This window comes from Gracilinanus agilis, chromosome 4, assembly GCF_016433145.1.
Source record: "Gracilinanus agilis isolate LMUSP501 chromosome 4, AgileGrace, whole genome shotgun sequence".
Lineage (NCBI taxonomy): Eukaryota > Metazoa > Chordata > Mammalia > Didelphimorphia > Didelphidae > Gracilinanus > Gracilinanus agilis.
In genome coordinates, this window is record NC_058133.1 from 414,676,817 (window position 1) to 414,748,905 (window position 72,089).

General features: G+C 34.5%; 1 protein-coding gene across 2 annotated transcripts; it reads left to right on the top strand.

Moving 5' to 3' along the window:
* The first annotated feature begins 12,060 nt into the window (after window positions 1–12,060).
* MYCT1 (MYC target 1) lies at window positions 12,061–49,265 on the top strand. 2 transcript variants are annotated; one of them, XM_044671724.1, is made up of 3 exons: window positions 12,061–12,180; window positions 41,096–41,641; window positions 49,032–49,265. In XM_044671724.1, the coding sequence occupies exons 1-2, from the start codon at window positions 12,120–12,122 to the stop codon at window positions 41,605–41,607; spliced, it is 573 nt and encodes a 190-aa protein (XP_044527659.1). In that variant the 5' UTR covers window positions 12,061–12,119; the 3' UTR covers window positions 41,608–41,641; window positions 49,032–49,265. The 2 variants fall into 2 exon arrangements, with proteins under 2 accessions (XP_044527659.1, XP_044527658.1); XM_044671723.1 differs by lacking the exon at window positions 49,032–49,265 and having other exon boundaries at window positions 41,096–43,421.
* The last annotated feature ends 22,824 nt before the right edge of the window (window positions 49,266–72,089 follow it).

A 72,089-nucleotide genomic window follows, 5' to 3' on the forward strand; every position in this document is an offset into this window, starting at 1 on the left:
TAGAATGAAGTGGTCTGTACATCTTTTTTTACCTAATATGGTACTACTCTCTCCACTTTTGATTGTTTCTAAATTTTCCTTACATTAATAATTAATTTTGTCATTCAGATATTCAGTTGTGTCCAAACCTTTGAAACCCCATGGACCTTAGCAATATTTTCTTGGCAAGGATACTGAAGTAGTTCATCATTTACTTTCCCAGTGGATCTTTTTGTCAGGCAGTCAGAGGTTAAATGACTTGCCCAGGACCATATACCTAGGAAGTGTCTGAGGCCAGATTTGAACTCAGATCTTCCTGATTCTAGGCCCTGCAAATTACCTCCTAGGCAAATAAAAAGTTAAGTGACTTACCCAAGGTCATATAGCTAGGAAGTATCTGAGACTGGATTTGAACTTTGGAATTCCTGACTCCAGGCCCTATGTTTTTAATCACTGAGCTACTTTCTTGCCTCCTTTGTCTGTAGTTGAAATGAAATTTCATGAATTCTTTATGATAACCATTATTATAATTATTGTTAGAAGTGTTTTCTTTCTTCACATGCTGTTTTGTAATTATATTATGTCATTTTAGCAAATCCTCCCTACCTTAGTTTACTTTCAACTCCATTTAAAGATCCTCATGCTAAAATTTTACCACTTTTGGTTTCAATTGCCTTAATGAGCTTTAATGTGAAATATAAAGGGTTTTCCTTCAACACCTTTTAATTAGCACTTTATTTTATCTATTACCTTACATCAGTCCTTACTCTCTACATGCATCAGTGTTTATATGTTTAGCTTTTAAAAGTGTAATAAACTTGATGTTATTCTTTCCTCACCTTCAGATATCACCTCCACACTAATATCCTCTCGCTTTCAGTGTGTAGTGAACCAAAGTCATAAAAGGAAAATTTTGAGAACAGTGACCTCTTTGCTCCTATAAATATTTTCAGAGCTGCAAAAAGAAAATGAAAACTAATAATGCCAAGTTAAAAGTCTGTTCCACACTGGTCTGTTCCAAAGATATCCATAGAATAATTGTTTTCTATTTAAGAGAGAGTTTAACATTTATTAAAGGAAAGCTCAAGTAAGATGATTATTAAGCCTGAAAAATGAGTCTCCTCTTTACAAAATGATTTATCACCAAGAAATAGAGCACTTCCCTTAGATAATACATGGGCATTAATTAATTAATTGGTTTTCAGTCTTTTTCAGTTGTGTCCCATTCTTTGTGAACTTATTGAGGATTTCCTTGGCAAAGATAGTGGAGTGGTTAGTTCTTTCTTTCTTCAACTAATTTTACAGATGAGGAAAATGAGTCAAAGAAGGCTAAGTGACTTGGTTAGGAACACATAGCTAGTAAGTAAGTGTCTGAGACCAGATTTAAACTCAGGAAGATAAGTGTTCCTGACTCCAGACCTGAAACTCTATTCATTGAACTGCCTTGCTGCCTACTGGTTGCCTATATTAAGTGCTTAATAAATGTTTGTTGATAGATTGATAATCATTTTTAGCAAGATCTGCCTCAAATTAATTGAAGCAAATGGTAGACAATATATATAGGGTCAGGCTACATTTGATGGAAGAGAAACTAAACTGAAGAGTAGAAAACTTTTGACACTGTGACTTTTAGATTTAGAGGTAAACATTCATTGTGCCTGAATATGAGTGAATAGGACGTTAGTTTATGAATTCCTAAATAGCCCAGACTGTTTTAATGGTTGCAGTGAACTTATATATTCTAGAGAGAGTAAGATGAAATCTTTTATTTTGAAATAAAACTTTAATATCTGCTTGTTATTCATATTTAAAATTCATCCTAGAGATAGAAATTATGAAATTACAATTATAGTTCTATAAATATTTTAATATTTAAAGAAATTAAATTTACATAAAATATTTAAATATTAAATACAAATGTTTTCAGATAAAATTATTAAAGTACAGTTATTTTAAAATTTAAAAATAATTCTTGCATTAATTAGTGCTTTTAGGGTTAATTTTTTAAAAATTGGTGATCACTCTCAATGAATACAATTCTACAACTTTCAAGGTCATCCCTATTACTAAAACTTCTACAGCAATTGTTCTCCTAGGGTGTACACCAAGAAAAAGGAAATTAGTTGGGGAAAAAATTTTTAATGAATCTTAAAAACAGCTCCTTTAGCAAGAAATTGCTTTTCATCTTTAAATTAAAAAAAAAGCACTGAAAATTATGTTGGAACAGAATGAAATATATAATATCCTCATTGTCTTTTGTGTTATTAAAGTTGACCCAAAAACATTTTCAGTGAGATTACAGATGAGTCTATATCCCAACACTTTAATTCAATTACAAAAACCAATCATTTAATAAACCTTTGCAATAATTGTCTGAACATTGAACATAAAAGAGCAATAGCAGAATAGGGACTTCTCCCAGGACTGTTCTTATCTGAACATCTCTGACTATAACAAGGAAAAGAATGAGGAAACATGATTAAAAATATCTATCAATTATAGAGCATTTTAAGTTTTGCATATTTCTTTACACAAGTTATTCAGTTTGAACCTGTTCACAAATGTGTAAGGCAAGTTGTTGTTTAGTCATTTTTCAGTTGTGTTCAATTGTGACCCTATTTGGGGTTTTCTTGGCAAAGAAATTGGACTGATTTGCTCTGTCCTTCTACAGCTAATTTTACAGGTGAAGAAACTGAGGTAAATAGTGTTCAAAGACTTTGGCCATTTCATACAACTAGTAAATGTCTGAGGCCAGACTTGAACTCAGAAAAATGGGTCTTTTTGATTCCAGGACCAGCTCTCTTTTCACTGTGCCACCTCTCTGTCCCATGTAAGGTAAATACTCTTGGTAACTTCCAGATGAATGAACTGAGGCTCAAAACCTAAGAGACCTGTCCATGTCACCCAGCTGATACCAGGGGTGCTAGTTTTTCTTTTTTGTTAAAAAAAAAAAAAAAAAAGCTCTGAGGGTTTAGTGGTCTGCAAGCTTGTTATGAGTACAAAGTAAGGCATGACAACCAACACATGTGATTTCCTAGGTTTTATTCAGAAAAACATAGTGTCCATAACATAGGAACTGATAATCTCATTAGAGTCTGCTCTGATCAGATCATATCTGGATTTTTCTGTGTTCAGTTCTAGGTACCAATTTAGTCGTAGAACAACTGACTTGTGTCAGAGAAGAGAACCAAATGAAAGTCCTGGCAAGCGTGCCATATAAGGATTGGTAAAAGGTGTTAGTAATCAATTGGTAGACATTAGTGGTGATATCTTTAAATCTTATTGCTCCTCTGAAAATAGGGAAAAGAAGAATGTTGACTAGAAAAGCAAAAGAAAATGATGTTGTTTAAAGAAATGTATTATAATGATTCGTTCTAATGCCTGAAAAGAGCTTAAATCTGGCTACAAGAATGAATTTTACTTTACTAAAATTGATAATAAAGGGCAAGATAACACAAGGATGAGTAGCACTTTCCTTGACACTACAGCATGGATTGTGTACTAGAAATATTCATATTTTACCACTTAAAGAAATAGTTTGCACTTTGGGGGGAATTTTGTTTCTATTAATTAGGATACTTATCTTAGATGTAACAGGTTACCTAATCCAATCATGGTCATGATTTGACAGATGTGACAGATGAAGAAACAGAAGCCCAGAGAGGTTAAATAACTTGACCAAGGTCACATAGGTAAGCAAGTGGTAGAGATTTGGATTCAAAGTCAGGTCCTCTACTTTTACATTAGTTATTTATATTATATAATGCTCCCTCTTCCTAAATTATAAATTTATAAATACTTATGAAGTCAAATGATTTCATAATTATTATATACAAGTTATAAATTATAAATACTTATGAAGTTGAATGATTTCAAGGGGAAAATACAGATTTTCTTTTTGCTAAGAACTCAAACCATTTCTTTCAAGGTAAAACAAAAACATAATTTTCAACCTTGAAGAAATAGCCCATTGTGTGAAATGTGATGTGAATGTGCTGATCATGAAAATGATTTGTTTAAGGCTCACTGAAAGCTATTTCCTACAATTGTATCTCTGACTCCAACTATGCTCTGTTCTTACTTTTTCACTATAAAGTGCTTTTTTTTTTAAGGTAAAGCCCAAAACAAAATTCAATTTGTGTGAAAATAATGTCTTCAGATAAATGATTTATCTATTGCTTATCTTTTGAAGAAAGACATTACTATCGAGATATTTTAGAAGTAAACATCTTGCTCAGATGAATAGCAAACTAATTTTAACAACCTTAATTTTTTCCAATTTATTTTTATGCAAAATCATTCCCATCAGGAATATCACCGATACATTTCAAGCATGTATTATTCAGAGTTGGAAAAGAGGCTTTAAAATGGCCAAAGTAGCATATTTTTCCAATCTGCAATGTCAATCCAGCAGGCCTTCAGGCACTAAAGACTAAAGAATCATCTTCTCTCCAAAGCTCTCCTCTCTGTTACTTCAAAAGTAGTGACTAGCTACTAGGTAAATCTGTTAGTGTTAACCACCATCTCTTCCCCTCCTCCCTTGTAATATATGCACTTTAACAGTGGCCTTCTAGGGGGAATTTAAAAGTAATCTGTGAAGACTTCACAGAGGAAGCAAGGACAATATGCATTCAGCATAGGCCAGTTGCTATACCATGGAAATACTGATTTTTTCCCCAAAATCTCTGGCTCATTTTTTAATATTTGATATTATATATTTTATGTATTATATATTATTATAATATATATTAATTTTATGTATTTTATATTTATATGTAACCATGTATTAAATATAAATATGATATGCATAATATAAATATATTATATATTCTATGATTTTGATGTACAATTATGAAAGAGATCTATATACAGATAGAAAATATTAAATGATGATTTTTTGGTCTCACCTAGTGGGTTCTAGATAAAATAGAAAGCTATTTCAGAATCCAGGTTTCCAACAGTAGACCCATCCAGTGATGGAGCATTTCTAATGAAATCCTTGACAGGGAATCTCCAGGGAAGAAGATCTTATAAAGCTTGACAGGTCAGAATATTTGGACATCTTATTCGTGATAATAGGAATGTGCTTATAACAACACTAGCTAATGACAACGACTGTATAAGAAGTTGAGAACAAACTGGACAATGAAGAAAGGCAATTTCAAGCCTCTTCAAGGGCTTCAAACCTTGGAGTTCAAGGCAGTTATGCCTCAGGCAAATGTCATGAAGACTCCAGGAAGGGAGAAAAGAATTGTCATTCATGGGGGAACTGTGAATTACTCTTGCACTACACATGCTCCAATTAAGTCATCCTTCCCCTGGATTTTGTGGTGCTTGTGGGAGAATATATCCAAGACTTGTGAGAGGAATGATTTTGTTCATACACTTACATTAGAGTGGTGTGTTTGAAGACAGAAAAACCTGACTGACATTTGCTAGCTTTACTATCTTAGGCAAATCATTTAATCTCTCAGCCTTGGTTTTCTCATCTATTAAGAAGTGGCTCTCACAGGGTGACAGTGAGAGAGAAATGTCATCCCGGGTCATGTGCCTGGAATATAACACTAATACATTCCAACCTCATTCAACCCCATAATTTTGTAGAAGAGGAAACTGATGCACAGAAAAATTAAGTGACTTGTCCACTTGCAAATATTATAAATTATAGAAAGATTGACATTCAGATCTTATGATTCCCAGTTTAGTGCTCTTTCTACTGTACTATAGACTTGTATAATTTTTTATCTGTGAATATTGAAAGAGATGAAAAAGTAAAAAATAAAAATAAAATAAAATAATTAAAAAAAATAACAAATGTAAAACATTTTAAAAGATTTAAAAAATTGAAATACACACTCCTGTAATGAGTGAATGGGGTAACCACCCAATCACTTATATGGTGTGTATGGAGTAAACCAGATAGGATCATTACCTGTTCATCACAAACATAGATATGATGATTTATTCAATCTCTGGGCTGCCTATTTCACTCCAACCTGATTTCACACTGGCAGGTCTAGGTCCCCAGAGATAGATCATAAACAAATGGAAATATTTAAATATACTCGGGTTCTTAAATGGCTTCCCAACACAAGCCTCTGTCTATGTCTCCTATATCTATCAATGCCTTAAAACAAAAGTTCCTGGTCCTCAATGATGAATCTCCCTTAAAAAGGTCACTTGCCAATTTTCCCCTATGAAATCAGAAGTCTTTAAAAAACTATACCTTAAATTTAAAATATTTAGATTACTACTGATTTTTTTTGTTTCACCCTACTAAATCATAAACCAGTTATATCTCAAAGCTGAATGCCAATGTTCTCTGAATTGCTAAATCTTAAACATAGTTTCCATCTCATTTTTGCTTTTTTTAAATCCTTAACTTCTGTCTTAGTATAAATTCTAAGATAGAAGAGCAGCAAAGCTAAGCAGTTAGAATTGGCTTGCCCAGGGTCACACAGCTAGGAAGTATATGAAGTCAGATTTTAACCCTGGCTCTCCCAACTCCAAGTCAGGCACACCATCCACTGTGTTGCCTAGATGCCTCTAATTTTTTGCTCTTGAAATTATTTTTTGTTCTCTTATATTCCCATTTTTAAGAAATGAAAATTCTTTATTGCTCCCTTAAAAGAGAAAATGGTTTATATATATGCAAGGCTCCATTTTCTATCCTTAGTAAATGATTTATGTCTTTATATTTACTTTTCAGTACATTTTATTTTGAAAAACTGCTCAAATCTCTCCAGAAAATTGTGTTGTAATTTACACATTTTAGCAGTTTTATTAAACCTAAGTTCTTTTCTATTCCTTTTAGGCATCAAAATAAACATCTATGGAAGCAGAGCTATTTTACAATTTACCAACTGATTTTTTTCTTTTCATAATTTTTCTTTCTCTTTTCAGTACTAAACTTTTCCATATTAAGGGGATTTTGAAGGGACAGAAAGTTATATGCTTCCCATTTGAAGATAACACAGAATTGAAAGGAATAGGATAGCAGTCAGGATCTAAACAGATTTTGATACATACAACAGGATAATCAAACTATGGCCCAAAAGCTAAATTGGGTCTGCCACATGCTTCTGTACATTCTTGTCGTCCCACCTGCAGTTCTTGGGAGCCATACAAAAGCAATTAGCAACCAAAATTAACCCTCAGGTTGTAATTTGTGGAACCAAAGGCACTAACTTGAATCTAATATGAAGAAATTCAATAGGGTAAATCTAAAGTCTTACATGGGTTTATAAGTCAACTTTGCAAAATAAAATATGGGAGAGGAATGATTAGGTAATAGGTCAATTCATAGTTCCACCAACAGTATATTAGTGTCCCCATTTTTCCACATCCCTTCCAACATTTATCATTTGTCCTTTTATCATCATAGCCAATATGAAAGATGTGACATGATATCTCAGATTTGTTTTGAATGCATTTCTCTAATTGATAATGATTTAGCATATTTTTACATATATGCATATAGCTTTGATTTCTTCATCCATAAACTACCTGTCCATATCTTTTGACTGTTTATCAATTTATTTATTATCCATATTTGTCTTAATTTCCAACATCAATCTAAGTTTGTTTCTTTAAACTTTCCATTCATTGCTCTTCTTTCTAATGTCTGGAGCCAAACAGAAACAAGCTCATCAACTGAAAAGACCTTCAGATTTTTATGTCCCTCAAAACTAACCATATCCTGTCCTTTCAATCAATTTGCGCGCGGCATGAACTTGAGGGCAATTCCCATATTAATTCTCATCTGGATGCTTATTAATCCTTATCAGTGTCCTTATCAAACTGTGGGTCCCCAAAGTGAAGATAGTGTTCTAGATATCATCTTGCCAGGGAGTACAGTGGGTCTGTCATCTCTCTAATCCTGGACATTATAACTCTATTCAAATCATAATTTTTCTCCTTACTGGCTATTTCATCTTAAAAGTCAATTAAACTCTCTGAGCCTCATTTTCCTTACCTATACAACAAAGAGGTTAGAATAGATCATCTACAAAGTCATTTGCAATTCTACATTCATGATCCAGTGCACAATTTCCCTACGTTTTCCCCTTTGGGCAGGATATACCAGTTTTCTGGTTAGTCTGTCCACCAGTCCACCCTCTTTCTCCCCTGAAACTCTCTCATCATTGCAGGGAGTCTGCTTCCTTTTTGTTTGGGTCCCTAAGGATAGCCTAAGCAATACATTGCAATGCCAGTTCTCTTAGAACCATAAATGAATACGAGTAGTTAAATTGTAGAGATCAAATTTGTCCCTTGGCTAACTGCTTTGTTTGTCAATATGTTCAGTCATTTCAGGTATCTCCAACGCTCTGTGATCCTATTTGGAGGTTTGCTTGACAAAGATACTGAGTGATTTGTCATTTCCTTCTCCAGTTCATTTAATAGATGAGAAAACTGACACAAGCAGGGGTAAGTGTCTTGAGCAGAAACACATAGTAAATGTTTGAGATCAGATTTGGATTTGGGTTTTTCTAAATACAGACCCAGTGCTCTATCCATTGTGCCACTAAGCTACCCTTTCTATGCCATTAAAATGTATTCATCTTGTTGTGTGACCTTGGCTGGGCAAGCCAATTAATTAATTCATTGATTTTTAATTAAATGAAATAATAATTAATAAATAATTAATCTCAATTGCTTAGACCTTACCGCTCTCTTGCTGCATTTATCCTGAACCAGAAGGTGAGGGATTGTTTTAAAAAAAGAATATTTCAGAAACTTTTCAATACATTAATACTAAAAGTATTTTTAGTGAAGGGCACTCATGAGTAGCTTGTTTTACTTTTACTAATAGGATTTGTAGTACAAAGGGGTCCTTTTCTTTCTTGAGGTTTCAATCTGGTTAATACTAGAGATAGCAATGTATAGTGAATATAGTGTTGGATTTGAAAAAGAAGAACTGAGTTTGAATTCTCCCTGAAATACTTATTGGTTATATAGACCCTGGACATATCACTTAACTTCCCTGGGTGTACATTTTCTTATCTGTAAGATTCAATAACTTCTAGTGACTGCCAATTCTAAATCTGTGAGCTGATATCCTGAATTCTGATCCACTTTGGGCTGATTACTTCCCCTCTCTAGGTTGTAATCTCTTCATCTGTAAAATGAGAAGGTGGAACAAGATGTTTTCTAAAATGCCTTCCAACTCTGACTTGCTATGAATTCTAAACTTTCTAACTTTTCTAATCTGTCCACTCTCCAAAAGGAGTTTTCCTATTCAAAGTGTTGGAAACTTTTAATGGCAGTGACTATACTTATGGAACAATATATGTTGCCACCAGTAGGGGATACTAGACCTAAATGTGACAAATAAAGGAAAAGCCAACTGTACATTTTGGCAATGTTAATACTTATCTTCCTGTATAGGTTTATAAGTCACAGGATTCACATAAATACATGCTTTCCTTAGTGCACATATACACAAACACACAGATGGATCTCTGCCAATGATAATTATTAATTGTTAACATCTGTGATGTTTGTGGTGTAGACACAGAAGCCCCCTCCTTGTTATCCATTCCCCAACCCCCAAAGACACTGTAAATTTTACCTTAATAGTACATAGAATTATTCTACTTCACATTCCTGCCATAAGATTTACTTTTCAGGGTTTTGATGAGGCTTTGGCCATCTGCAAAACGATAAACTAACAGGGAAAATATGAAGTGACTAAAGCATGAAACAATGAAAGGAAATCCCAGCCTAAAACACAACTTTAGTTGGAGAGATTGCTGCTTTGTCCAAGAGAGAATTTATTAAAAACCCAAATCTAAGTGATTTCACTCCTTTTTTGTTGGAATGTTTGAGGAAAAATGTATTGATATCGATGTTAATATTGCTATTTATGTTTTCTCTTAGGTCATTAGAAATTATGCCAATTAATGTAAGCAAGTTTCATTGAAATTATAGGATCACAATCTGGGAGGAACCTTAGAGATCATGTGGTTCCCCTGACTTTCATTTCACAGATAAAAGAACTAAAGTGACTTATCTAGGGTCATATACCTAGGATGAGGTAGGGACAGCATTGAAACCCAGGTATTCTGATTTCAAGTTCGATCTTCTTTCCTTTGGTATTGTTAATTTTGATAAGGTCTTATAATGACATAATGTTTAATTTTTTAATATTTAAAATTAATTTGGAAGAATTTGAAGGGTTTTAAGAGTGTCTTAATCAGAAATATATGCAGAAATATAATTCTATTTTATGCAAATAGATGACTATTTATATATAAATAGCCAATACTTTACATGTCTTTATGTTGCAAAGTCTTTATCTTTATTGAAAAAGAGACTGACACTGATTACATGACTTGCCTATGGTCACACAGCTAGTATGTATTTGTGATGATATTCACACTCAGGTCTTCCTGACCAAAGTCCAGTGTATTCTATTTATGGTGCCATCTAGCATTTGGTATAACATTTTAATTCATCAGTTGTATTTAGACAAATTTTTTCATGTAACATCCTTTTAAAGTAATACTTCATTGCTGAATTCAGATTGTTTGGATAGATAAACACAAAGAGAAATACAGCTTCAAAGATTTATTCTGGAATGAATGTCATGAATTCATTTACATTTTTCAGTGTACAAACATTTAAGCATTATATAAAGTAAATTGAATATAATTATTACCTCAATATACTCAGTGACTAACTAAAAGAGTTAATGTAGTTGCTAGTAACTCCTGACTCACTAGGCTGGTAGTAAATGGGTATTCCATAAAATATGCTGATGATATTTAAAAAAATAAAACCCTTTAATCCACCAAAAATTGTAACAAATAGTTTGGAAAAAAGAGGAAGAGATTATATGTAAGTGGGATAAACTGATTTTTTAAAGAAATAAAAGATTTAGAGAAATAAAATATTTTAAATTTTAAATTAAAAAACTGATTTTTAAAGAAATAAAATATCATTATTTGTATTTGGGTAATGCAGAATGCTGGATAATGAACTGACCTAAGAACAAAGAAGAACTGAGTTAAAGTTCTGCCTGTGACGCATATTAACTATGTGAATCTGGGCATGTTGGGTAACCTCTCAGTGTCTCCAGGAAACTTTCTACCCCTAGTTTCAGAGAGGTGGTGACTGGCATAGCTTGAGAAAATTCATTACCAGGAATTCAGATATTTGTCCCTTCCACCTCCATTCCTCAATAGAGTAATATACATAAATATTAAGTCCTTTTTATTTTTACTTCCTCAATTTACTAGAGATAAGTTGTAAGAATTGAAAGAGAATGTAAGTAAATCTCTTAAATGTGGATGAATGTAAAAACATATATAAATCTGTCATTTATAATAAACCCATGACTTCCCTTCCATTTTTGGGTCAAATTATCTATTTCCATTGAAAGAGATAGTTATGCCATACAGGGGATAAAGCAATAGACCTGGAGTTTGGAACACTGGAATTAAAATCCTTTTTCAGATCCTTACTAGTTTTGTTATCATGGGCAAGCTACTTAACTTCTGTCTGCCTTCTTTTCCTCATTTGTAAAATAAGGATAATAACAGCAACTACACCTGAGATTAAAATAAGAATAATAATAGCAACTACTTCCCTGGGTTATTGAGGAAAGATGTGATGATGATGATGGTATGATACACACACACACACACACACACACACACACACACACACACACACACATATATATATATATATATATATATATATAATAGTTTTCTTTAGAAGCACATTCCAGTTGAAATTTAGTAACTAATTGTATAGAATCTTCCTTTGTGGAATAAGTGAGGGGAAGAAATTAAAATGAACAGCCCCCTCTTCAACCCAAGCTTAGACAATAGCTGAGAGGAGTGTGTTTAGTAATTTAACCCTAAACCTATGTACTCCTTTGCTGAGGAAATGACGAGAAGGAAATTGGTTTTTTGTGTGGGGAGCCATGTGGCATTCCAAGATAAGACAAACAGTTGCTAATTTGAGTATAAAAGCAGGAAACATGATACTCTTATTTCCTTTTATGCAAACAAAAGTATCTGAGTGTCAGTGGCAAGGTATTTGTTTCTGGGCTGAACCACAAAGCATAGAATCAAAGAGCTCCTTTTGGATCTCTTGGTTTTCCTTACCCCCTTCCCTCTCCTCGGTTTCTTATGGATATTATGGCTAAAAATGCAACTATTTTAGAGAGTCCATGGCCTGAAAATTTCTGGGGTAAGGTCTTTTTCTTTGTTTACTATTTAAATAAGTATGTAGAAAAGGCTCTATATAATTATATTATCCATAATCTCTTGAACATTTAGATTCCTGGAATCTGAGAAAAGCTAGTATAGATTAAATATCTGAATATAATAAAAATAAAAATTACAATATAACTTTCTTATATCAATTTGGAAAAGAATCCAGGACCAAATAATAAAATGTTTAGCAAGAAGTCAAAAATAGAATTCAGGAAAGAAGCAAAAGCAAAAATTAATATTGGGATATGGAAAGAAAGTATTTAAAATGGTGATTCTGAAATGGGAAAGCATTATAATTTGAGAGGAACAAAGTTTAGGTTTTATTAAGCAATGAATCTGTTAAATCTGTGTGCTTTATTCATGGCATTAATAGTTCTTCATCAGGGTTCTGTTGTCTTCTTTGTTTTTACATATCCAACTTGCATATCCAACATGAAAGCAAAAATAAAATCTTGATTTTAAGTACATTGATTTACACATGGCCTAAGTAATCAATAACTATGATCTATGAATATTGGTGAAATATCTGTGTCATGGAGATATGAAGCCCAATGTAAAATGTAACTTAAGAATACAAGATTTAGGGATAAATCATTGGATATTAAAAGTTAAAGAAATATCAAAGGAAAAAGAAAAAGAAAATAAACAGGAGAAAAGTGTTCTGTTGAAATCTGAAAAGATGCAAATTTATTTGTCTGTGAAATTGATTTTTCTGTGACAGAAAACAAGTTTGTTAATGACTGTAGCTGTTCCAGGAGAGGAATTACAATAACCTCCAAAGAGATAGGACAGTGGGAAAGAAGACATGCAAAAAGAATGGAGGGAGAAAGAAAAAAGGAAAGCCATGGTTTCTGTGAAATGCTTGAGATCATAGATGATTTTAGAAATAAAGAAGCAAGTCTAATCCCCATCCTAAAGTCCTAGAACTTTCTGGAATTGTGTTTCAATGAAACAAAATGATGGGGTTGGACAAGAATCAGGATTTTTAAAAACTGGGATCCAGAAATTTGGTTTAATTATGTATTTTGATAACTATTTTAATATAATTGTTTCCCGTGTAATTCTGTGTGTTTTATTTTATGCATTTACAAAATATTTTGAGAAGTCACCAGGTTGGGTCAATACATACACAGAAAAATTAAGAACATCTAGCACTAGAGGATTTTGGAGGTTCTTTCCAGTTCTAATTTCAATGAAAATCTTCTGAAAGAATTCTTATGTATTTGCCAACTGACCTAAAGAGTGAAGGCATGCTGTCCCTGAAATCACCACCTAGTAGCCTAGTGTCACTGATATTTTTCCTGATCAGTTTTGGGAAGGGATTTGGGGATTTCTTTTACTCAATTAAGCATATTTTATATTAAATGTCTTGTTTTTCTTTATTTCATTGAGGTAGGAGGAAATGGGAAAAAAACATTTTGGTTGTCAAAATGAAAGATAAAAATTAAAATAATTTAAAACAGCATTTTAAAACTGCACAGAAAACAATGGTAAGATCAGTAGTAAATACAATCAGGGTGGCTTTGAAAAAAGTGTGTTGAATTTGTTGCATAGTTGGAGAGAAAAGGAAACTATGCTATAAATGTAATCCTCTTTATCATCTGTCTGACTATGGCATTGCTCATTTTATTTGGTGTTTGTTAAATTCAGAATAAAAAATAGCATTCTAAGATAAAAGAAAAACCAAAATAAAATTCAGTTTTTGAAAGGAGAGTCATTGGAACAATACATATTAAGAATGTATTATATTCATAATACACGTGTGGTGTGGTGCGTCTCTACATCTCTGATCCATATTGCCTATGTGATCCTACATAAATCACTTAATCTTTCTGGTCTTTAGGCAACTCTCAAAGAATAATTGCCATGTAGTTGCTGGACTACATTGTTAAAAGGAGTTTTTCCTTCCAATAGTTGATTATACTTATGAATCTATAGTCTAAGAAAAAAAGTTCTGGATAAAATTGTTGCAAAAAAAGTAAATTATGTTCGCAAATGTAATCAAGAAATATGCATATGCTAGCCAATTCCATTAAGTATACTAATGAACAATGACCAGACTTAAAGTGTGAAGTCTCTTCCATTAAATAACTCTTTCCCAAGGAAGTTCTCAGAATGTGATATATTATGGTTTGCTATTTTCATTTATGAAGAAACATAATTTATTAAATTCGTAGGCAAATTTCCAGGTTCATTTTTAGAAGTAATTGAGAGGGGAGTGTCAGCTTTGTGGCTCAATGGAAAGAGAGTCAGGCTTAGAGATGGGGAGTTCAAATTTGGCCTCAGACACTTCTAGCTACGTGATCTTGAGACTCTGAGCAAGTCATTGAACCCCAATTGCCCAGCTCTTCCCTCTCATCTTGCCTTGGAATGGATGCTTAACATTCATTCTAAAAGAGAAAGAAAAGGTGTTTTTTTTTAAAAAAAGTAATTTTGTGATCTATTCAAAAGTTAAACACTCTAAATGAAAAATTTCAAGTAAACAATTTGTAAAAATGACAATTAATGATGTCTCATGATTGATAAATGAGTGGCATCCTAAAGAAGGCTGACTTAGAAGCAAGAAGTTCTTTGTTCAAGTCTGCTTCCGATGCATTCTAACTAAGCATCAATTCTGTGGGAGTTGTTTTGCCTGTCAGAGCTACAGGAGACTTGCTAAGACTGTGACTTGTAGAGAAGTTGCTGATCTAAATTTGTCATGGGAGAGGGTCCATATCCAGAGTCCCCTGTATCAATAAAATCATGAGTGTAGACAAAAAAAAATATGAAAGAGAAATCACAGAATACTTCTAGCTGTGGTGATCTGGGAAGGCTTCTTAGAGCAGATAACCCTAGATTGAATGGATCAAATGAAATAATACAAAAAATGTATTACTTCAAACCTTTTCAAACATTTAAATGCCATATAAATGTTAGATATTTGTATTATTGGATGTGCTAGTCACTGCCTACTTCATCCAAGAAGGACTATGTAAGTCACATCAGATGAAGTCAGTCATCAGTCAATAAACATGTATTAAGCACTTACTATGTCATGTAGGGACAACACAGAAAAAGGGTAAAAAGGTGGTTCTTGATTTCACAGAACTCACATTTTAATGAAGGATAGACACTCACGGGGAAAAGGAAACAGACATTGATTAAGCACCTGTTATGTGCCAGATTCTGCACTAAGTACTTCAAGTATCTCAGCTGATCCTGATAACAATTCTGGAAAGTAGAGGCTGTTATTCTCATTTTAAAGTTGAGGAAACTGAGGCAAATGGGTTAAGGGACTTGAATCGCATAATTATGTGTCTGAGGTCAAATATGGGTTCAGGTCTTCATGATTCCAAGCCCAGAACTCTATCTACCGTACCACCTACCTTTCATAAAGTTTATAAAAAAATTTTATAAACATAAAAATTTTATAAAAAATTTATTTTATATATTCTTATATATAAAATTTTTTTAAATGTTTTTATAAATTTTATTAAAAATTTCAAAGCATAAATAGGAGGTAGTCTTAGCACTGGTATAGCACAAGTTCTATGTATGTGGGGAGGTGACTTGGAAAGTCCATTTGCAGAAGTTGGGATTTGAGACAAATCTGGATGATGCTGAGGAGGTCAGATAGATGGAAGTGAGAAGGGAGAGTCTTCAAAGCATAGCAGTTATTATGAAACAACAAAAGCAAAAGTAGATTATTTTAAACTCTTACTTACTGTCTTAATAACAACTTAAGACAGAAGAGCAAGGTCTAGGCAAATTGGATAAGTGACTTACTAAGCATCATACAATTAGGAAATTTCTGAAGACAGATTTGAATCCAGGTCTTCTTGACTGAGGTCTGGCATTCTATCCACTGTGCTACTGAGATGCCCCCCAAATAGATTTTTTTAAAAAGGAAGAACACATTATATTTCAGAATATGAACCAGGTTCCACTGAAATGAACATTGGTTTAAATATCTTAGAGTCACTGGAATTGATTTGTACTTTTAATCAGATTTTTTTCTCATCTACTAAGAAATTATTATATCCCTGGTAATTGATCTCATAGTCTCTTTGGCTGATAATGCTTCTGTCCTCTCTCTACGTAGGACTGTCTAGCCACAACTTATCTCTCTTTCTTAGTGGGAAGTCCTATTTGGTATTATAGAAATGAGGTTGGGGAAATATCATACATGTATTTATGAAATGTATTCAATGCATTTTCTGTTTATAATATAAAAAACAAAATGAGGACAAAAAAGAACACTATTGAGAGTTGGCTCATGATAATTTACTTGATTCTATTTATTTTTTATTAGATATGAAATAATATTGATATAGGAAATGGCAGTAATGAAATGACCAGTGCTAATCTGCAACTTTTCTTTAACTTAGAGCCTACAGGAATTGACTAACTCACTAAGAGTTTAAATATCTTATTCAGGATGCAGTCAGTATGTGTCAGAGGAAGGACCAGAAGTCTTTCATTGACCTCCTAGACACGCAAGTGTCAGCTCTTAGAAGGTCACAGGATAATACTCCTTCAAAAACCAGAAAGCTAGATGGCTCAGTGGATTGAGAGCCAGGCCTAGAGATGGGAGGTCCTGGGTTCAAATCTGTATTTGGACCCTTCCTATCTATGTGACTCTGGCCAAATCACTTAACCCCCATTGTCTAGCCCTTACCACTCCTCTGCCTTGGAACCAATACATTCTAAGACAGAAGGTAAGGGTTTAAAAAAAAAAAGAGGAAGGCAATATTTCCAGTTTCCCATCAGGCTATCCAAAGATGCTCACCACTCTGACTTTTTTGGCAATTGAGGAAAAGTAGAACACTAACTAATCCCTCTTCCACATACAGACTCTTCAAATACTTAAAGATAGCTATTATTTCCCTTTAAGACTTCTCTTCTGCAGGTTAAATTTGAGTTGTTCAATCATTTCAGTTGTGTCTCATTCTTTGTGACTATTTAGGTTTTTCTTGGCAAATACAGGGTATTTGTATGTTTGTATGATGGGCTCTGTTTCAGACTTTTTAATATAATTTAGCAACCTTTGCTCCACTGAATTTCTCAATCTGGCATTTAAAAAAAACAAAACACAAAAACCAATGTGATTGGTTCTTGGAGAGGTTTGCCATTTCCCTCTCCAGCTTATCTTACAGATTAAGAAACTGAGACAATTAATGAAACTAAGACAATTAAATGACTTGTCCAGAGTCACACAGCTAGCAAATGTCTGAGGTCAGATTTTAACTCAGGTCTTCTTGGCTGCAGACCTGGCACTCTTTTCTCTCTACTACCTAGCTACAATAGGTGAATTCCTCCCAGTCTTTGTATTATTGTTTCATGAGGAAAGTTTGTGAGAGGATCTACCCTAAAAAGAATGTATGCATTCAAAGGATCACAGTTCATTTCTCAGAGGCATGCAAGCCTGCTGCTTCCCAGAACTTCAGCCCCACGTGGAGCACAAGGAGTGGCACAGTACGGCCATACAGTAAGGCGCCTACCCTGATTGAAAGGCCAGATCTCTGCCCTTATATTGGACTATTATTGGGAAGATTCGCAGGGAAGGAGCAGGAGGGGGACCTTATGGGCAGTAAAGAAAAGAGTGGTCAGAACTGTCATCTTCCCCCACTTCAGCCACACGGACATTGTGATTAGGAATTCTTGCCAAACAATTATATATGGATTAGATGAATTTTACTAAACTGATTATGCTCAGTAGAACCTTTAGTTTATTGCCTGAATATAACTGACTAATTAAATAATGGCTATACAGAAATGTTCCTGTTCCCAGGAATTTCCCAATACAGAGTTGGGTACATCAGTGCTCAGAGTGGCTTCTATGGGTGAGGGAACAGCGAAGCTGGTAGTAATAACTTTACATGGCTTGGTCTTGAGTGCCTTCTTCATTCTGGCATATCTGGATTGCTTCTAGTCTGCCAAAGCTTTTTTTTTAAATGTGTTGCCCAGAAACGAACACCATTATATTAAAAAAACATTTATTAAATATTTGTTATGCTTAAGGAATTGGGCTAGGATCTGGTGATAAAATAAGTAAATAGCTTTATTGAGTTGAGATGCTACTGGGCAAGGGATGTACATCTTTAAATATACAAATTTTTAAAAAGCAAAAACACAACAGCTTCCAAGACCTCAAATTCTTCTGTGAATGGGAATAGTTACATAGATAACTATGCTATAAGGTGAGAGATGGATGGGAACAATAGTAAAGGAGACAAAGTGCTGCAGGACTTTTTGAAGAGGTGCCCTCCTCTGCAATAAACTTTAAATGACCAGATTTTCTGTCTAAACACTATATCCATGATGGCAAACCTATGGAACACAGACCAAGGATGGCCCACAGAGACCTCTCTGCGGGCACTGGGGCTGCCCCTGCAGAGCTGCTCTCTTCACCCTCTCCACCATGCCTATCCGCACCTTCCTGCCCCTCTTCTGAACAGAGCACTCAGACCATTCCCCTCCCTTTCTCCCTCTCTTTGGGACTAAGGGGTGCAGGGGGGCTGGGAAAGAGGGGTCTCCTCTCCCATCACCGGGGTTAGCCCCACCCCCTAAAAAATCTCCACTTTCTCCCTTCCTTCCTGACAGCCAGCATTCTAGGGTGACCCTGCCCCCCAAAGGCTAACAGTGTTTTCTCTGCCCCCTACTCCTGCTTTCATGTGGGTCATGGCCCAATAGATAGGCAGGGCTGGAGGCAGGGGTAGGTCCTGAGGTTGCAAGAGGCGGCTTCCCGGCAGAAGCCAGCTGGGAGCTGACCCTGCCCCCAAATGCAGAGTGGAGGGTGCTGGGTCTCAGAATCCACCTACCCTCTAGCCTTGCCACACCTTCCTGGACCATCAAAGCCCAGTAGTAGCCTCCTTGCTGGACCAGCCACCCTGGGGTGGCTGGGTGCAGGGACGGGTCCCCATGGCTGCAGGAGGTAGCTTCCCCAGGCTTGAGCATGTGGGGAGCCTGGCCCCCACCCCTTCTAATGCAGGTGGATGAAGTGCTGTACTCAGTGGGAAAGCAGGGCACAGGCACGGCACAGGGTCTCTAAAAGGTTCACCATCACTGTACTACACAATTGTTGCCTTCCATTAATGAAAATAATTCCAATTACAATGGAAAATGAAGAGCATAAAAGTCTTTGACAGAATCTTAATTTTACTTGAAATTATCTTTTTGTCATTGTTTTCCAATTCCACTTCTTCAATGTTTTAAAAATTAAATTAAAAAATTAAAAAATATAATAATATAAATATATAAATAAAATTAAAATAAAAGAAACATAAAATATTCTAAAATATTCTAAAATTAAAATTAAAAATTTTATAAAATCTATTAATAGATAGGCTCTGTTATATTGATTAGCTTTTCCTCAATAATTACTTGATGTTAAAAAAAAGACCAAAACTACTTATATGTCTCACTGATGAGATTTTTCTCTTTTGAGGATTTACCAATATTAGCAAGGCTTTAGTTCTCACTGAAGGTTTTTCTCATGCTCATTGGTTAATAACATTGTCATTCAGTTGTTTCAGTCATGTCTGATTCTCCATGACATCATTTGGGGTTTTTCTTGGAAAAATTATTAGATTGATTTGCCATTTTCTTCTCCAGCTCATTTTATAGATGAAGAAAACAAGGAAAACAGGGTTAATTGACTTGTCCAAGGTGACACAGCTTATGAATGTCTAAGGCCAAATTTTTTTTTTCCTAAGGCCAAATTTTAATTCAGAAAGATGAGTCTTCCTGACTCCAGGCTCACCATTCCATCTATTCTGCCACCTATCCCCCCTGATTACGGTTAAATAAGATTTAATGAGAATATATGTAAAACACTTTTAAGCCTGAAAATGTTATATAAATGCAACTTTCATAAGTTTTCATGGCTATCAAGATTCCTCTCCAGTTTATATATATATTCTGAATTCACACTAAAATTTTGCCACCCTGGTGATGTTCATTATGTTTATCTACATTGTAGATTTCTGGTGTACAATTGGATATGTCCTTATGCCAAAGATTTTCCAGTATATTTTCCCACGATGACAGGATTCCTTTCTCCACCATAGGTTCTATGATTTACAATAAAGGTGGAGCACACAGTGAAGACAAACCCACACTGCTTTCATTCATTGGGTTTTTCTCTATGGATTGGTTAGATTTGATCAGATGTTCACTCACACTGAAGGCTTTCCCACACTCATCACTCTTACTTCGTAGCCTTTTTCCCAGGATGGATTCTTTGAAGGTCCATCAGGGTGGAGCACACAGTGAAAACTTTCCTATCGTGATCACAATAATATTTTCTCCTGGGTGTGGATTCTCTGATATTGAGTGAGGACTGAGTTTGGGGCAAATCCCTATTCATAGTCATGTTTCTATTTCTCATCTGTGAAGCTGACCTGAAGCTTATCTTCAACTTAGGTAGAATCTCTGGTCTCTGCTCAGACACATTGGGAAAATCCAGTGCCAGTCAACAGGGAGCTCCTATTCTATCTTTGTTCCTCCTCAGGAAAATGGACAGATTAGAATGTGATGGGGGGGGGTGAGGGAGGGTTGGTAATGTTGTCACAGACTCTTACTTTGTCCCCAATTCTGACTTTAACAATGGGTGCTCAAAATAAACTCAGTGTTAGACACACTCAGTCATGCAATTCCATCCCCAGTCCCCCACTTCCTCCTCTCTAGAAATCCAGAAGGTTTTCCCATCTTGGCGATATGTTCTTAGTTGACTTTAGCTAATTAATGAGAAATCAACCTGGTTCTGTGCTTAGTTTTGTGCATGTGTGTGCATGCCTGTGTATATGTGTGTGTGCATGTGCGTGTGCTGGGGCAAGCATTTGTCTGTTGTACTCTAAGGTGAAGTATTGTGACCCCGTGTATGTCATTATGTTCCAATTCAGGATAACTTGGTTCCTTGTCAGTGACAGTGGAAGCCCTCTGAAGGAGAGAAGTTGGTTACAAATATTTTACATTATCATTTAATCCAACAAACATTTACAAAATGATTGCTATGTACAAAGCACTGTGGGAGATATATGGCAAACAAAAACAAAAAGAAAAACTCATTTCTTTTTGGGAAGGATGACATGAGAAATAAAGGGCTTAAAGATCATGCACTCCTACCTCCTCATTTAATAGATGAGGATACTGAGGAACAAAGCAGTGAAATAAATTATCCACAGCCACAGTTAGGATTAAAGCCCAGGTCTGCAATTAATATTTTAAGAAACCTCTACAGAAGGGTACAAGTATGTAGATAAAATGCAACTTAATTACTGGGACATTAGAGGTCTTCTAGTCCAAAGATCTCATTTTGAAGTTGAGGAAACTGAGGCTTCGGGAGGGGGTGATTTTCCTAAAGTCCTATCATGCCAGAGATGGGATGTGAACTCAGATTTTCTCTCTTCTTAGTCAGTGAATCATCTTTCTTTTGTGCCACAGTAAAGTTGTCTAAGGAAAATATGCCTAAAATTCAGAAAATGTCAAGGAGACTAAAATGAAATAAACCTGGAAAAGTAGATGGAACCTAAATTGTGAATTGCTCTAGATGCTAAACTTGGAATTTGAATTTTATCATTAGAAGTAATAGGGAGAGTGGAATTATGCGTTGGCTAAGGGAGGTTAGGGGAGCTTGGGGGAGAGGGAAAGAACATGAAATATGTAACTAGGGGAAAATATTCAAAATAAAAATTTTAAAAAAAGAAGTAATAAGGAGACAATGAAGATTTTTTAGAAAAGGAGTGATGATCATAGATCTGTGTTTTGGGAATATGAATTTGACAATCATGCAGAGGGTGGATTAGAGACCAAAGAAATGTTACCTTGATCATAGTGCAAATTGAACTCTAAATTTACTATATTTAGTAATGGTTCATCCCTAGAGTAGGCATTAGCCATTGTTCCAAATTTATTCTGACACAGGGACAATGCCTTCACTAAAATCCCGCTTGGATTTCAGATCCTTGAATTATTGAAATAATTGTATAAAAGGGTAAGCTTGGACTAGAAAATTTTACAGTTAAAAAAATTCTGCAACTGGAAACAGTGAAGTGGTTCAGTAGCTATAGAATCAGGCCTAGAAATAAGTGGTCTTGGGTTCAAATCTGACCTAAGATACTTCCTAGCTGTGTGATCTTGGGCAAGTCACTTAACTCCCATTACCTAGCCCTTACTATTCTTCTGCCTTGGAACCAATACATAGTATTGATTCTAAGAAGGGAGGCAAGGGCTTAAAATAACCTGCAATTATATGTTCTGTTATAGTGAGAAACTGATTATTTCTAAAATAGACTAGATATAAGAAGTACATGCTAATATTATTTACCCCACTCCTTATGCTACATATTCCAAAACAATGTGATGCAGAACATTAAAGTCCTTGATTTAATCAAGGCAGCTAGCCTAGGTGGTGCAAGTGAGAGGGTGTTAGACTTAGATTTAGGTAGGACTGAATTCAAGTATGGACTCAAAAACTTACTAGCTATGTAACCCTGGGTAAATAAATTATTCTCTCTGCCTCAGTTTCCTCATTTTAAAAATTTGGATAGTAATAACACATAATTCATAGAATAGAATTTTTAGGAAAAAATGACATAACCTATGTTAAGCACTTTACACATTTTAAAGACACCCACATATACACATGGTTGCTATTAATCTGAAGGAGAAAACTTTTTAATCTTTGTTTAACAATTCTAAAACAATGCCTCATTTTCAAAAGGGTGTAGCTTGACCAACTCAGGAAGGAATCCTCCCTGAATTTCATTAAGGTCATGGTCTGAATAAGAGAAAGAAGAAGGATTTTCATTAATTCTATTAACAGACATATTTCTTGGGTTACATTTGATGAGTCTTAAAGAGGAATCTTTAAAGAGATTTGAGTTTAAGAGGTTTTGAATGGTTTTAAGAGAATGATTCTTCAGGTTTCCCCAATAGTTAACTATTCTTGTGTAGGAAAAATTAAAACTGTTGTCTTATGTCTTCTTTGACTCTGACCTCTGGTTTGATCTTAATTATGAAATTTGCTTTTTCTTGTTATTTTTAGTGGAAAGTCAGAGAGATTTCCAAAGGCAAGATGGATTTCTGTCCTTTTCTGATTTATCTCTTTTTGCAGAGATGCTTAGAGTTATTTAATTATTGAATTTGCCTCTGGAAAACTTGTGCCTAAATTGCCAAGAGCAGAGTTTTTCTTGCACACATTTATCAAGGCATTTTGGTGTACAATAGCCTATCTGATCTTTACAGCAATGCTGCTTACACATAATGCTTGGCTTTACTGACTTTATTGTGGCCACTTACATATCTTTCCTTCTTGGCATACTTTTTTCCCATTTTTTCTTATTACATATCTACTACATTTCTATACCAAATTTGTTTAGGCATTCTTCAAAATATAGCACACTGAAAACTTGAAAGTGCTATATAAGGACAACTAGGTAGAATAGTGGATTGAGCACCATGCCTTGATTTGGGATATCCTGGGTTCAAATCTGGTCTCAGACATTTCCTAGCTGTGTGCCCCTGGGCAACTCACTTAACCCCAATGCCTTAGCCCTTATTGCTCTTCTGCCTTAGAAGCAATATAGATTCTATAACAGAAGGTAAGGGTTTAACAAAAATAAAATGCTATCTAAAAGTTATTATTATTATTCTCCTCATTTTACATGTTATATCATCAAGTTACACCAAGTTAGCCATTAATGGATAAGAGATTAAATCCAAAATCTTTGGATTCTCAAATCAGTACTCTTATTACTACACTATGCTGCTTTTCTGAAAGAAAAATTAGCACCATAGGCAGGGTACTGAAGGCAAATTTACTAAAATGATTTTTAAAATTTATATATATACATATATGTATATGTAAATATATTAAAGCTTAGGTCATTAGTATAGAATATGCATTAAAGCATTATTTTTATGTTATTAGAGGAAATATTTTTAATCTCCTGTCATGATGACCTCATGCATGAAAAATAACAAATAAGTTCATGTTGGAAGAAATCTTGGAAATCATCTACCCCAACCTCTTATCTTACAAGAAAACTGAGGACTCTCAATATATGTGTATATATACACACATTAGAGGTAATACAATTCTAAAGCAAGTGAGGGACAAATATTTAAGGAAGAGATTTACCTGTTCTGGGAATTCCAAAAGTCTTAGTTTGGTTTCAAGCTTTTTGATAGCTAGTTGCTAAATGTTTAGCAGTACACCCCTGCACATAAGCTTATATTAGTCCCTTCTTTGTAGTGTTTGCTGATTTCTAAGTTGAAAACGAGCTTTTTTAAAACTAGTCTTTGTTATCTTGAATGTCATTTCTACTTCTCCCATAAACACCAAGTGTAGTGGTTTCCCCATTTGTGAGAGAGAAAACAATATGATGAGATGGTTTTATAAATATTTTTCATTTTGTTTGTTTGTAATCCTCCTATAATTTTTATCCTTGAATGCCCTAGGTATGATTTTACTTAATTGACAACATTTCTTTAAACTTTTAAAACTAGTTTTACTTTCCACAATTTTCCTGAGTTACATAAGACAATATTTCTCATAATCACTGCTCATTCTTCTTAGTAAGGTTTTATGAATGAGTTTGGATTCTAACCCAATTTTGAGTTGTCAATAATATTGCCTTTGGACAATAAATCAGATATTTTCAGAGTAAAGTACTTTCTAGACCCCTTTGATTTTTTTTGTTGTGGGATTTGATTAATGTTGAATAAACTTTTAGCTAAAATTTTATTAGTTGTTAATGTCATTTCTTTTGTACATTTCACATTTTACAGTTTTTCAGTTCCTTATTTAGTTCTGTAAAAAAAGATTTTGTTGATATGTATTATATATAATATATGTATATGCATACATATATACACATATATTTCTACATTTTTCCTCTATATTGCCAATACTTCTCCCTGTATCCAGAGGTACCCTGGAGCCAGCTTATACCATCTCACAAGATTTAATTTTGAAATTTTTAGTGTACTTACACCTCAAAAACTGGCAAATGCCACAAATCAGAGTTTGCTTTATTGTTTTATCTATTGTCTAGATTGAAGAAAATGACTGAAGTAAAATGTTAGTAATAGATAAAAGTGAAATGTTTTATATATATATATATATATATATATAATCTGTGTGTGTTTGACAACAAACCAGCAGACCCATATCAGTATCTCTCATCTTCTTCCCTTCTAAAGAATAACTTATTATAAAAAGAAAACAACTTTTAAGAAAGAAAAAGAAGAGAAGCAATACATCAGATCAATACTGAAAATTAAATGAATTGCAGTATCTGTACAAACTACAGGGGGGAAAAACACCTTTAAATGTTATAGACCAAGAACCTCACCTTCTATAATAAATTTGGAAAGAGTATCTTCTCATATCTTCTTTGATGCTAAATTTATCCTTTGTAATTTCATAACACTCCGTTTGTATTATTTAATGGTAGTTGTTCTTTCCATTTATATTGTTAATTAGACATTGTATATATTATTTTCCTGGCTCTGCTTAATCCATTTTATGCCCAATTATGTACGTCTATTCATGCTTCTCTTAACTTTTTCTTTATCACTGTCATATCTCATTACTTTCAAATACAAATTTTTTTCAGCTATTCCTCAGGTGATGGGCATCTACTTTGTTCCAGGACTCTGTTATGACAAATGTGCTGCTATAAATATTTTGGTATATATAGACTCTTTCTTCTTGTCAGTAACCTTTGGGTATATGACTAGTAGTGGAATCTCTGAGTAATTAATTATGTGTTTAAAGGATTCAGGACTGTTATTTCACTTGTATGTCATATCATTTTTTTTATTTTCATGCTCTTAAATAATTTAAACTAATTTTGCTGTTAACTGTAATGAGTCAATGTTCTGACTACACACAAAGATCTGACTCAGATTTAACAGACATATCTGTAACAAGTTTTTTTCCTGTCAGCTGCAATGTAATCTGTTTTATTTTTATAGTAGTATATGGTGCTCACTATTTTAAATGTCTACCAATTCTTTTTTTTTTTTGAAGACAGGTTTAAGATGTAAAGATATGAGATTTCTGAGGACTCTGAGTTTTAATCCTCTTTCATTTCTTCTTCATGTATCACACTTTCTCATATATTTCTCCTTATTCTCACATTTTCCTGCCTTTGAAGTGAAGCCACAAAACAGTAGAGTAAATATTTATTTTGAGGTTTCTATTAAGTTCTTTATAAATTTTTCTACCAGTTTATTTTCAACAAGAGATGTTAATACTTAAGCTGCACTAATTTCTAATCATCTCTTTGCAAATTCTTATAATTGGAACTACAATAGGGGATCACCAAATATCCCAAATTCAGTCTTCAATATTTACTAATCATTAACCACAATTTAAGTTGGTTTTCATATCTATAAAATGAGGATAATAATAGCACCTACTTCTCAGAGTTGTGAAGATCAAATGAGATAAATGCAGAATATTTATCACAAAACCTGGCACATAGTAAGTACTATGTAAATGTTTGCCATTTTTCATTCATTTAATTATACTGCAAAATAACATCCTTTGTTGTATCTGAGCATACAATAAAGCTCTTTGCTACTTCTATTCTTTTCCACTCCAAGAAATATTTCTGAATCATCCTTTACCTGAGCTATTCTTTCTTCCTTTTTTCTTATTTCATTTATAGAGCAGCTAAACTAAATCAAATTTGACAGTCTTTCAATGATTATGTTTCTCTTCTCAATCCCATCTTGGAGGGCAAGGAGAAAAGAAAAACAAATTCATTTAAAAAGATATGTATAGTTAAGCAAAACAAATCCCTTCCTCGTAGAATTTCATTCTATACCATGAATCCATCACTCTTCATGGGGTGGGGTTACGGATAACACCATTCATTATCAGCCCCCTTGTGTCATGAATGGTCAACACACTAATCAAAGTAAGTAAATCTTTAAGGTATTATCATATAAATTGTTTTCTAATTTGGTTCTGCTCATTTCATTTTTCATCAATTTACACACACACACACACACACACACACACACACACACACACACACACACACATATAATTTGGTTCTGTTTCCTTCATTCCCAGCTTGAGATCATTCCCCTGTGTAGAGAAAGCAGAAGCAAAGAAGAAAGTAGTAGTTCCAGCTTCTCTTCATCAATTATTATGATGACTCTAATGTATCTCAAAGAGTAGTGTTATCTCTTCAGTCCTCGCAGTTATCAAACTTAGCACTGGATGTCTTTAGCTTTTTAAAAATAATCAAATCTCTCAAAATATGAAATTCTTCTACTCTTGGGAAATTCCAAAAAATATCACCAAAGGGAGTCCCAAAGGCATACAGTAAAGAATTCCTTCACTATAAGACAGTTGGTTGATTGCTTTGCAGAGATGTTGTAGGAGACACTCTTGTTCACATATAGGTTGAACTTAAGTGAACCTTTGGTCTCTTCTAAATACTGTGATGTGTTAAAGGCACAGAACCTAATTCAAAAATGGGAGTTTCAGAAGTGTCCGGATAGTGATAGTGGTAGTATTATTGGACTATATTTCTATCCTACAGAATAAATGTATGTCTTTGAAGGCCATTATTCTGAGGAGAAGGGAAGAAGGAAGGAAAGGGAAAGAGAAAAAAAGGAAAGAAGAAAAGAGAAAAGGAAGGGAAAGAAGAGTAGAGGAAAAGAAAGAAGAGGAAAGGGGGAAAGAGTGAAGAAAGGAGGGAGAGTGGAGAAGTGGAGAGCAGAGGAGAGGAGAGGTTGAACACTTACTGTGTGCTAGGCATTGTACTAAGCAGTTTATAAATATTATCTCATTTCACCTTCACAAAAACCCTGTGAGGTAGGAGTTATTATCCTTAACATTCAGCTGAAGAAACTGAGGTAGAGTGGTTTTCCCAATGAACACACAGATGGTAAGTGTCAGACAAGATTTGAACTTAAGAACTTGCTTTGGAGTGCCCTATCCTCTCTCCCATTAATGATATAAATTCTGATATGTTTTTTTTAAAATCAGGCATTTTATAGTCTTATTTTGTATGTATTTCATGCTTACAATATTTTGGTACTCAGGCTATTATATTATTTTAATTAATATTAAAAAGCATTCATTAAGCATCTATTTTGTGTCAAGCACTATACTTTTTTAAGAATACAAAGAAAGTCCTTGGCCTTGAGAAGCTTCTATTTACAAACAAGTAAGAGAATGAATTAGAAATAATCTCAAGGGGACAATATGTAGATATTTCCAATTTATCTACTAGAAATAGATTACCTCCAAATTATTCATATACATGTAAGTGGTGAATTATGTATACATATGAATATGTCTGTGGTATGTGATGAATTCCATTCAATAAATATTTGAAACACTTATTATCTTCTAGATGGCCCTGTAAGTAGATGAGAAGGGAATTCCATGATTTTATTGTCAAGTATTTTATCCAATGTCTCTGAGGTTAGTTTATTTTAGAAAAAAAGACTAGTCAAATGCATCATAATGAGAGTCTAATTTCATTGTCTTATTCAGAAATTCAACAAACACTCAAAAAATTATTGTAATCTTGTCTTTGATAAAAGCAAGGATCTAAGTTTAGGGGAAAGAATTCATCATTTGGTAAAAATTATTGGGAAACATAGAAAGCAATCTGGGGAAAACTAGATATGAACCAGTATCTTACACTATTGACTGACTGAGATAACATCAAAATGGTTATATAAAAAGGGAGTCATCCTAAGCAAATTGGAAGAGAAGATATTACCTATCAGACTGATAGATAGGAGAAAAATTTAAGAATAAACAAGAGGTAAAAAATCATAATATTTAAAATGGATTATTTTAATACATTAAATTAAAAAGGTTTTGTGCAAATGAAACTAGTGTGGCAAAGATTAGAAAGAAAGCAGTAAGTTGGCTGGGGGAAAACTTATATAAAGTTTCTCAGATTGAGGTTTCAATATCTAAAATACATAGGAAATGTTAAATTTATAAAAATATGAGACATTCCTCAATTGATAAATGGTCAAACATATGAAAACTATATGAAAAAAATACTCTAAATCATTGTTGATTAGAGAAATGCAAATCAGAACAATTCTGATATCATCTCACGACTATCAAATTGGCTAAAATGATAAAAGCATAAAATGACAAATGTTAGAGGGGATGTGGGAAAGGGACCCTAATACACTGCTGGTGAAACTGTGAACTTATTTGGCCATTTTGAAGAACATTGAATTATGTCCAGAGTTTATGACTTGTGTGTGCCTTTTAATCTAGCAACTATTGGGCTTATTTCCTAATAAGATTATCAGAAAAAAATAAAAGAACTTATATGTTCTAAAATATTTCGAGCAACTATGTTTTAGCAAAGATTTAGAAATTCAATATGGAAAAAAATTTGCTACTTATACCTATGAAGAGTGAAATGAGCAAAACCAAGAGAAACATTATATTACACTAACAGAAATATTTTTAAAGAATGACCTGTATTTCCATCTCCAGGAAAGAACTAATAAACAGAAGTAAGACATAGTTTTAAATATACCTGTGTCTTTTTTGTCAAATGATGCATTTTTAAATGGAGGGAGAAGAGGGAGTGAGTTAACTGAGTATTTTAATGTAACAAATAAATAAATTTAAACATAAAATATAAAATAAAATTCAGTTTAGATACCAAAAATAACCTGAAAAAATTCAGGATTTCCTGAGATAAGCCACCATCACCACATTTCCTCATAAATATAAACCATTTTTTTTTGCTACAGCTCATTTCTCTTTATTTTTCTCTCAATTTCCCTATATTTCTCTAACATAGACAGCTAATCATATCCTAAGAGGATAAGAGCCCAGATTCCTTTCATAGGGCAGTATCTAGCTGGAACATCACATGCTCACCATACTAGAATATTATTCCTATTGACTACTATTAGAAACAAAGTGATTTGTCAGATATCATTAGTTCAGTTGAAATACATGATATCTATATATATAGATATAGATATATATACATTTGTGTGTGTATACATACATATCAAGCATTTCTGTAGTTTTGCTCTAAGGATGCTGTCTTCCTATGTGACTAATAAAACCCGAAGCATTTCACATTTAAAATTGTTGAGTCACCGTTGTTAATTTTTTAAGGTCTTATGCACTACTGACTAATCAACAATCTGCCAAAACAAAAGCTTCCATTCAGCTTAAACTCTGAGACCAATTTGCATGATGTTAGAGCTGAAAGTCCCTTCCCTGTGAGGAACAGAGAGCTATAATAATACAATGTTCTGTAATCAAATAATGGGAATTTGTATTTTCCATTCACTCCTTTTAGATTGTACTGTTCATGGTATAGATATATAATCTTAACATAAGGATGGAGATGAGATATCAAGGGTGTAGTTGAGAGTCTTAGAGTTAGTTAGTAGATTAACCAAGAAGACCAGTTCAACTCTCATTCTGAATGCAAACTGCCTGGGTGACCTTGGGCAAGTCACTTAACCCTACCATACTGCTTTCCAGTTTTCTCAGCAGTTTTTGTCAAATAGTGAGTTCTTTCCATAAAAGCTTGGATCTTTGGGTTTATCAAACACTAAGCTGCCATAGACATTAACTACCTTGTGTTATGTGAATCTATTCCATTGATCCACCATTCTATGTCTCAGCCAGTACCATATTGGTTTTTTTTTAAACCCTTAACTTCGGTGTATTGTCTCATAGGTGGAAGATTGGTAAGGGTGGGCAATGGGGGTCAAGTGACTTGCCCAGGATCACACAGCTGGGAAGTGGCTGAGGTCGGGTTTGAACCTAGGACCTCCTGTCTCTAGGCCTGACTCTCACTCCACTGAGCTACCCAGCTGCCCCCTACCATATTGTTTTGATGATTACCACTTTAAGGTATAGTTTGATATATGTGGGACAGCCAGGCTTCCTTCCTTCATATTTTTTCATTAATTACTTTGATATTGGCCATTTGTTCTTTCAGGTGAACTTTGTTGTTACTTTTTCTAAATCTTTGAAATAATTTTGGGTAGCTTGATTGGTATGACACTGACAAGGTAAATTAATTAGGTAGGATTGTCATTTTCTTTGGTTCAGACTGTTTATAAGCAATTAATGTTTTTCTATTTGTTTAGGTCTGACTTTACCTGTGTAGAGTGTTTTGTGACTTTTCATATAGTTACTGAATTTGCTTTAGTAGATATTCTCCCAAGTATTTTTACATTGTCTAGTTATTCTTGGATGGAATTTCCTTTTCTATCTCTGGCTATTGGACTTTGTTGGTAGTAAATAGAAATTCGGATGATTTATTTGGGCTTATCTTGTATCCTGTGACTTTGTTGAAGTTGTTGGTATTGTTAATATTGATATTATTTAATTGTCTTTGGTCCTTTTTATGATGTTACAATTTCCCTCATATCTTTTGAGTATATCAGTTTTTAGTTTTGCTTTATCTGAGATCATGATTGCTACTTCTGCTTTTTTTTTTACTTTAGCTAAGGCATAGTTGATTCTTCTCCAGCTTCTAATTTTAATTTTGTGCTTTTCTGTTTTAAAGGTGTTTCTTATATATTGTGGAGTTTTGGATTTTAATCCACTATTATTCTTTTTTGGTTTATGGGTGAATTCGTCCCATCCACTTTCACAGTTATGATTACTAATTTTGTGTTTTCTTCCATCTTATTTTGCCTCTGTTTATTCTTCTATCTCTCTCCTTTTAGCCTTTCTCTATTTACAGATATTTCATTTTAAATGACTATCTCTCCTCAATTCATCTTCCCTTTTGTCTACCCCTTGCCTTTATTCTGTCAACCCTTCTACTTCCCTATAGGGTCAGGTAGGTTTCTATACCTGAGTGTGGGTGTTATTCCCACTTTGAGCTCATTCCAATGTGAGTAAGGTTCAAATATAGCCACACACTCATATCTTCTCTTCCAATGTATTGGTTGCTTATGTACCTCTTAATTAATTTACTTACTTCTCTGTTCTTTTTCTCTTCTGCCCATGTGTCCTTCTTTCCTATCCCCTGTTCTTTGGATGTCAACCAATTTTATTTAGTTTCCTTCCTTCTTTCTATGTTTACTCCCTTTCATTGCTTTAATAGTGATAAAGGTCTTGAGGTACTTGAGGTATCTGGAATACTTTAAGTATTTTACTTTTCTCAAGTATCATAGATATCTTAATTATTTCATTTATCACCTTCCAAGATATTAAGGTATTCAACTCAACCTTATCAAAACCCTTATGTTTTCATGTTACCTTTTTATGTTTCTCTTGAGTATGAAATTTGCTCATCAAAATTTCTTTCTAGTTCTGTTTTTTTTAAATCAGGAAAATCTGAAATTCCCATATTTCATTAGATGGCATTCCTCCTCCCTCCCACCCCTGAGTATTATGTTCAATTTTGCTGTGTAGGTCCTTCTGGTTTGTAGTCCCAGAGCCTTTGCTTTTTTGGAATATCATATTCCATAGCTTCCAGTCCTTTAATGAAAGTGGGCACCACCGCCCCCTGGTGGGTGCTGTAGCAATCCAGGGGAGTGGTGATGGTCACAGGTGTATTTATCTTTCCTATTAATTGCTATTAAAATTTATAAAAAATTAATTTACAGGGGGCTAAGTAATATTTTTTCTGGAAAGGGAGCAGTAGGCAAAAAAAGTTTGGGAACCACTGATGTAGAAGCTACTCAGTCCTGTAAAATACTAATTATGGCTTATTGATAATTGTTTTTTTCTGGTAGCATATAGTGCTTTATTCTTGGTTGGGTGGTTTTAGAATTTGGCTTCAATAATCCCAGGGTATTTTATTATGTGATCTCTTTCAGGAGATGACTGATGGATTCTCTCAATTTTTATTTTTCCTTCTTGTGCAACAATGTTGGCAGTTTTCTCTGATAATTTCTTGTAATATGGTGTCAAGTTTATTTTTCTGATTGTGACTTTCAAGAATTCCAATGATTCTTAGTTTATCTCTCTTGAATCTACTTTCCAGGTTGGTCATTTTTCCATTGAGAAATTTTAGATTTGCTTCTATTTTTTCATTTTGTCTTATTGCATCTTGATGTCTTATGATTTCATTAGCTTCTATTTTTTTATTCTAATTTTTGTAAGTTATTGAATTTTTGTGTTTCTTTTCTCATTTGGCCAATCTCACTCTTTAAAGAGTTGTTTTGATTCTTCAGTGTTGGTTTTTGTTTGTTTGCTTGTTTGTTTGTTTTTTGGCCTCCGTGTCCATTTGGCCTATTCTTTTCCTTAGTGAATTGTTTTCTTCAGAGTATTTTTGTGCTTCACATTTTTTGGTCTCTTCTAGTTTTAGGAAGTTGATTTCTTCAGTGAACTTCCCCTAGCTGTTGAATTTTTCTTTCAATTCTCTTATTATTTGGTTTAATTTTTTCAGGTTCTTCCATGTGTTCTTTAAGGTCTGACATCTTTTCACACTTTCCTTTGAGGTTTCTCATGTTTCCTTTTTGGTATTGTTGTCCTCTTTTGAGTTTGCATTTTGGTTTATCACTAAAGTAAAGTTAGTTTGTTGTTGTTTTTTTGGTTTTGGGTTTTTTGCCATTTGCTCAATTTTCTAGTTGTCCATCCCCCCACACTTCCATTGCCTTATCTATTTGCTTAGGTTTGCCTTGGTTCCTGGAGATAAGGGCACACTGCATCATGTTTTTGGAGTACTCTCCTTTGGTACTGGGTTTAGGACCAGCTGCCCTTCTTCCTCACAGTGTGTCTATTGAGGAGCTGAATCTGCTGGTTTTCTCTGGAAAAGTTTGAAGCTGTTTTGTCCAGCTATATTCAGGACCTATGCTACCAGTTTCCCCATTGTTTCATGGGCTGCTCTGGTTTCCATTTTGCTACTTTCCTGTCCCTACCAAGTAGTCTGGGCTAGGCAGGTCACCTCTTCTGGGCTCTGCCACCTCAGGTACTCTACTGCCACAAGAGAATAAGTAGGTTACTATAGTTCCAGTTCTTCCTTTCTGCTCTCTTGTAGCCTCAGGGTTCTGCCACCACATGAAAGTTTATAGATTTCCTGCCTTCTATACCTTTGTGGAGTGAGTTGGACTTGGCTAGGTCCCCTTCTGCAGTTTTCTTGCCTATGGTAGAGTTGAAGCATGTTGATCTGTTCCAAATTTTTCTGGTACTTATGTTATGAGGCAGAATATAAAGGTATAAATAGATAATATGTAAAATACATATAGATGTAAATGAAATTCAAACAAATTGTTATGCAGCTTCAGAGGAAAGAACCATCACAACTAGTCACAAAAGTGAAAGTTTCATGGAAGAATGATAGTTGGGTGTATCTTAAAGGAGAGAAGAGGTTTCACCAGACATAGTTCCATTTGGAGAACATTTCACATGGAAGAAACAACAGCAAACACAGAAGGATCAAAATAAACTGATAAGGCTGAAAAAGTGTTTCATTTTTACAGAATATTATATCAGTCTAAAGAAACCTCCCAGGTTATTTTCTTGGGCCATCTTAATAGGAAACTCTTTTACAAAATACTATAGTCTTATATTAAAAACCATTAGAGAAGGGAAAATCACTCATTCCTGAGAGAGTATATCTCACTTATAGATAGATCTCATTACTGAGACTTCCCTTCCCCTTATACCAATTCTATATTTAGTTGGGGACATAGTGTGTGTGTGTGTGTGTGTGTGTGTGTGTGTGTGTGTGTGTGTGTGAATTTGAAGATCTAGTTGAAGAGTTTGAACCTTATTCTGCAGTTAAGGTGAAAAGAAAGCCTCTGGAATGTTTTTGATAGGATACATAACATATTGGAAATTAAAACAATGGATGTTTTTCCCGTATCTGACAGCAATTTATTTCCCTTCTCACACTTTCTCAGAGTAAATGATGTAAACAAGATGTGAATATACAACTTTTAGTTTTGCTTATCCACTATTTAGTATAGTTCTTCATGCATTTTGAAGATGGTAGATAAACATTGTTCAAAATATTTCAAAACAATGTGATGATGAAAGCAAGAAGTCTTTTTAAGTTAAAATTTTTATGAAAAAAAATCTTTTTTCTCTCCTTTCACATCCCCTTTCCTCTGAAAAAGAAAGCAAAACAAAACTCTTGGAGAAATAAACATAGGAAAAATTAATTCTTCCTTATTTGATTTCCAAAAAATTCTCCATCTTTCAGAAGTTGAAAATGTAAGTCTTTACAATTTGTTATTCACCCAGAACTTTGAATAGAACTATGTTTGTTTTTTTCAAGTAGTAACTGTTAAAGTTTTATTGCAAATTAAAGAATCATATTCTTTATCCTGCCTTCCTTTGGCTATCGTCATTGCTCACCTCTTAACTATATAAACTCCTTATGTAAAGGACCAACAGCTCCTGATTGCTGTTGTCTGGCAAATTGTCTAACATTTGTAAGAAAGAACTCATAAAACCCCATCAAGAGCATGTCCTTAAGAGCTTGGGTAATTGTAATATACCCTGATATACCATGATATGCAAGACTTCCAAGGCACACACACACAACACAAGGAACATAAAACTAGATATGGGGAAAGTCAGACAGATAATTCAGAATTATCCTGTTTGGAGCATCAATCCAGAGATTAAGGCACTCTTTTATTTTACTACCTACAGGCAACCTCAAAGTGGGAGAAAAGCTGATGACCTCAATAAAATAAGGGTTACCCTGAGACAAATCATATCTTGTAAGCAGGCACTATGACAATTTTCTAGGTAAAGACTTCTGGATATTTCATCCTACTCTGTGTTTGAAAGCAATATACCTTAAGATAAAAAGCAATCAGAGGACTTGGATTCTAGTCCTAACCTACTACATAGCTTTAGACACATCAAATCCTTTCATCCATCTGTGGTTTAGCATCCTTTCTAAAATCAATGCACTCCCCACCTTACTCAGTATAATGCTAAAATAGAAAAAAAAAACCCACAATAAACATTAAAGGACTTTGGAATTTTAATAATCAAAAGAAATTAAAATTAGCGACCTTAAACTTTCAGTTACTTGAAAGTAACTTGTGGATCATTTTGAAAAGAAGCTGGTGACCTATACATAACATTAAAACAATGCTGAATTTAATCATTGATGATTTAGAACACACTGAAAATCATGATCTGAATGCAAATAATCTTTATGAGTACGGAGAATTATTATTGTCCAACTCTCTGTGATCCATTGGGGGTTTTTCTTGGCAAATGTATTGGAATGGTTGGTAATTTATTTCTCCAACTAATTTTACATATGAGGAAACTGAGGCAAATAGGGTCAAATGACTTTCTCAGGGCCACACAGCTAGTAATGTCTGAGGCCAGACTGGACTAAGGAAGATGAATCTTCCTAACTTCAGCACTGGCGCTATACTGTACCACCTAGCTATTAGCTTTACTAATAAAGTCTAGAAGAAAGGAAAATTTGGGCTATGTGAAAATCAAAAGAAATTTATTTTTTAAAAATTCTCAAGACTACAGTTATTAAGAAGACAATTTTCTGAAAACTTGCTTTTTATAATTTCCTTTTTTTCATATGCAGGTGGCATAAATCTTTTGTCCACGAGAGGGTAGCCTCTCCTAATTTTTACTCCCAAAGCCATGTAATTCTTTGCAAACCATGTGAAGTAAAATGCTTCCAGATAACGTTTATATTTTTAAGCCGACCTGTCTTTAAAACAACAATAACAACAAAACAATTTAAGTATTTTTGATATTGACTAGTAAGTTCTATGTTCTTTAACGATTTTGTTGGGAGGCATATAGGGATAATATTTAGAGGTATTCAGATGTTAGTGTCTAAAACTATTCTTAAATTAAGATTTAAAACTTTAAAACTCAAAGCTATAGCATTTCCCCCTTTTTATATTAATTCTTTATCACCTAATGGTTATTTTTATATTAAATTACATTTTGGACTATTCTAAATTAAATGTTACATTTTAATGATCAATAATAAACTTTCTAAATTATTTCTCATTTTATCATATATTGCTAACTATTTTTATGATAAAACTTTCTTCATTCCTTTTTAAAAATTCTTTTATGAAATATCAGATTCCTAGTCAGTCTTTGGTTGGAAGATCAAATTTTAACTTTTTTTCCTCTGAGATGACAGGAGAGGCAGGATATTTATTCCTGGATTTCACTGAAACAATTTTTTTTCCTGGCTAAATATATTTTTAAATTTTAAATAAGTTCTTGTATTTGTGTCTTTTGTTTTTTCTACACCATAGTCATCTCCAATATACCTATCCTTTTTCTTCCCAGAGAACAATCTCATATGGGAAATTATATTGTTGAAGTCCCCACAGAAAAGGAATATAATAAGCAAATTAATGAATACATTGAAAAATCCCAAAACATGAAATTTGCAATGCCTGTTGATCTTAAAAAATATTTTTAATATGATTCAACTTACTTCAGTCTCTTCTGACTGTCCTCTGATACGAACAACTTTATATAACTAAATAGATAAAACTCATATTCCTTGATATTCACAAAACCCAGCATAGCATCTTATACTTTGTAGGTGCTTAGTAAATTGTTATTGATTGATTTGTTAGAACTCATTAGTATTTTTATTTCTATTACTAGAAGACTGAAGAAGCAACATCTTGTAGTAAATCACAGAGCCCATCTCAGTTAGGAAACTTGAGTTCCAGTCCTATGATACACAGTTTATATGACTGTGGACCAAGTTCATTTATCTTTCAGTCCTTCTTTTAAGGGACTTGGGCAACTCTTAAAAAACAGAATAGTTACCCATTTGTATTGGTAAAAAAGAATTTTTAGTCACTGGTAATTTCCTACATCAATGAAATCCCATGTCCAGACATAGCTATCTAAAAATATTAAACTGAAACATGAACACTTAAACAATCAAATAACCAAGAATAATAATAGAATTCTAGAAGGTCCAGGATTAGAATACTGAGTCTGCTTAAAAATAATTGCTTAAGATTGCAGCATACTATTTTTCATTTTATTTCTTCAATGAATTTTTCTCTATTTTAAGAGATATATGTCTTGTTTCACAACATAAACATGAAAATATATATCGTATGATAATACATGTGTAATCTATATCATATTTCCTGTTATCTTGGAGAAGAGGAAAGTCAGGAGGAAGAAAACATGAACCCCAGAATGTAAAAAAAAACTATCATTAAAAATTATATTGACATGTAAATATTAAAACAAAAACAACAAAGTATCATGGGTGGCAGAAGAATTGCTTAACTGTTGTAAAGAAGACCTGTTTTCAAATCTTATCTCTGGCACTTTCTAGTTGTGCAACCAAGGGCAAGGAACTCAGTGCTCCAGGCCATAAGTTACAGAAGAGTTTCTCATCTGCCTATCTGAATAAAGGAAGAGTTTTTTTATAGAAGAACTACCTATACCAATGAAATCATAAATCTAAACCAAATAAACAAGCTATCAAAAAAATGAATAAACAAGCAAATGTAAATAAATGAATGAATGAATGATCTATTTTTCTCTTCATCTATGATCAAGATCATTTGGATTCTACCACCTCAGTATCTGCTATCTGACAATGGCACTTAAAATGATGAAATTGGAAATGCGACTGGATTTCCCCAAGTACATACAAGACACCTGCATTGAAAGTAGACTAATTTTAAAGGCTTTTAAAGATCATTTAAAGATTATCTCAAAGAGGCATAGTTTCCAAAAGAAATGAAAAAAAAATCATAGCTGATATGATTACAAAAAAGTGACCAATACTCACTAATAATTACCAATTAATGAACCTAAATGTCCAACCCTTAAAAATATTTATGAGAATAGTCTATATACATATCAGAGTAATATTGTTAAGATAAGAAAGTAAGTGGAAGCCAGGTATATAATTTTCTATATCAGAGCACATTTTTTTTTTACGTATACAATTAATTGAGGGATTTCAAGAATATGTGATCACAGTGAGGCAAAGGAAATTAAGAATATTATCAGGGAGTAGAATATAAAAGAAGAACTAAGTGAGATCTTGCAGATCTAAATTCTCATTTTAAACAATATATATGATGTTTAAAAAATATATGATGAAATCATATCTAGAGAAATTGTTACTTATCTGCCTAGTGTCACAATTAAATCTAAGTCCAGTATCTTTTGCCATTTCACACACAACCTTAGATGCTAGTTAACAGTTCACTTGTATAAAGAAAAAAATATATGTATGTGTGTATGTATATTTTTCCTATATGTTATTAATCCTTACATGAGATAGTATCTAAACTATACCTAAAGCAAACTGGTAAGTTTGAATAATCAAATCTTATTCAATAGGTCATACACCAATTAGATGGCATTTTGGTGGCACCAGTGACTAGAATAATTATCAATGCATTAGCAGAACAACAAACATTGTTTTGTAATAACATTGTTAATAAGCAATAATGCAACCTAATTTTAGAATGAGGATACCTTGAAATATCATTTGGAAAGTCATCTATTTATAATGGTTAATATAAAGTCATTTCCCCATAACATCGCTTCACCTAAAATTATGTTCTAATGGAACCAATTAAGTAACTTACCTAAGGTCACTAACTAATATATTAATGAATCAACACTTGAACCCAAGTCTTCTGAATCCCAGTCAAGTGGTCTTGTATTTGGACACTGAGGATTTTCAAGGGGGTGAAGATAGTAGCTTACAAATATAGTTGTTAAATTTGTTGATATTCTAAATCATGGAATATTAGAATTTATAATATAGTGTAGAAGATTAACTAAATGCCAGACTAAATGCCAAATGAATTGTAAAACTAATAAGTTTTGTGAGTTAAGATCAAGAGAAAATTTCTGTCAATGGAAAAGGGTCATTGATACCCTATGACAGTGATGACATACCTATGCCACAGATGCCAAAGATGGCATGCAGAGTACTCTCTGCAGACACACACCCGCCCTCCCTCTCCCCCAACCCTGTTCATTACTAGAAAGGAATAGGGACTCAGATGGAGCTGCTTCCCTACCTCTCTCCAACTTGCCTGATAACATTTTTTCACACCACCCACCCTTCTGCCCAGCAGCCCAATAGAAGCTCTTTTTCCCTCCCTTGTGTGGGGTAAGAAGGGAGGGGGAGAACATGCCTGGTACTTGGTGTGGGGGAGGGGCCTGGGCCTGGTGAGGTGGGGAGGGGCAGGGTCTGGCACTTTGTCTTCAAAAAGTTTGCCATCATTGCCTGCCCTATGACTTTTCTCTGAGAACCACTTGCTTAAATGGCTAAATGAGATGGATCCTCAGAGGAAATCTGTAGGGTTTGTCACTAACTTCTTTCTATCTAGAAGTTTAGCCAAGTGATATTTTCTTGGTCACAGCTATGAAATATGGAGGGCTCATTAAATAAGTTAGTGGAAGGAGTATCCATGTTAACATGATTATGTATCTTACAGAGCATCATTGGACTATATTATTTTAAGAAAAGTTTTAAGAGTATAACTTTGTTACTTTGGAGCTGCCCTTTTCAACTACAAATGATGTACTTCTGGTATCTAGTGCTGCTTACTATGCCTAAATGGATCTTCATTTTCCCTCCTCCCTGAAGTTTCGTCTATTTGGGAATTATTTCTTAAAGGAAGAAGTTCTGGAACTCTTTGGTCTTCTAGGACTATGTACTTTGTCAAAGTATTTGAAACATGATCCAATGTGAAATATGTACTTTTAAGTTCTTACAGATCATCAAAATAACCCAAACAAGAATATATTTGGGGCTATTAATAGATATATTTTTATTTTCTTGTTTTAAATCATTTGATCTATTTTGCTCAATATTCACTATTTACTTGAGAAAATCTTCTGGTTCTTTAAGTCAATATTCATTTGAATAATATGCAACCTTTCATTATGCTCCTTTTTTACTGATTGTTTAAATAATTACTTTGACACTTCATTTTCTTTCTTTTAGATGATCTTATAATGTCCTTCACTGTGTCCATGGCCATTGGACTTGTTATTGGAGGTATCATCTGGGCACTGCTTGTTTGTCTGTCCAGACGAAGAGCTAGTGCCCCTATCTCCAGATGGAGTTCAAGCCGTCGTTCCAGACCTTATTCCCACAGTCTCAACAGGACTGGATTTTATCGTCACAGTGGCTGTGAACGTCGCAGCAACCTCAGCTTGGCCAGCCTCACTTTCCAGCGGCAAGCTTCCTTGGAACAAGCCAATTCCTTTCCTAGGAAATCAAGCTTCCGGGCATCTACTTTTCATCCTTTCTTACAGTGTCCTCCACTACCTGTAGAAACTGATAGTCAACTAATGACACTTCCTTCCACCAATACCTCCCCAATCATCAGTACCACCCACAGTTTGAGCCGTCCTGACTTTCATTGGTCTAACAATAGTCTTCGTGTTGGTCTTTCAACTCAGACTCCTCCACCAGCTTATGAGTCTATTATAAAGGCTTTCCCAGATTCTTAAATAGAAGATTATTTCTGCTTTTTTTTCATGAGAGGTAATAACAATAAATTAAATAAAGTTGAGTAGGGAGTGCAGTCAAGATAATTGGAGAGTGTTCAAGCCAATACCATGTTGGTAATGTTGAAAGTTGATGCACTATGTTTGGTTTGTACAAAAAAATTGCCTTTGTATCACAAAAAATTCATGTTCTACTATATAAGTTTTGTATTATGAGGCCTTTAGAATAGAGGAATGGGTCTGTTGAAATATTGTATATCCCCTTTCATGTTTTTTTTTGTTTTTTAAATATAACTGACGAACTTATATTTTTAAGAGTCTTTTGCTTTGGATAAGTATTATTTAAAGCCCCTTCCCTATACTTCATGAAGAAATTTTTTTCTCTTTTTTGAAAGAGAAAAGTTCCTTCATTTTGATATGAAATCACATTGCCAAACAACTTTAAATCACTAGTGGTTTTAAAAAATTGTGATAAAAAAAGAATGATTTTAGATAGACCTATAAAAAAGATCATAGGAAAATAATCATAAGAAGATGACATCATTAGAAGTATCAGACTTTTTGATTTCTAGAGTGACTCTCTTATGGCTTTTCTACATTATGATTATTTTTGTCAATAAGGTTACTATGTAGATCTCATACTTGGAAGGAAGGGAGGGGAACAAGCATTTATATAGTGCTACTATGTGCCAAGAACTATGGTAAGCAAGTTTTATGAATACTGTATCATTTGATCCTCACTACAACCCTAGGAGGTAGGTGCTATTATTATTCCCATTTTATAATTAAGGAAACTGAGGGTCAGAGAACTAGTAATTATATAAGGCCAGATTTGTACTTAGATGTTCCTGATTCCAGCCCCAGTACTATATCCAATGCTCCACCAGCTGTCCTAGATTTACTAAATGGGATGTCAGAACTTTCATTGTTATCACTGTCTTTCATTTTTTATTGTCATGACTGGAAAACAATAAAGCTGTATTTTGTAGCAAGAAGGGAATAAATTTTATAATAAAACAACATGGCCTTAAAGGACAAGATATTCTTATGTTAATGTTTATATCTGATTTATATCACAGAAAAACTAAATATCTATTTCTATCAGTATCATTTTCTTTGCATTTAAGGTGGAATAATTGATCAAAGGAAAGTCCTATCCTTTATAAAAATAAAGTTTAGCTTTTGTTTCAAAGAAGCCATTCCTATTTAAGCAATATGAACTGCTGAGTGCAAAATCTCCTTTTATTTTTGCTTACCAATAAAATATATTAAATGGCGTGGGGTACATACATATGGATCTATGTAGTGTGAAGGGGTCTATTTCTATGGACTGTCATCCTCCTTAAAAACACCTCTCCAGCTGCTGGAAAATATAATTGTTTCAAATTTATGCTGATGCTCTGGCCTTTGTCAGGCAATGGGTTCAGTTATTCTAAATGAGTTGCATAGTTAGGTTGAGTTATGGTGAAATTGCAGTTTGTATTTTGGAATGAAAATTTGCATTTTATAGAGGAAAAATCTTTCATTTTTGTTTCTAATAGTGAGTGGTGCCATTAATGGTAGCTAAATAGAGGTCTAAAATTTATTTTTTAATTAATTTTGACATTCTACTTAAGCTCTACTTGATAATTTAAATAAGACTTCTTTTGTGCCTTTTTATTCCATGATTGAAATTGTTTTTTCTGAATATTGCCTTTCAGATTTGATGCTATGTTATCTTTTAAAAAACTTTATGGTGATCAGATTGCTACAAGGTGCTCTTAAATGGGGAATTTTTTTAGATGAAACTTTTGTTATCAACCTAAATGAGATTTTTAAGAAAGCTTTATATTTATAAAATATATGTCTTTTTAATTGTATGAGAAATACATAATTTTTTCTTTTAATCTGAAATTTACATTGGAAAAATTTTTAAAGCTTACTATTAGGGAAAAAAGTCTAAAATCTTCCAAAGCATTTCAAACTTGGTAGGTATGATCCATTCAAACATGATCATAACCTCCATTAAAAGATTATTTTGTAAACATGGTAGAGATTATGGAATGTGGGAAAGAGAAAGTCAAAATAAAATCTTTTCTTTTTCTATAAACTTTTTCTGTAGGTGAACATTTGCCTGAATTAATTTCAACTTTAATTCATAGTTTACTTAAACATTACATAGAATTATTTTGGAATTACTTGGCAACAACTATAATGAAATTTACTTTTTTTAAAATTCAAAGGGTATCTTTAACTAAAATAATTATTAATATAGTTCAGAAAAAATCTCCCTACTGAGGAAAGTTGGCACATTCTCCCCAATTACACATATGAGTTAATTGTCAGATAATTGTTGGACAATTATTCTTTTCCATTTTCTTTTGTCAGTGTATATCCAACTACAGTAAATGTTTCTGAAAACCAGTTGTCATAACCAAAAATCAAAATTTATTATATCTCAAAAAAATAACTTTTATTATTGTCTGAGAGTGTTTTTAAAGACACATATGTGCATTGTACTTATTGAATGATATGCAAAGATGTTCAGTTGGTCAATCAATCAACATGCATTTGATAAACACATATCATGTTTTATGAATTCTGTTAGGCACGGAACTATAAAGACAAACACAAAACTTCATGGAGCTTACATTCTATCAGAGAAAGCATATAAAATATGAGAATGATGACTAGGTGGTGCAGTGGACAGAGTGCCAGGACTACAGTCTAGAAGACTTCTTCCTGAGTTCAAATCTAGCCTCAGACATTTCATAGCTGTGGGACCCTGAGCAAATCACTTAACCTTCTTTGCCTTAGATTCCTAATATGTAAAATGAGCTGGGGAAGGAAGTGGCCAATCTAGTATCTTCTTGGAAAAAACCTCAAACTGGTTCCTAAAGAGTTGACCAAATGAAAAGTGACCAAACTAAAGCAAATATGAATAATATAAGATATACTAAATGTCCAATATATACAAAGTATTTAGGTGGATACTAGCAACTAGTGCAAAGACAAGAAAGCTTCTAAAGTGAACCATAAAGGGAAATGGGAACTTAAAATTGCAGAGAAAATGAGAAAATGCATTCTAGACTTAGAGAATAGACTATAAAAAGACAAGATCTATGATGGATTATAGTAAATGAGGAACAATAAATTAGCCAGTTTAGCCAGGAAAATAGCATATAATAAGGCTAGAAAGGATGGTTCAAGCCATATTGTAGAGAGCTTTGAATACCCAACAGAAGAGTTTGTATTTTATTCTCATGGCCACAGGAACTCCTTGAACAGGGAAGCGACATGATTAAATTTCTACTTTGGCAATTGTGTAAAAAATCAACTTGATGGGGGCAGCTGGGTAGCTCAGTGGAGTGAGAGTCAGGCCTAGAGACAGGAGGTCCTAGGTTCAAACCCGGCCTCAGCCACTTCCCAGCTGTGTGACCCTGGGCAAGTCACTTGACCCCCATTGCCCACCCTTACCAATCTCCCACCTATGAGACAATACACCGAAGTACAAGGGTTAAAAAAAAATTTTTAAAAATCAACTTGAAAACAGAGAAGCAAGTCAGAGAGAATGATTAAAAGACTCTCTAACCTCCTGGGCATTTTTAATTTAAAGATAGGCAATTCAAAGGGTAACATGTATAAATAATTATAGCATATCTCTTATAGCTAGCTATCTTTAGCTTACATCTATGTTTGAAGAATAAAAATAAATCTAGCTCTCAGCTGATTGATGTCTATATGATTCCAATAACTTTTTTTCTGATTTATAAATATAATTTAATTTTATCTGAACTGATAAGTTATCTTGCTATTACTCAAGTATATCTATAAATGGTCCCATTTGACTCCAAAATAGTGCTATCACAAATAGGGATGATTCTGATACTAATGACTGCTGAATCAAGGAAGAAACACTCATTCATACAAAAAAAAAAAAAAAAGGTGTTACCTTCATGAATCTTGGAATGTTAAATCTGGAGAGCTCCACCAATAGTTGTTTTATGAGCTTTTTGTCAGCAAAATAATACTGAATAGCTCAATTAGAATATAGCATTAAAATGAAGGTTAATGGTTAAGAGTAATATCTGGGCTATGTAAGCAGCACTGGGGAATATAAGTAGTAGATCAAGGTACTAAATAATGCAAAAGTACTGATGTCCTGAAAAAGTGCCATGAATTAGCAAAGATTCTTGTAATGCATACTAATTAGGTACTGTGGAACATCATATTATGGCTCATCCATTCTAAGTTGGATGTCTTAGACCTTCCAACCTATTCTCTCTCCTTTTTTTTGTCAATCTACTCTTAAAGCTATGCTGTAATCCCTGTTAGAATTGTTGGTTGGTCATTCAGTCATATCTGGCTCTTTGTAACCCAATGGACCAGACATGTCACACTTTCAAACTGAGGAGCTCATCTCCTGATGGAATGTATTTTAATACTGTCCATGAGGTTTTCTTGGCAATAATACTGGAATAATTTGCCATTTACTCCTCCAGTGGATCACTTTTTGTCAGAACTTTCCACCATAACCTGCCCATCTTGGGTAACTTAACATGGTATAGTTCCACTGAATGATGTGAACCCCTCAAATTTGTCAGAGAAAAAAAACCATACAAAAGACTGGAATTTAAAGAGTGAGAATGGCTCTTTTCTTTCCATTCATGACAATATGAAGATAAATATATATATATATATATATATAAATACAAAAATAAATATAAAAATAAAAATAAATTTTAGGAGGGTAATACTACTAGGGGTAAAGTTCTCCATTAATTCCTAAAAATAAATAGCAAGCAGCAAAAATATGAATAACCGTGGAAACAGAAGAGTTCTTCTCAAGTTAGTTCTATTCATCAGACATTTATTGAATGTGTGCTATGTAAGGCACTGCTCTAGGAACAAGGGGGGGGAAGCAAAAATGAAAAGGAAAAAGAAAAAGGAAAAGGAAAAAGAAAAAAGGAAAAAAAATCCTCAAGGGATGGCAAGATTCAGATGAGAACATATGTATGCAGATAAATATATATAAAGTATATAATATAATTTTAAAAGTTTAGAGCACTAAAAAGTAGGAAGATCGGGAAAGGATTCCTAGAGGAGGCAAAGATGGTATACATAAGAGTAAAAGGCCATTTTGACCAGAAGTGGGGTATACAGTGGTTCACAAGTACCAAATAATCCCAAAACACGTCATTATCATCAAACATGTCATTATCATCAAAAACCCTGGAGGTCATTTTATTGAGTTACTATGGAAAAGGAATGGATGTAGCCCCCATCCACTAATGATAGTGGACCCCAGTAAAATCAAAGCCATCATCTGGCCAGAATCACTTCTCCCATGAGGCCCCCAAAACCCCTCCTTTTTCAACCCCTCCTCTGCCGTACTTGGTAATAACTGGCTGTTCTTGACAAACCCATGGAAGCAAATATTTCCCTGAGATTCTGGGCTAGATGGTTACATATTTGCTTGTGACTCATTATCCTATAGAAAACTCTGTTTAAGCTTTGGTGAAGTAAACGAAGTCATTGTACAAAGATTGCAAATCGTTACTAACCATTGTCCAAGCTTACCTAATCCCTTAGCCTACATCACTTTATAAAATACTAGCTGTGATCAATAAATCTCACCTCTGATTGCTACCAGTTTCAGTGGCCCTCCTGATGCATGTCATCCTTCTCACCATATCTCATTCTCCTCACCCCTTCAGGACCCCCAAATGTTTGTCAGAACCCCTTAGGACCCCTTGACATACTCCAAAGAATTGAAGGTTCAGGTACCTAAAGCATAATATAGAATTGGTGTTAATAGTTAGAACATATTATCAGTGATGGATTTCATAGATGAGCCACAAAAGATATATGCTATACAATGAGAAAAAAAGTTTGACCACTGATGGAGCAAGGGTAAAGGCCATTTAAAGGACAAACTGTATGTACTATGAGTATTTAAAGAATATCAAGAGATCTAGAACTCCCCCACTGAGCTGACTGGACTCTCTGCAGAGAATTTAAAGGAGGACATAGACACAATTTATATAAAATAGGGTCTGGATGGATTGTGAACTGCATACTGAAAGGGTGTCCACATCAATAGTATTTGTTATTTTATACAGGCTTTCTCTCAGTAAACCGGCTTTTTAAGTGAGGGCATAATAAAGAGTTGGGTCAAGTGAGGTTCTTCTCCTTCAGGTACAAACGGTATTTCCTCCATGCTACAATCTACATGAAGAACTGTTGAGTCTTGGTGAGGAAATGGAGGGTTCTTTCCCTGCTTCAGAGTATGGAGGCTATTCTTTACTTCCTATCAATTTATTACATCATAATGAAAGGGCTTTTAATTTGTTTCTAAACTAGAACTGGACATGTATCAAAAGGATTAAATAGAGAAACATTTTCTTTCAATCCTGGTAGCACTTTATGCAAAAACTGCTTAAAGCCTATGGAATGGAGAAGGTTCAGGGGGACACTCTCTCACCCAGTCACCATATGGCCATAAAAAAAACTACATTGATTTTCTTCTATGTTTGTGGTATTTATGCTTTCCTGAGATTAGGTGAATGAATATTAGAAGGAGATAGATCCCATTGTAACCTTGTTCATTTCAGAAGGTCATAAGAATCACCAAATGTCTAGGAACTGGAATCTGCAACAGAATATTCCAGTACTAGAAAGATACCTCCGGCCTCTCAAAGCTATTCTTAGCATTCTCAGGGTCATGCTCTGGAGACATGATCTTTTAGTAAAATGGGGATTAGAAGAGTGACTTCAGAGCCTATATACCAAACTGGTATCCAGGACAAAGAGATCATATATTGATTGCTTTATATATGTTTCCTTTTAGCAAACAGGTTTTCATAAGTGGTACCTCCTCGCTTGCTCCTTAGTCCAGTTCCAGTCTGTGAGAGCACATCTAATCAATTTAATTGATATAATTTGATTCAGAGTAAAGAAAAGCTGAAGAGTCAAAAATATATGTCAAATATGGTCAAACAAGGGTTAGAGCACAGGAATTCTGTAGGAACCATGTGGCAAAGTAATGTTCAAGGACAATGAGAAAGTTAAAGTTTTAACTATTCTTGTATTGTTTTTGATGTTGCTATGGTGCTTTGACACATTCCCAGATCACCTAAGACAGGAGAGATGCCAGGAGATTGTTCCTGGGATAAGATATTTTGTTTCCCTTAACACATGGATGGGAACAACATCTTTCTTCTGGCTTGTTGTCAGAATTGACTATGCCAAACTTTATCTGCCTGAGGCACAGATGGACTCTCTTCCTGAGAGGTGTAGAGATGAAAACCTGATCCAGTGATCATTTGGGCATTATACACTAAGTTGGATGGGGAGAAGGGATACCCTTCTCTTCTGCTTAGAAGTTATAGCCCTCAGAAATGGACTTGGGATCATTTTCTGTTTCATTTTTCCTTTTTCACTTCTAGATGTGGAGTGGTGATGGTGGAAGTGGAGTCCCTAGACAAGAGAGCTTGAGCTATGGCAATTTTGGAGCTAAGAATCCAGGCTGAATGTTGCTGTCATTACCATCAAGAAAACACTGAAAATCAAAGGTTCTAGGCCACAAGTCCAAGGGTACTTGGAATTTGGTGGATATGCGCTGAATTAAGCTGAGAATTTAATTGCCTTCTCTCCCCAAAGACTGAGGTGGTATGGTTGGAAATAATGTATCCTAGATATTGGGGGGAGGAAATCTTTGTGTGTTTCCTCTTGTTTTTCTTTTGGAGTAAATATTCCTTTGAAAAAACTAATCTGACTGTGCAGTGGCTAAATGAAACTGAGATGCTAGGCAATTTCTTAAAATTTGGGGAACACAGTCTTGAATAAATGGTGGAGACCAGAAACTCCCTTGCACAATTAAAAGTACCAGAGAACGCTAAAGGAGGGTGGAAATATAACATACTTGGCCTTTAGGCAGTGGGTGCCAGAGTAGACACAATATAATGATATTCCTCACTGAAAAATATGATAGTTGTGGCCAAGAAATGACTATCGAGAAATGGAATATGAAGACATTAGCTATAATGATGAAGTGAGTTTGGTTGATTTTCCCCTAGATTGACTGAAATTAAATAGACTAAAGGAGAATCTCTAAAGAGTTGGGAGAGAAAAATAACCCTTGAAATAGTCATGCAATTCAGATATAAATAATCAAAATAAAAAGACATAAACAGTCTGTGTCAATCTTGTAACTCTTTCCCATTCTGGACAATTAACCTTTGAAGTACTTCTCTGCTATTTCTTAACCATAGTTTTTGGGGAAAGAGGTAAAAATATCAGCCTACTGCCTTGATACAGCAGTGGACAATTGAGAGGACATGGAGGAGGTAAAATATTTCTTTTTTGACTATTCCTCCTCCCTATTCCCAGAGGCATCCTGTGAAAATTTTTTTGAAAATCCCTTCTTTTTCTCTCCCAAGGATAGCATTTGCTCCCATGGGTTTGGGTGCTATTTCTATGCAGAAGAGCACCTGAGCTTTGGTAATGTAACATCAAATGCCGAATATCTTTATCTCCATGTCCTACAGATATCTCAAACTCAGCATGTCTAAAAATGAATTCATTTTTCTTTTTATTTAACATTTCTTCTATTCTCACCTTTCCTTTTTCCTGTTAAGTATACTGCCATTCTTTCCATAATTCTGATTCTCAATCTAAGAGTCATCGAAGATTTGTTGATTTATACCACCTACTTACTTGTTAGGTCTTGCCAATTATACCTCCATGGCGTCTTTTAACTTCATTCTTTTCTCTCCATTCACATATTAACCTAATTCAAGATATCCTTAGTTTCTACCTTGATTGTTGAAAAAAATCTCCTAATAAATCTCTGTAATTTAAATCTCTTTCTTTTCCAATTCATTTCCCATAGAGCTTCCAAAGAATATTTCTAAAATGCAAGTTTTACCATGCTACTCTTTGGGGTCCTAATTTCCTCTAGTGTGGAAATATAGAATCCTCTGTCATTTAAAGCCCTTCATAATCTGGTTCCAGACTGCCTTTTAAAGTTTATAACACATTATAGAATCTAGCCACAATGGCCTTTTTTTATTTTTTAAACTCTTAACTTCTGTGTATTAGCTCCTAGGTAGAATAGTGGTAAGGGTGGGCAATGGGGGTCAAGTGACTTGCCCAGGGTCACACAGCTGGGAAGTGTCTGAGGCTAGATCTGAACCTAGGACCTCCCATCTCTAGGCCTGCACAGTGGCCTTTTTGCTATTCCTCATACATAATTCCAGGTCCCATTTATTTCTGTTGCTGTATATAATATTCTTTTGGTTTTGTTCATTTTGCTCTATGTAATTTCACATAGGTCTTTCCATGTTTTTCCAAAATTAACCTGTTTTGTCATTTCTTAGAGTGAAGTAGTATTCCATCACAACCATATGACACAATTGGTTTAGCTATTCCCATTTGATAAGTGTCCTTTCAGTGTCCAATTCTTTTTGACCACAGGGTAGTAAGGGGACTCCAACTTGAGGTAGAAAAATAAGAACACAAAATTTCAGAAATTTAGATGGAATAACTATTTTAATATAAAGATAAAGCTAGGAACTATGGGGTACTGAGGAGCACTAAGCAATAAACCCAACACAGAAAAAAAACTCATGAATGAGATAGAGTGAAAAATGACATGCTTTGATCTGCAATCAAATTATAAAGGCAATATGTCATCTTCTTTCACAGCATGATGAGCATAGAAATATGTATTGTATGATGATACATAACCTGAATCATGTTATTTTCCAGGGAGGGGGGAGGAGAAGGAAGGAAAGAGAACATGTATCATAAAATGTAAGGAAATAATTATTAAAAATTATATCAATATGCAAAAAATTAAAATTTAATAAAAATGATTTGCCTAAAGGCAGCAGAGCTCTCAGAGAAAACCATCTATCATTAGTATGATAGAGAATTTCTTCACTGGGTGAAAAGTAGGATTACCATATCTCTGTGACTTAATGTCAACAGCTCAGCTAAATTCAACTAATTTCAGGTATTCTCTGCCCTTCATTTCATAAAGTTAGCAACTTTTATTATTAGAGAAAATTACTGTCTGTGGGCAAAGATCCAAGAACCATCTATTAATTCTAAATTTAAAATTGTAGAGAATTCTCCTTGATGAAACGAACCAACTTTTCTTTCCAATTGGATTTTTCTCTAATTTTAATGATACTGAGCACAATTAATCTATATTGAAGAAGATGCTGAAATTCATAAAGATCTGGAGAGTGAAGAGATACTATTGTGTACTAGAAGCTAGTGGTGATTTATGTTTTAGTTACACATAATTCTACTCATGGGAACTTATAAACATATCAAAATACGAGTCAATACAGAAGTCTTTCAGATTTCTTATTTTTTAAAATTTATCATAATATGAACTAGAAATAAAATTTTTTATAAATTCATATCATAAAGTTGATAGAAACCCCAGGCCAACTAGTCTAACCTATCATTCAAGAGTTATCCCCTTCGTAATATCCTCAGCAAGTGGTCATAGCTCACTATCTTAAGAGACAGTCAGTGCATTTTTGGATTGGCTCTAATTGTCATATTGACCTGAAACCTACTTCCTGTAATTTTGTTATAATGTGTCTAGTTATACTTACTGAAGAAAAATTAAGTGAGTATAATCACTGCCCAGTGTTGCCACCTATCAAATATTTGAGTTAGGAAACAGACTTTATGGTAGTACCTCAATTTTTAAGTACAATAAGTATATTATCCTCCTGGATCCTTTTTTTACTTCATTAGTAAAAATTCATTTGATCATAAATTACTTTTTAAGAATAAATTAGAAATTGTGACAGGTTGGTTAATGAAAGACACAAGATAAATATATTCTAATTTCATTATTTCATTACTTAATTCTTTTTTATTTCTCAGTTTTATGTGACATGTGACTCAAAGGCAGAATTTTCAAAGAACTTCCCCCCAAATACTTGACAGGTACTATAGTATAGAAGGAAGATGGGGCTTAATAATAGTTGAATCAAAATATAGCACTTAATATTTGGTACTCATGCCACCTTAGGCAAATCACTTAACCTCTCTAGGTCTCACCACTGTTGTATTCAATAATTTGGGAAGAGATGGTTCTGGGAGTGGGTGGCTGAAGGGTAGTTTGAAGGGAGGAAAGAGTGGTTTAAGAAGAAGAGGGTAGGGATAAGCCTGAATTTATTTCCTGATAGACTGTGAGAGCTAGAGAATCATCAACACTAGTAGTGAGAGAGCTGAGAGAATAAAGATCATCAATACAACTGCAGCAATAGCCTTCCCTATTCTCTGGCTTGGCTGTGGACAGGTCTGGCCAGAGATAAAGGGAGAGAGTGAAATCTCATGTCTCCACCAGATTAATAGCCTCCAGTCCTGATTGTTAATTAATCTAATAGATAATAGATCAATAGGGTTTCCAATCCCCAATCCTTGGCCTTGTTATCCTTTCCCTACTTATAGATAAAAGTGTTCAAAAACAAGTACCTTCCTGAGTGGTCTTTTTATCACGGCCCTTGGGAAGGGAGTCAAAAGCAGTCAGATCCCAAACATTATCCAAGGCAGATCAATAGCCCAATACCAATTTATCCAACCCCAGGTTAGGCCTGGAGAGGTTACCCATCTCTAACCTCTCAGGGGTCCTTACTTGGGCAGCTGTTAAAGAATCCCTAACAGGTTATCAACTAAACCTGTTAGAGAGAAGGGGATAACTTACAGCAGTAGTCAGGGTGACAGGAGTCGGTGTTCCTCCCACCAACTGCAGCTGAGGAGATCATAGATAGATACTCATCATCACCATCATCACTATATCTCTATATCTCCCTTATACCCAATTATTTTTAACACCAATTTTTTCACATGGAAAATGAGTAGGTTATATTCAAGAAATGGTAGGGAGGCAGCTGGGTAGCTCAGTGGATTGAGAGTCAGGCCTAGAGACAGGAGGTACTAGGACAGAAGTTAAGGGTTTAAAAAAAAAAAAAGAAATGGTAGGGCTCCTGCAAGAGCCAAACTTATAATTTTGTTTTTTTGAGTACAGGAAATGATATATCTTTGATCATATAGGCATAAGATTTTTCAGAGATTACTCCTTACAGAGATATTTTTAGAGATGCATTAGTAGTATTTCTCACACGACTCATGACTTGATCTGAATTTTTTTTCATATCCAAAAAAAATTCTCTAATAGGTTTGCTGCAACCTTAGGTATTAACGTAAGTGGCTCTCATTCAATCTCTTGACATTTTCTTACTAAATGATTTCTGATTGCTTACTCAGGCATAATGTGAGTATACAATTGCTCTGAATCTGTTCTATCTTTGCCAAATCAGATCTGTAAAGTTCACTTGTAATTTAAAATGATTTTTTGAGTCATCTTGGCATTTTGACTTCATAAGTGTAAACTGAAGACTACATTTACTGGAAATATCTTCTCAAAAATAAAATGACATATGCCAGATCCCTGATCTACAGACACATTATAAAATTAGTTGATGCTCATGAGGTAATGTTAATGTTGAAAGAGGATCCAGGAATGAAATTTATCTGTACAATTACTGAAGCACATTTTAAAAAGGAATTGTATCTGTCTGCATTCAATAGTAGGCAAGAGGAGGAAGAGGAGGAAAGAGGAAGAGGGAAAAAGAAGAGAAAGAGAAGGAGGAAGGGGAGGAGGAGAAGAAAGCAAATAAGAAAAAGAAGAAAACTAAAAACTGTAAATGAATTTGAATTATTTTCAATAAAACCAAAAAGAGGATATAGAAACAAATCTCATAAAGGGAGAAAATGCTTATTGTGTTTAAATATATACATATATTTGTTCACCGCTTATTGATTCATTCATTCATCCATCTTCTCATTCATTCAACAAAGCTTTTTTAAGGTAAATACGTATCAGAGACAGTGCTAAGGACTAGAGGTACAGAATCAAAAATAGGTAGATTTTAAAGCTGCTAGAATCGTGTTTTAATAGGCTATTGGCTGTAACTGGCCCATATTAATACAGTCAATTAATATTTTATAATTTTGACTAGCTGAACTGGTTGAAAATTGAGAACTGATGGATCTGAGGGGTATGGTATGGGCAGAAACAGGTTCAGGCTCTCAGGATTTAAGTGAAGGTAGATATTTTCAAAGGTACTGTCATTAACCTCTTATAGCTTTATTTTAAGAATATATTAAAGGAGGGGCAGCTAAGTGGCTCAGTGAATTGAGAGCCAGGCCCAGAGACGGGAGGTCCAGGGTTCAAATCTAACTTCAGACACTTCCTAGCTGTGTGACTCTGGGCAAGTCACTTAATCCCCATTGTCTAGCCTTTACCGCTCTTCTGCCTTGGAAACAATACATAGTATAGATTCTGAGATGGAAGGTAAGGGTTTAAAATATCTTATCTATCTATCTCAAAGGGGCAGCCAAGTGACTCGGTGGATAGAGAGCCAGGCCTAGAGACAGAAGGACCCGAGTTCAAATATATCCTCAAATATGTCCTAGCTGGGTGACTTTAGACAAGTTGCTTAACCCCAAATGCCTAGTCTGTGTCACTCTCCTGCCTTGGAACCAATCTTAGTATTGTGTCTAAGACAGAATTTTTTTTTAAGAATTTATTATTGTCAGCATAGGATCTCAATGATTCAAGCGATATTAAACAAAGAAGAGGAAGAAAGAAACTTCTGTACTTCAGAATACAAATATTCAGCGGATATGAAAAGGGAATGGGTATTCATAGGAAGACCCAAGGAATGAAAAATCAGATGAAATGAAAATCAAATGAGTTAGCCAGAAAACAAACCAAGTCACCTATATTCAAGGGCAGTGGAATTGTTACAAGGATGATAAAGGAATCTTCCAGTTAGAACTTGAACTAAGCATGCATGAGACTCTTCTCTTGCCTTCCAATGATACTCTAATGAGGATAAACAACACAAAGAACGAACTTTCAGGAGAAAATGATGTTGGCTTACATCAGGAGAGATCCCTAATCAAATCATTATAGGAGAATAGATTTAGAACTAATTGAGTCTTAAAAAATTAGTACAACTCCCTTAATATATGAATAAGTTAACTAGATGAGGCCCAATGGATATAACTGACATATATATGAACCAAATTCACAAAGGTAGTAAGTAGCACAAGAAGAATTTAAAAGCAAGTCATCTGACTACAATTCCAGTACTCTTTCCATTACCAGTTTTTCAAAGTGTCATTTTGGGGCCTGTAAAGGTCTCTGAGGTACAAGTCAATACTATTTTTAAAAATATTACTAAGATATATAAATATTACTAAGATATATAAATTCCAATATAGTAAATATCGATAGATCTAAACCACATAAACAAAAGCTCTTTCAGGGATCCTCAGTCATTTTTAGGCATATAAAAGGGTCCTGAGATAAAAAAAAAAACTTGATAGCTACTGTTCTATGGCATGTTGCTATTACTTAGTCAATGATGAGATGAAGAAGGAGAATAGAACATGAATTTTGTATAATCTAACTTCAAACTAGTGCTATATTAATTTATTAAAGCTCTTGAATAAACCTGGGTTTCCTCAAAGCTAAAATGTTGCACATAATCATAAGACTACTATTCACACTTTAGCATTTGATGTATATTCATACTCACTATAAATCTCTCCATTCTTTTCACTTTTAGTTCTTCAGAAAATATTGTTCTCCACATACTATGTTCATTTTATAAAAGAGGAAGAACATTGGTACTAAAAATATTACTCTTTGATTCTGGAAAATTTTGTGGTACATTAAAGAAGATTTAGTCTCCTCTTTTCCTCCTCATTTTGGGGTCAACTCACTGTTCATTTATTATGCTTTTCTATATGAGGAATATCGATCCCAGATGTCCAGTTTCTGAAAGATGGTCAGAAAGACCCAGAATTTAAAAGATTATGTACATGATATTGGAGATAGATGTATGTATGTATATATATATATGCACATGTATCCATATGTATAAAATTTTGTATACATACTGACAAGTTCTTTTGATTTCTATCTAACTACTTATGATAATCTGGACAATAAATATTACTTATCCACTTGTCTTTTCTTGTGAGAATGATTAGAACATATTCCTTTAAGTATTTACTCATTTTTTCAGGAGGCTCCAAACTTGTAGGTCTTCACATAATGAGCACAATGCCATGTATAAAGAGGAAAATCTAGAGGACCTCAATAGCCACAGGGACTCTATTTCAGTCAATTGTGTGATGGGAAAGTTGGAGTATATTATGGAATCTGGTTATCCTACTGTTTTTGATGCTGAAAATTTCTTATAAAAACTTTTTTAGCCTATTTTTATTCTTGAATATTCTTAAGATTTTTTTTAATTAATCTCTTATCACAGTTCCTTTAAGCTAGTTTCCCATGCTTCTTGCTGCTTAATGAAGAGAAATACTCATAATCTTCTATCATCTTTTTCCATAAGATTTTACAAATGAGCTTATATTGAAAAATGTTAATGCCATTGGCTGCTGTCTCTCTTGGTTTGGCAAGTACATCAGTTATATACTAACTAAGAAACTTTTTTAGCCTCTTTTAGTCTTTAGTAAAAGCAATTGAAGTGACCACTTACTATGGAAGAATGTTTCTCCTTACTTTTGGATGACTGATAAATTCTATTTTTCTGATTCCTTTACTTCCCTGTCCAAGAACATTTGAGCTATCATTCCATTTATCTTCAACTTCCCTCTTTTGTTTGTTTTTGCTTTTTCTATTGAAGATGTCAAAAATGTTTATGACTCAATTCCTCCAGCAATATGTCTATTTGTATATCATTTAAAAGGGATCTGGTGCTTAATGTATCAAGAGTTTGATGAAACTTTATAGATGGATTGATATCTTTGTGATTATTACCTCCACTCCCTTCCCCAAAATTCCTTTATGCTGGTTCCACTATTAAAGAACTTGTATTTTTCTTTGTTTCATAGGTGAATGACTAAAATACTTATCACCCCCCCCAAAAAAAAATATATAAAATATACCCAGCCTCCTGGTGATCAACCCTTCCACACTTAGGTGGGTATTTAGGGAAAAAAAAAGATTTGATCTATTGCTGGGACGATAGCTGATACCTTTCTAGCATTATAGAACCTGCCAGGAATAGCCTTTGAGAACCAAGGATCACTTCCCATAGCACAATAAGAAATCCTAAGTAGTACTCCATAGAGGCTTTTGGCAAATATTGTCTTAAAAGTTTGCATGAATGTGGGCATATGTAAGTGCATATGTGTGTGTGTGTGTGTGCTTGCACGCTTTGGAATTAGGAAGGCTCCTCTTCCTGAGTTAAAATCTGACCTCAGATATTTACTGGTTAGTTTTATGATCCTGGGCAAATTACTTAACCTTGTTTGCCTCAATTTCCTCAGCTGTAAAATGAGCTGGAGAAGGAAATGGCAAACTTCTCCAACATCTTTGCCAAAAGATCCCCCCAAAACATCACAAATATTTGAAAACAAATGAAAAATAATGGAAGTGTATATAGGGGAAAATCATGTATATACACACATGCAGTGAGATGCAGCATTTTAATCCATGAAATCCTCTTTTTCTTTTCTCCAAACACTTTGAAATCTATTCTGCACATATGTAGAGTCCATTTTGGACTATGCCCAATTTTTCCTGTTCTCTATTAAAAATATTATGTGATTTTTTCCAAAAGTAGCATTTTGCTTGGGCAACCAGTTCTTTCCTGTTGGTAGGGATCCGATGGAAAAATAACAGCTCCTATTATTGCTTCTTCCACCTTTTTGAAAGATTATATTTCTTTTATGGTAAGTCAAAAATAGGATATATTATTCTGTTTTTGGCAGAAAGATAGTTCATGTAGATGTCCACATAACTGAAGTCCCCACTTGATACTGCTATATATTATAATTCAGTACTAGGTTCATGGTTTATTTATTTACTTTTGTGTTATTTAATTATTAGGAGCATGCTCAACTTCCCATCCTGTCTTTCCTCTAGAAGATATCCTATCCTCATCATTTTAAGTTGATGAATGACAACTCCTACACTCTCTCTTCTCACTGAGAGTGTATTCTTAGAAGACTAAGGCAAGATTTATGGAGGAAATGTTATATTATTAATTTATGTAAATTTCTATTTCACTAAAATACCTTTGTTTTGAATTGTATGGTGAGGGCTTATTGCCTCTGTTCAGATGGTGATTTAAACATTGACAATACCTAGAACTTGAAGCAAACATCTGAAGTCCCAATGTGAAAAGTTTCCCATGGACTACATGTATAATGGTTCATTTGGACTTAAGGAGGAGAATCCAGGGATACCCTTCATGCTAACAGGGATCTTATCTAGTTATAAATTATTTGTATTAAAGTAAAGTGTGTACCAAGACAACATCCAAGATTGTGACATAGCTCCCTGGATACTTCTTTATCCTATACTAGAACATGTCAAATCATATGTGAGGGTCATTCAAGAGCTACTCAAGTATTCATGGTCTACATACTGAAATAAGTACCTTCTGAGAGATAAAGCCATTTTGCAAGTGCACAATTTTTGGACATGTAGATTCCAGGCACTTTTGAATCATGAATAATTTAGATAAGGATGGGTACATTGGCAAAATTCCTTTGGTGGTTGGTGGGTACATTTATGCATTTACTGGTTATTTTAGCTGCTTATGTTAATCTCACCTCTTCCATCTGTGGGCTAGGGGCTTGATCCAATGAGACTGAGTCTGAGTGGAAGGAGGATACCAAGTTCAAAGGAAGAGAGGACCGAGCCCAATGTCATTTGTTGTAAAACAAGAAAGTTTAAATGAGATATAAAGGCACTCTTCTTTGTGAGGAGTTGAGAGGTTTTTTACTTCCTGGAATCATCCAATCTTGACTTTTTCGGAGATTTAATTTAGAGTTCACACTTTAATTCATCATTCAAAACTGTGTTAGCTTACCTTTCCTTTCCTGGAGGTTTTTTTTAGGACATCATCCTCCCAATGATCTTAAAAGTTAATATTTCTAAAAAAATTTTTTTAAGTTATTACTTCAGGGAATATCAATTTTGAAGAGAACTTCCAGTCTTTTAACTATTACTAAATATCAAAACAACTAAATTGTATAACTCTTTATTAGGGCTGATGCATTTTTGTGGTTTTTGGTGGTGGTGGTAATCTTCAACAAACAACTAAAGCAAAAGCATATGAAATAAATGAAGACTCCCTCAGTGACTGATATTTATTGCACAGCATTACTGGAGAACTCCTCAAAGGTTACTTTGTGATTCTATGGTTTTCTTTGCCAATAATAAAGCTTTAGGAATTTGGAGTCACCCAAGTATAAGCTATATCTACAAGGTTATGAGGTAGTCATTTTGGAAAGGTTAGAATTGGTTTTTGCAGATGCTATTAACTCTATTCTAAAGCCATTCATCATTTGAATTAAAGTACTCTGGGTTCCTGTTGTGACTCTCAGTACTGTGCTTTGAAGAAAAGGTCAGAGGACCATACATCCTGGCTTATTAAGTTTTTCCTGTCCTAGCTGCCTGTGAGTCCTAAAAGAAGTCAAGAATTTAGCTTTTGGCTCTTATTAGAAGCAGGACAACTTTTGGAAAGGAAGTCCTCTAATCACTGTGAAATGGTAAAAAAAAAAAAAAAAAAAAAAAAAAAAAAAATAAGTGTGCTGAATTTGGAGTCAGAAGACATGCATTCAAATTCTAGCCAAACTATTTACTACTTGTGTGACCTTGAGGAAATCATTTTACTTCTTTAGTGTCTAGTTGATTCTTCATCTGAACAAAGGGGTTAACAATAGGCATATTACCAACCTCATAGTGTTGTTGCGAAGGCCACATTTTCATTTATTAATTTGTTAACCAAATAATATATTCTTTCCAACTATACTGTTCTAGGATTTTTTTAAATCTCTGAAATTATTTCTTAATTGTAATTAACTTTTTTAGAGTTGATATTTTTGAATATATGTGAACAAAAAAAACTCCAAAAAGCAAAAACATATGAACTGGCACTTCCTATCTATGATGGTCTGCTAACAAGGGTTTTCTTTAGGAAATTTGTCCAATACTGAATCAGATATCAAGGAGTTTGACTGTCAATAGGTGAATCAATAACCAAATATCAAGCACTTATTTTTATTACAGGGCCTATGTTATGTGTAGAGGATACAAAAAGGGCTTTGATTGCCAAACAAAGGACTTTGTATTTGATCCTGAACATAATAGGGAATGCTTGCTTCGGCAGCACATATACTGAACATAATAGGGAGCTACTGTTTATTGATTGGAGAGGAGAACAGAGTAACCTGGTCAGTCTGGATTAAAGAATATCATTCTAGGGATATTACAATCTAGTGCATAATGACTGGCCTCGCAAATAGGAGATTTAGGTTCAAACATCACCTCTGACACGTACTAATGGAGGAGAGAGCAGGGTAAAGTGGAATGAGAGGTCTCTGAAGTCAGACGATTTAGCTTCAAGTCTTGTTTCTCTTTCTACTTAGTAGCTATATTACATTGGGTAAATCATCAAATTTCTATGGGCCTCATTTTCCTCATCTGTAAAATGAAATTGATGAAAACAACCACAAAGGTATCCTCCATTTCTAGAACTAGGATCTATAAAACATGATTTAATAGATTCACAATTCTGGAAACATCTCAGTGATGTAGGCAACTCTCTAAGACTATAAATTTTCCAATTGCTCTGAATCTGTTCTGTCTTTGCCAAATCAGATCTGTAAAGTTCACTTGCAATTTAAAATGAAAGTACAGATCTCCTAGCCAGTTCAGTAAAAGCAGTTTCTCACTCAGAGCTCTTTATACATGTGGAATTTGAAGTTTGGTTAAAGACAGTGTTCCTCAACATATTCTGAAATAGACATGTCCCAGTGAGATAAAAGTTAAGATTTCAGGGGGCAGCTGGGTAGCTCAGTGGATTGAGAGTCATGCCTAGAGATGGGAGGTCCTGGGTTCAAATTCAGCCTCAGACACTTCCCAGCTGTGTGACCTGGGCAAGTCACTTGACCCCCATTGCCTACCCTTACCACTCTTCCACTTATGAGCCAATATACAGAAGTTAAGGGTTTAAAAAAAAAAGTTAAGATTTCATTCTTGAATAAATAATCTTAGTCAATAATAAGAAAGTCCTTCAAACTAAAGTAAGGCCAAATAGGAGACCTAGGCAAAGGTAAGATGGTAAGGAATCTGCTGTAGATATTACATGTGCAATCAAATAAAACATTTTTTCCATGTTTGTGGAAGGAAACTTGGACAAAAAAATTTAAGAAAGAAAGTGAAAAAAGTTTGCTTTGGTCTGGATTCAGCCTCCATCCGTTCTTTCTTTGGAAGTAAATGGCATTTTTAACATGAGTTCTTTGGGATTTTTTGGATCATTGTATTTCTGAAAATACCTGAGTTATTCACAGTTATGCATCATACATTATTCCTGTCACTATTTTTGATATTCTCCTTGTTCTGCTTACTTCATTCTGCTTTAGTTCATATAAGTCTTTCCAGGCTTTTTCTGAGCCCCTTCTATACTCATTATTTCTTGCAACACTATTGCATTCCATTACAATCATATACTGTAACTTAGTCATTCCATAATTGATGGGTGTCTCCTCACTTTTCAATTCTTTGCCCCTACAAAAAGACAGCTTTAAATATATTTGCACATATAATTCCTTTTTGTACATATAGGTCCTTTTTGCTTTTTATCTCTTTGGTATAGAAACCTAGCCATAGTATTGCTGGGTCAAAGAGCATGTACTATTTTATAGCCATTTGGGCATGGGTCCAAATTGCTCTCCAGGATGGTTGAATCAGTTTACAACTCCTCCATAAAGGATTAGTGCTTCCATTTTCTCACCTGCCCTCCAAGCTTTGTAATTTTCCTTTTCTGTCATATTAGCAAATCTGATAGATGTGGGTGATACCTCAATTGCTTTAATTTCTATTTCTCTATTTAGATCATTTTTGCATTACCATAGAGAGATTTAATTACTTTATTTGAGAACTGTCTGTTCATATCCTTTGACTATCAGTTGGGGAATGACTTGGATTGTTAAGCATTCAATACATTTCTCTATGTATTTGAGAAATGATGCCTTTTTTAGAGAGACTTGTAATTAATTGTTGCAAATATTTTTGAACTGTTATGATTATTATGCATTGTACTTTATCCTATTTCTCCCATTTCGTTTCTGACCATCACATCTCCCACTTTGTCTACTTTTCCTCTCCTCATAGCATAGCTTTTAAGACATGAAGGCCATCATCTTGCCATGATACAGAAATCAGAGACATTCTTTGATGAAGATTACATTATCAATTTTTATAAAACATTATATTTGTACTCAGCACTAAACTAAAAGTACTTAGTAGAGTCTTACACCCATCTCACCTTCAGAAGATATGCAATGATGCCAAAACTATGTATACTTTCTAAAAATGCAGTTTATAACACTTTATGCCTTCGTTGAAGCATTTTTAAAATGTCCTCACCCCACTCTCCCACTCCCTTTCCACAAAATCATCTTTGGCCCACCTTCTAGTGATTAAAAGTTGAGCTAGTTCTGTTGATTGTCTGAAAACTTTTTCTGAAGCCATGCCTTCTCATTACCTTCTCTGCTTTTCCTGTCTTTTCTGAGTTAAAAATTCTCCGTTAATCAAATTCACCCTCAAGTCTTCAAGTGACATTGTCTGCAGTTCCTTTCTCATCTTGGCCACTCTGGGCATAATCTATTTTGTCAATTAAAAAATATAAATTATTTACCCTGTTGTGGGGGATGATAAACTGTCTCTATTTACCCTATAGTTTCTGAGCCCCTTTGGGTGTGTTTCATATCTGTACAAAATAAGCATTCTTTTGCTTAGAACAAGAGATGGAGTGCAGGGCCTCACCCCCACCTCCCAGACCAAGTGCCTGCCTACCCTCCCATCTCACCCCAGGCACTCCTCTTACCATAGACAGGGGGAGGGAGGAAGAACTCCCACTGGACTGCTGGACAGAGGGGCAAGTGAAGTGAGGAATGTCCTCAAGCTCATGGAGAGGGGGAGAGGAATAGCTTTACCCTAAGTCCCTCTGCCTTTCTGAGTCTGGGTGGGGAGCTCATGGACTCACAGAGAGCACTCTGCATGCCATCTTTGGCATCTGTGCCATAGGTTTGCCATTACTGTTATTTAGCAAGAGGAGGTTATCCCCTACAAGATCAAGGATGTTTCTGTTTTCCATCTCTATCAAGGAAAAGTAAGTAGGTTGTCTTGTGACAATCACAGGATGGTCTACCTCTTAGTCATTGCTGGGAAAATTAGCATCTGAGTATTTTCTAATTGGTTGATCCTTCACCTGGAATGTTAATCTACCTGGGAGCCAGTGTGGTCTCAGAAAGGCAGAGAAATTATATTGATATGGTGTTTGCTGCTCCATAATTCCAAGAAAAATGCCAGGAACAAAACAGATGCCTGTGCACAACATTCTTTGACCTGATCAAGACTTTTGATAGTCAGTTATGACGGCTTGTGGACAATTATGGCAAATTTTGATGGCCTGAAGAAGTTCATAAGTATTGTACACCAGCCTCATGACAGCACGCTTGCATGGGTTCTGGATAATGGATGATGCTCTCATGCTTTCCTAGTCACCACTGGAGTGACACACAGCTTGCTTGCTCCTACACTTTTAGCATGATGTTTTAAGTGATTTTCAGGTGCCTTCAACAAGGATGCAAATAGCATCAGGAACAATTATCATACAGCATTATTTAACTTGGAAAGGATACAGGGAAATAACAAAATGGATGGAGAGTTGATGTATGACTTTTTCATTCCCAGATGATTGTGCACTGAATGAAGCCTTTGAGGCTGAGAGGCAATAGAGTATAGATTGATTCTCTTCTGCTTGTGCTAATCTTGATATGACAATTAACAAAAAGCAAACAGAGGTTCTACAGTAGCCAACATTACATCATCCTTACATGGTTATAAAAATGGAGAGATTTTGAATTCTTTGGATAAGCTGACTTAACTTGGTAGTATATTTTTCAGGAATGTACTTATCGATAATAAAAGTGATGCACATAGTGCCATAGTTAACTTGCGAGTGAACACTTTTAAAAGAATGTATAAGAGAGAAGAGGTATTAGGCTGCCTACCAAAGTGAAGGTCTACAAGGCTGTTGTGTTGACTTCACTGTTGTATGCTGATGAAACCTGATTAGTATGCCAGTGCCATGCAGGGAATTTGATCCAGTTTGAATCAATTCCATCTGAATTGTCTTAGAAAGATTCTGAAGATCACTGATAAGATGAGGTACTGGACCCTGAGGTCCTTTCTCAAACTGAATTGCCAAGCATTCAAAATGTACTTCAGAGAGTACAACTCTGATGGGCTGGCTATCTGTTTCGTAAAAGACTTTTTCACAAAGAACTCACAGGGTGCAAATCCCACATGGAGTCAGAAGAAGTGATACAAGTACATTCTCAAAGTCTCTTTTAGGAACTTTGGTATTGATTGTGAGACATGGGAGAGACTGACACAGGGGTTTATGTGTGGTATGCCTGCATCAAAAAAGGTACTGTGCTCAGTGAGCAAAGCAGAATTTACAACAGCTCAAAAAAATATGAGATGCACAGAGACATCTCCATTCCAAATGTCCATACAAACTATCTGCATGTGAACTGCAATAGAGTCTTCCAAGTTCATATTGGTCTAATCAGTCTTAGTTGTACACACTGTACATTGACCCTGAGATAGAGATAATTTTTTTAAATCTTCAAGTACAAAGGACAACAATCAAACAATACAAAGGTAACCTCCAGATGAGTATGTCACATAAAGGGTGACATCATAAACAAATTAGAGAAGCAAGAAGAAATCCTCTGGTATATCCATGGATGGGAGAAAGATTCATTATAAAACAATGAATAGAGGGGGTTGCAGAAGTTAAAATGAATAATTTTAATTATGTAAAATTGAAAAGTTTTTGCCTAATCAAAACCAGTATAACTAAAATTAAAATAGAAGAAGGTAACTGGGTGTGGGGAAGTCTGTAGCAAATATCTCTGGTAAAGGTCTCATCCCCAAAACATTTGGGGAAATAGTTAAAATTTTAAAAGAATAAGATCCATTATAGACTTGATAAATGGTCAAAGGATATAAAGAGAGTTTTCAAAGCAAGAAATCTGTGCTTTCAATAACCATATAGGGAAAAAATGCTCCAAATAACTAATAGAGAAATATAAATTAAAGTAATTCATATGATTCACCTTGGACCATTCAAATTGGCAAAGCTGACAACAAAAAGGAAAAATAACATCTCTTGGAGAGACTATGGAAAAATGGGCATTAGTGTACTATTATTGGATCTGTGAACTGATTCAGATGTTCTTAAAAGCAATTTGAAACTGTGCTCTAAGAAGTTATTAAATAGTGCATCCTGGTTGACCCCCAAAATATTGTTACTAGATTTAAACTCCAGAGAAATGAAAGAAAGAGGGAAAGGACCCATAAAAATATAGCTCTTTTTGTAGTATTAAAGAACTAGGAACAAAGGAAATAGCTATCAATTGGGAAATAGCTGAACAAATAATGTTATATGAATGTGATGGAATACTATTGTACTGTAAGAAATCATGGAGGGGATAAATTCAGAGAAACTAGGGAAAATTTACAGGAATTAATACAAAGCAAAATGAGCAATAACAGGGGTATAAAATAACAACATTAAAGACAAGCAGCTTTGAAAGACTTAAGAACTCTGAACACGGCAATCACCAGCCAGGATTCCAGAGAATTCATGATTAAATATATTACCCATTTCCTGGTAGAGAACCAAAAGACTCAGAGTACAGATTAAGACATATGTGTGTGTGTGTGTGTGTGTATTGGAAATGACTAATACAGGAATTTGTTTCACTTTATAAGCAAAAGGGAGAAGGGAGAAAAGGAAGGTATTTTTGGAAATAGAAAAAATAAAAGAAATGTCTATCTACCTATTCCTCTCATAAGCATGTCAAAAAATCACTTTACCGACTATACTCGTGTTGCTTTGCAATACTAACATTAACATTCAGCTTAGTCTGCAAATGATTATATGCTTTAACTTTAAACTTCAAAGGTTAATAAGCAGTCCTGAAAAGGTTTCAGCAAACCCTCACACTAGAGTGCTAGTCCTCCTTGGATACTTCATAAACCCCAAATTGATGTATTAGAAATAGAATTATGAAGTAATCAATATGGAATACCAATGGAGTGCCCAGAACTGCATAGCAATTTAACCAAAAGAGTCTACTCAACTATAGAGCTTGCAAGACTTTATCTAGAGCCAGCAAAAACAGGAGGATCTCCTGAGAGAATTCCTGAGTCATGGGACCTTGGCAACGGCAGGACGCAGCAGAAATTGGTAAAGAACAAGAAGTAAGTACACTGTGGCACTATAGGACTCAGAAGAGGACAGTCCAGACCCAGGCTTGGGAGTTCTTAACAAAATGTCCTGAGATGATAGATAAAGACCTGAAAAACCAACAGTCTTTTCTTTTTTAGTTGTTTTTTTTTAATTTAGAATATTTTTCCGTGGTTACGTGATTCATGATTTTTCCCTCCCCTCTCCCAGCGCTGACAAGCAATTCCACTGTGTTACACATATATCATTGTTCAAAACCCATTTCCATGTGATTCATATTTGCAGTAGAGTGATCTTTTAATATCAAAACCCCAATCATATCCCCATTGAAATATGTGATAAATGTTTTTCTTCTGTGTTTCTATTCCTACAATTCTTCCTCTGAATGTGGATAGCGTTCTTTCTCGTAAGTCCCTCAAAAATGTCTTGGATCATTGCATTGCTGCTAATAGAAAAGTCCATTACTTTGGATTGTGCCACAGTATATCCATCTCTGTGTACAATGTTCTCCTGATTCTGCTCTTTTCACTCTGCATCAATTCCTGGAGGTCTTTCCAGTTCACATAGAATTCCTACAGTTCATTATTCCTGTCAGTACAATAGTATTCCATCACCATCAGATACCACAATTTTTTCAGCCATTCCCCAATCTATGGACATCCCCTCATTTTCCAATTTTTTTGCTACCACAAAGAGCACAGCTATAAATATTAGGTGGAGCAGAGACTGTCCCTGGCAAAAGTTTTTAGTTCAGCAATTAAACTTGAAGAGATAAGTATATCAAAGAAAACACCATACATTATTTAAATACACACACACACACACACACACACACTCCACTCAAAGAAAGAAAAATTAGCAAAGGAAAAAATTCTATTTTTCACAAGGGCTGGGTAAATAACTAGAAAAAATATAGAAAGAAATTAAAATTAATTAAAGTTTTAGAAAAAGAATTGGAAGGACATATAACTTAGGAGATAGTGGTAAATCTTATTGCTGCATCTGCCCCCCCCTCAGGGTTCTAGTGACACCCTGAATGTCTGAGAGAGTCTCGTCTAATGTTATTGCTTCAAGCCCAGGATTAGCATAAGTTAAACCAGGCTGATGGTAACAAACAGATTTCAAACCCATCAGTGAATTAGGGCTAATGTCTGCTGAGCATGTGAAGACTTCTCCAGGTAGAAGGGACAGAGGAGATCAATTCATTCCAACGGCCATGAAGGGAGCTGAAGCAGATGTGAAATGCTTAGAACTTGGTCAGGCATTGAAGAAGTCAAAATCATTCACTGCATGGGGGCAGCTGGGTAGCTCAGTGGATTGAGAGCCAGGCCTAGAGATGGGAAGTCCTAGGTTCAAATCTGGCCTCAGACACTTCCCAGCTATGTGACCCTGGGCAAGTCACTTGACCCCCATTGCCTACCCTTATGGCTCTTCTGCCTTGGAGCCAATGCACAGTATTGACTCCAAGATGGAAGGTAAGGGTTTAAAAAAAAAATCATTCACTGCATCTGGGAATCTTCCCTTTTGTCTTGCCACCGGACTTCGAAAACTGAAAGAAAGAGTGAGAGAATTTACACAACTCTGCCTCACTTAAACCCAACTCATGTGCAAATCAATATAATACCCATAATATCAGTGGCCCTCTTTGAAAATTAAATGCCAACAACAAAACAACAAGTTAATCTAAAAGAGAAGAGGATATAAACATGAAGAAAGAATTAGAAGAAATATCTTTATCTGCTGAATCTCACAAAAGGACAAGTCCTATACGGTCAGCAGTACTATAAAGAAAAGCGATTCTGGAACTCTTACAAATTTGTATCAATGCAATGATCAACTATGTCTCCTACAGGAATTATGATGAAGGGTATTAACCACTACTCAACAAAAAATGTAAAAAGAGATGTAATATTTAAAATTGACCACTGTTTGGATTCATTTAGCTTGATATCATTTATGTGTTGCAGGGTTGTTTTTTTACCTCAAGATTTTTAATGAAAAGGTAGGTTAATGATCAAGGTGAGCAAGCCATAGTGATGTAAAAAATGAAGTCCAAACACTTAAAACACTTAAAAATGAATGGAATTTCAGAAGGAAGAATAGATAAGCAAGACAGTTTTGCAAGTAACATGTATAATTTATTTACTTTTTTTTTTAAGTGAAGTAACTATTTGGGGATTTCACTCTCCAAAAGTAAGACTTGCTGCCCCTGCCCCCTTCAGAATTGTAGTGATATCCTGAAAGGTTCATGGAGTATATATAACACCTGTCTAATGCTATTGTTTCAAACCTAAAGGTCAGACTTCCTCTCATAGTTATCCAACTATGTCTATCCCCTCAAGGTTCCAATAACATCAAATAGCTTTTACAAAGAATTATTTACTGAGATGATAAATAGCAATGACAAAAGTACAAACGTTTTCCTCATTATATCAGGGATCTACTCTGGGAAGAGTAGAATTATAATTTTATATATATATAATACATATGTATGTATTATATATATATAATATTAGAGAGTAGAATCTCCTTATAGCATCATTTCCCAAATCTTTAGATTACATTTGTCCTTTCTTTTATTTTACTTTTTGTGTTCCAAAGGGACCTAAAAGAGTTGTGTTAAAATCCCATAGGAAAAGCTTTATTACATTATTTATTTTCATTAGCTAATAGTAGGTTATTATCATAGTTTGACTCAAAATATTTTTCAATAAAACAAAATTCAATTATCTGAAATCTATTAAAAGTAATACATCAAGAAAATGTCATACATTGAGGGGAATGTTGGGTCTAGGTCAGATTATGATGTATTCTCTTTTCCACTTTTCTCTCAGCATAATCAGGTAGAGGGGAATCTTAGAAGAAAATCACAAAGATAAAAAAAAAAGCAATTTGATAAAGGTGAAAAGGAGAGTCAATGCAACTCATTTTCTTTTAATGGCAATGGATAGATAAGCTTCAAATGATATTAAGCTTAGGAAGTGTGGAGTAGTGAATAGAAGACTGACTTGGAAGCCAAGAAGATCTGAGTTCGGGTTTAGCCTTTGAAATCTACTGACAAGATGCCCTTGAACAAACCACTGAATTTGTCAGTGCTTTAGAATACCCTGCACTAGAAAGATGAGGCCAACTTCATGGACAGAGGTATTTTCCTCATCTCAGAGTTTCCTAATACTATTATTCAACACTTGTTTCTGCTTACATTTAAGCAGTATTTGACATAAACATCTAAATTTTATATGCCCATTAGAACATCAGTGATAATCTAACTTGCAGTCAGGAGCCTGCTGGAACTCTTATTCTTCCAACCCACGAAAACTACTTGGGATATACATCATCTTGTGTGAATTAAAAAACAGGAAGACCTCCAACCCAATCCAATCCTGGAAGACTCACCACAGTGGGTGGCCATGGGAGTCACAGAATCATGTGTCTAAGGTTTGCTAGCATGGTAGGTGAGGCTCCTGATTTATGGAAATACAATATGTGGGGACTGAGGTGAAACCATGGGCCAATTGAAAGATCTGGAGAAAGGCTTAGAGTGAGTTTGAAAAATCAGCAAGTGAAGCTTTCAGGTTCTCTCTCTCTGTGTCTGTCTCTCTATCTGTCTCTCTGTCTCTCTGTCTCTCTCTCTGTCTGTCTTTCTCTCTGTCTCTCTGTCTCTCTCTGTCTCTCTCTCTGTATCTCTCTCTGTCTCTCTCTGTCTCTCTCTCTGAATCTCTCTCTGTCTCTGTCTCTCTGTCTCTCTGTCTCTCTCTGTCTCTCTGTCTCTCTCTGTCTCTGTCTCTCTCTGTATCTCTCTCTGTCTCTCTGTCTCTGTTTCTGTCTCTGTGTCTCTGTCTCTCTGACTCTGTCTCTCTGACTCTGTCTCTGTCTCTCTGTCTCTGTCTCTGTCTCTCTCTCTGTCTCTATCTCTGTCTCTCTCTCTCTCTGTGTCTCTGTGTCTCTCTCTGTGTCTCTCTCTCTCTGTCTCTCTGTCTCTCTGTCTCTCTGTCTCTCTGTCTCTCTCTCTCTCTCTCTCTCTCTCTCTCTCTCTCTCTCCATCACCCCAACCCTGCACTACCAACTGTAGGCTTCTGGAAGAAGGCCTCCCTCAGCCATTTATCCAGGTAGCACTTACTATATAGCCATCTCTGGCAAATGGGAAGTATTGAAGGGATCTCTCTGGATTGGAATCTAGGACCTGATCTCACTTTAAGTTAGAAAGGCTGGAAACCTCTATATATTTCCAAGAGTTAGAAAGAGAAACTCAATTTAAAATCACTCTAGACAATTTAAATACTTGGGAATGTATTTGCAAAGAAAATGCAGGAATTATTTGAACACAATTACAAAACACCTTACACAGAAATAAAATTAGAACTAAACAACTGGAAAAGCATTAATTACTCATGGGTAGGCTGAATTAATATAATAAAAATGAAAATCCTAACTAAATTAATTTACTTATTAAGTTCCATGCTTATCAAACTACCAAAAAACTATTTTATAGAACTAGAAAAAATATTTTTAAAATTCATCTGGAAGAACAAAAGGTTGAGAATATTAATGGAACTAATAAAAAAATGTGAAGAATGGTGACTTAGCAGTACCAGATCTTCAACTGTGCAACAAAGCAGTAATCATCAAATCAATCTGGTACTGGCTAAGAAATTGAAGGATGGGTCAATAGAATAGACTAGGGATAAATGACCTCAGCAACTTAGTGTTTTATAATCCCAAAGATCCCAGCTTTGGGGATAAGAACTCACTATTTGACAAAAACTGCTGGAAAATTGGAAAACAGTATGCAAAAATTAGGTTTAGATCAATATCTCACACCCTATACCAAGATAAGGTCAAAATGAAAATACTATTTAAAAATAAAGAGTGATATTTATAAGTAAAAATTAGGGGAACATAGAATAGTTTACCTGTCATATCTATGGAGGAAGGAAGAATTTATAACCAAGCAAGAGATAGAGAACATTAGAAGATATAGAATGAATAATTTTGATTATATTAAATTTAAAAGGTTTTGTACAAACAAAACCTATGCAACCAAGATTAGAAGGGAAATAACAAACAGGAAAAAATTTATAACAAATTTCTCTGATA

Excerpts from the sequence above, each read along its gene's own strand:
- MYCT1 (XM_044671724.1), top strand. The coding sequence starts at position 12,120 with ATGGATATTATGGCTAAAAATGCAACTATTTTAGAGAGTCCATGGCCT. Across the intron at positions 12,181-41,095 it reads ATGGCCTGAAAATTTCTGGG|ATGATCTTATAATGTCCTTC; the intron begins GTAAGGTCTTTT and ends TCTTTCTTTTAG.